Below are 72089 nucleotides of genomic sequence, written 5' to 3'. Positions count from 1 at the left end.
ATGACCAAAATGCGTGCAATCATCTATAAATGTGATGAAATAAGGGGCTCCATGTCTTGCCCTCACATTCATTGGTCCACATGTGTCAGAATAAATAAGTTGTAATGGGATAGAGGCCCTTATGGTTTTCCCAAATGGTTTCCCTGTTGCCTTTCCAGCAAGACAGTGCTCACAAGTCGATGAAGTGACTCTAGCGAGTGGGCCTAAAAGACCTTCTCTAGCCAATCTAGTCATCATATCTTGCCCTATGTGGCCTAATTTAGCATGCCATCTCATAGAATCATTATCACAAAAAGATGCAATATTAGAAATAGAGCCATTGGCATTTTTATTAAAACTATAATCACCCACATTCAAAACTAAAAAACCATCTGAAAGATAACCAAAACCATAAAAAATTGTTCCCAAACAAATGCTAACACCATTATTCTCAAAACAAAAGCTAAAACCAAGGCTCATCATGCTAATAACTGAAACTAAGTTTCACCGAATATCCGGAGCATAAAGAACATTATGAAGATACAAGGTGCGCCCTTGTCACATTTCCAGCTTGTATGTGCCAATGCCAAGCACCTCCACATTGGACTCGTTCCCCATGTAAACTTTTCTGCTACCAGTAGGTACTCAGCGATACTCAACGAACCTTACTCTATCCCTCGTGATGTGGTCTATTGCTCCAGAGTCTACAACCCAAAAATGAGGAGAATGAGCAATTAATGCTTGACTAGAAACAAAGCATTGAATGCGAGAAATTAAGTAAGGGAGTACCTTCTTCTGCTCAGGGCAATCCCGAGCGAAGTGTCCTTCTTTGTTACAGTTAAAGCATGTCAATTTAGCCTTTACCTTCTTGCCACCTCTCTTGCCCCTACGCTAGAAATTTCTTGTGCCATTGGGCTTTAGCGCAGCAGCTGCTTGCTTCTTAGGGGCACCTTTTGCTTTCCACGTTTGAACTGAGAAGTCCTACGTGAGCTCGACTCAACCACCATAGCAGAACCATCAAACTTAGCCACCTCAAGGCGCTCAGCCTCTAGCTCCAAATGACGCGATATGTCTTCGAATGTTTTCACACTCTCATTATGCATCATGTTCTGCTTCATCTGCTCCCAAGAATTTGGCAAAGAGCGAATCACAGCTTGTGCTTGCTGTTCTTGAGTCAAATTGTGGCCAGCAGCTGCAAGCTCACGTATCATGGCTGACATGACCCTCAAATGCTGCTTCATCAAGTGATGCACCCTTTTCTGATAGGAGTCAAACTTTACAGTCAGCCCACGTAGCTTTGCCAAAGAGGTAATACCAAACTTTTGCTTGAGAGCTTCCTACATCTCAAATGCAGCCGGGCAATGCTCAAACTCACTAATCAAGTCGTTGTGCATGCTGCTCAACATAGTAAAGCGCGCACACCGATCTTTGTTACGCCAAGTCTGAAAGACTTCAAGATCACAACGATGTTGAGCTATATTGCGCTGCTCTGGCTCAACCATCACTTGTTCAAGTGTGGTCAACACTTCTTGCTCATTGAGGAGGTATTGGATCTTACGGCGCCATATGTCATAATTGTCGCCATCCAATTTCTCTCCCTTAGTTAAGTCTGCCACCATTGTCTTAGCAGCCATTTCTACATACAGAGTAAACAAATGCGCAGGAGATATTAATGATAGCGACACAAAAATTATTTTGCAGCAAAAAAAAAAATCTAAATTAAATAATGATAATATTACACATGTCTTAAGATCGAAAATTTGCTATGCTCGTAATCATCTCTTGCGCTTCTAGTGACAATTATCAAAATTTAATTTAATTTCATGCGCAAAAAACAATCAATCTCCTACTACTTATGGCATATACAAAGCATGATCAATTCCATACAATAGCATCTTAATGTAAATTTACAAATAACACATGCTATACTCATTTAATAATGGAATTCAAATAAATAAATAAAAAACTAATCATGCTTCTTTAATCACAACATATTACAAACCAAATAATAATAATATGCTGTATTTAATATTAAGATTATGCCATAATAGAATGTAGATCATTCTCAAATTTTCTGGAATTTTCTTGAAATTTTAAATAACTAATAAATACACATAAAATCAGAAATAAATATTGTAGAATCTTGTAAACTGAAACAATCATACCAGTAAATAGTGAACCTTTACAGTAGTCTACAATAAAAATTTCAACCCTAGAAAATTAGTCATGCAACACCAGAAGTATTTTAAAATAGAAATAATGAATTATTATCTCAGGAAAAATATTTTTTATTTTCATAAAAATTTTAAAATTTTACATAAGATAGAAAATTTAATTATGAGTCTAACAGTACCAACCACGCAAAAAAAAAATCTATAATGAATTATTTATGACCATTTAAACCAATTCTGGATTAAAAAAAACAAACAGTGCCTTAACATCAGCAGCTAAGCCAGCCAAGTCGACGAAGAAAAACGGCGCGGCTCAGCGCACGGTGCGAGCGTGCGTAGCGCGGACGGCGCGTGCGTAGACAACGCGGCTGACGCGTGCGTGATAGCACGTGGGAAGCACGCTTGGCGCATGATGACGCATGGCGGTGTTGACGTCGTCAAATGGCACGTGCGGCTCACGCGCCGCCTTCCAGGGTGTTTTCTGGTCTAATTTTGGTACTACCGGACTCCATTTTTCAAAATAAAAACATTTATGGTCTTAAAAATGACATTTAATGAACATAAAAATGAGGTGTATTACACTCTCAATCTAATGAGAGTGAAAGTACAGAAACCCTGCACTTCATCTCCCTCCTTTGTTAATTTTCATGCATATACTGTGTATATATTTATATAAAATTATACACATATTTTAAAAAATAAGCACGAAAATATCCATATATGCTCTGATTCCAATGTATATTAAAGTATAACGCAGCGGGTAAAAAATTCAAATCATACCTTATGTGATAGAACTTGAAGCGAATAATCTTGTGGGTAAATCACGTGCTTCAAGAATGCGAACAACGAACCCAGCAGTGGAGTGATACCACAATATGAGTAGCACCCACACAAGTCACAGTGCAAATAGCTTGATTGTTGTTTTCTTTAATGGGAGAGAGTCAATATGGGAAAAACATACGCTTTTTCATTATTCCATATCCCATATATCATATCAGATATATAGGATAAATATATCATCTATCCATATCAGTTGATATGATAAATATAGATATCATGAGTGGTTATCCAAATAAGTTTTGAATTCTAATTCAAACTTACATAGATAAGGTTCAAAAGGTTCATGGGTCATGCCACAAGGGCGCCCAATTTCTAACATCAACAAATCCCTTACCTTGAGCCATGCCGCACCCAAACATGAAGAAGAACGAGCCCTAGATCGATTTAGATTACAGAGATTCAAACAATAACTAAGATAAACGCTCAAATCAAATACAGAACTAGCTTTTCAAGATCAAAATGACGAAGAATCGATCCAGATCGAAACACCAAGTGTCGATCCCTTTCTGTCTAGCAGCAAGCTTGACCAACACCAGTTACAAGCAGCCAGAGGTTAATATATTGCAAGCATACTACAGGAAAATTAAAGGGATTTACACAAAAGATTTTCCAAGTAAGCCACATTATGTTTTTAACTATACAGCCGATGATTTGCCTGATAATGTTTTGACGCCTACAAAGGGGACTAAGGTGAAAGTTTTGAAGTATAATTCTAATGTGCAAATAGTATTCCAGGGGACCAATGTCTTGAGTTCAGCTGAAATATATCAAGCTTATACTTTATCGTATTTAATTTCACTTGCAAAAATGCTACAAATGTATTTCCTGAATAGATTGGCCAGTGGATGTCCTAAAATTGAATATGCATTGGCAATTAAGCATATTATGATAAAAAAATTGTTCAGTTCCCATATCGCTTCTCTTTAAACATCAATAATTACTACTTGTGCATTCAAACAAGTATCTTATGAAAATTTCAAATCCATATGTTGACAAGCGAATCAAATTAAAATATATGAAACTTTGAATCAAACATTGACAATAAAAGGCATTGGCATACTAGATGATTGCGACATTGGGACCACATAAGCTCCAAATGCTCTATCACCTTTCATGGGGATAGCAGACTTTTTAAACTTGACAGCAAATTGAGGCTTGGGAGGTTCTGTCCAAATGATTCCCTGTTGCACACCTCTGTAGAATCACATCCTTCACCAAGCTGTTGTAGCAAAATATTCCACAACATCATCCCAAAAAGCATCAATTAGAACACATCAATTTTTTTTGTTAACAAAACAATTAAAAACTACAATTATTCACTAATTTCCAACACCAAATCACATTATGTCTTTCTAGATTTAGAAAAGTGAGAAATTAAAAACTAGTGAACAAATTCATTACCTCTTGGCATATCTCTGCCCACTATCCAAAATTCTTGAAACAAATTCCCCCAACCCCCCCTCTCCCCTCCAAAAAGAGAAATTATATCAACTTAGCAGTACAAAGGGGAGAACACATATATGCATACATCATTTATCACATATGGATACATATATGCATACAAAGGGGAGAACACATAATTTATTTGTTAATTTCTATAAGGCTGAACCCATAAGTGGTGGTTGTAAGAGCAATGTTTTGTGTATTTTCCTACTAAACATGTATTTAATGTCAACATATATAACCTCTATGTCTTTGTTAAGAGAGCAACAACAAACTGTTAGCTTTGCTTCCAGGCACCTTGATAGGATTTCCACATCAATGCAACATGCTTCATCTGAAATAAAAAAATTTAAAATTTTAAAAAAATAAATAATAAACAACTTAAGAAGACAATCAATGGATTCAACTGCATAAAATCAAAGTGGTATTCAGTCTACACATGATTCTAACTACATTTTTGAACAAAAAGGGGGAATAATAATAATAATTGTGAGTATTTTTTAACAAAAAGTGGTAAAGAATGATAACAACAATAATGGAAACGCTTTCACCATTTGAACTAGCTCCAGTCTGTAACTTTTTTAAGAAATCCATCTCTCTTTTCTTTTCACTGTGCATTACCCGCTGCAACTTTGCAAATATTCCAATGCTGCAGAATTGGATCTTCATTAATTATCTCTCATTACCCCAGGTCCTGCATGTAGCACTTTGAAAATCAATGCCTCCCCAGACAGATATTAGGGCTAGAGGAGCTCCTTAATTCGATGCCTCGATTTCTCTCTCTTCCTAAAGTCACGCCTCTGTTCAATTAGAATAGAAGAACGTCATTGCCTTGAGTTGAGTCACTGTTTAAAAGAAATAATCGGCGCACAAAACGAGATGGTTTAGTTTAATTTTTTTTGAAAAATTTGGACAGATTTCACGACGTTTTTTAAAAACATCATAAAAAAAAAAATGTCACTGTATGCCCTTTTTGTTGTAGTGATGTAAACTTATATTCAGCTACACTTTGAATTAAGCGTTTGTTTTCAAGTAGTATGACAAAATGAATGTGATTGGAAATAATTGTAGCATCTAAGGTTTGAGTTTTATACAAGACTCATCAGTGATTAGCACCTCAAATTTACTAATCTTCTCATTGAACTCCAAATTGGTTACACGAAGGATTGTTCTTTAGTAGAGGAAAGATCAGTCGAAATTACAGTAGAAGTTGATGCTACAATCAATGGAGCACATGGTGTCAAGGCATATGAAAACTTCCCTATTGTATCTCATTCAGAGAAGAAAAATATGAGAGACAAATTATTAGTGATCAACATCATACTAACTTATAATCAAGATAAATACGGGCACGAGTCATATAAAAAAGGCTCCTTAGTTGTTGTCCTTCCCACAGCTTTGTTTAGGCTTCAAACTTATTGTACTTGTTCACCCAGTCAATAGAAACATCATCAATTAGACAATTACCCAACATCTTAATGCATAAAAATCTATAGCTTAAGATTTCTATGAATTTGTAAAATACGAAAAAGAAGAAAACAAAACCGTAGACAATTTTTCTGTTGCCTACATCCCAATTCATGCATCCAACCCAATCAAACAAATTTATTATGTTATCAATATCCAGAGGGAGAAAAAATTTAAAGATATGAATCAAGAAAATACCTTTCTTTTCTTGGCTCTCTGCACAAGTAGTCAATAACAGGACCACCCATGTGTAACAGCTTGAAAAACAAGGAAACTTAGAGAACATACCAAGATGCAAGTTTATCAATTTACATGGGAACTACACCAAAAATGAACATGCCTGACATCCAAGTAACCTGATCCACCCATGAACTTGTGTAAGAGGGACGCCTTGACGTGCCAGCATTCAGCAAAGTTTGAGATTCCGAAGTTTAGAAACACAATTTAATGCCATATACTTCTTCAGACGGTATTTTCATATGGGATAATAGCATGATAGGGAAAAAATAGTGAATAGAAACACCAAAATTTATGAATGTGCAATGTTATGATAAATCATTTCCACACCTGCTTAGGCTTATGGCCTCTATGCCCTTAGATACTGCAGCCTTGCGTATAGCAGAACCAACAAAACCGCTGCCTCCTAAGACTACAACCTACTACGAGAAGTATTTTAAGATAAGTAAATTAGTTAAAACTAGCTTAATTGCATAAATTGTTGATGACCTTAAAAAAACCAAAGTAAGTCCACGCTTCATACCCTCTCAGTCTTAACATCAGTAACAACATCAATTGTACCGGAGTTAGAATCCTCCTTGACACCTACCTCAGCGTAACTGCATTTGACACCAAACCTGCACAAACTATAACCAGAGTGGGAAACATCAACATCATTGTCTTAATTCTAAAACAGGCCAATATAGCACCAAACCCACACATACAGAGACATAAAATAGTTGGTGTACAATTTCAATTATGCAAGTCAACTAATAAAACAGTAAGTTTAGTATCAATTTTAAAAAAAAATTAAAAATTAAAACACAGAAACAAAAAATACATCATGCTTTATTAATGAAACATTTAGCATAATCAAATCAGTTTCCCAGACACACACAAAAAAACATGCTAATTGCCAAGTCACCACTCTTTGCTTTTCCATTTTTTCATTTTTTGCAAGCATAAAGCAGCATAGGAAAATGAGTGGAAAATGAGTTTTTCAACTAACACAACATTCTTCAATCATAACACAAACCAACAGTGGTAATTTTGCAAAGTATTGCAAAAAAGCAGAAAATTATGATGCTTATGACCCATCAATCATGGATAACAAACTTGCATAAGAAGTGATTAGTGCATTAATAAAGGTGAACCAACTTCTGTCTGTTCATTTGAGTGTTTGACATAACTTTCATCATTACCCAAAGCATCATTTGGGTCATGACCATCTCTACTTCCCATATAGACCACATACACCTGCATATAATTTTAAAGAGATAAGGGAAAGAACTTCAAATTTTCATCAGAGTATCCACCAAGCTCGTGAAACATCACAGCATAGCCTAATTACGCACCTTAGAAGAAAAACATAAGCCAACTTTAGCAAGAAAAGGCAAAGAAATAGATAAACAATACCATTACCATTAGTAGTAATAACAGTATTTCTTGATGAAACCATTTCCAAGTCTCAAACTGGTTAAACCTTTTATGTGTACCCTTTGTCAAACCAAAACCAAAACCAAATCACTAGCAGCACCAAATCACTTGTCATTAATCCAATACAATGCCCAAAATTCTTACATGTATAGAATATTGGGATCTATTACAAAAATAAGTCAAAAATAAGTCCAAAAAAAAAAAAAAAAAAACTTAAAAGCAGGAGCCAAAAGAAGCATAAGTTTCTCATTAATTGACAAAATTTGTGTTAATTCAATCCAAAACAAATAAGTGAGTTAATTCATTGAGTTACTAATTGGCATTTGACTGAATCAAGCTTTTGACTAAACTAGAGGTTGCATGACTTAGCTGACTCCTGTGAAATTCAATTTTAGCTTTTGATACTAAAATATTGGTGTCTATTATGTCATAAATAAAAGTCTTTTTTTTTTTAAAACAAGTTAAATGATTCTTGATTCCTTGAATTAGGACAGAAGCATTCACTCAAATAAGGGGACCAATCTCTCTTAAGTCTCTCATCAGGAGGACCACTTCTCCTTCCACAACCAATAGGAGAGCTTTTTTCCTTGAAAACAAATGAGTCGATCCAACGTTGTTGAAACTGGCCAAGTTGGAAAAAATGATCAAAAGGACCCAGGAAATTAAGTCAATCACAGACATCGAAGACAGGTATACTGAAATAGCTGTAAAGTTGCCTGAACGAGTTAAGATGCCACACATTGATAGGTTTGATGGATTTGGTGACCCAATGGTGCACATTCGCTTGTTCTCTGATGTTTTGAAGCCTATAGGACTGACTCGCCTACAAAAACTTTCCCTATTCAAATGGACTTTATCAGGCGTGGCTACCATTTGGTACGCTAAGTTAGAGGAATCGATGAAACGACGATGAGAAGAATTAGCCGAGGCCTTTATCACCGAGTATGCCTATAATATTAGATTAAAGTGACCACCCGGGAGTTAGAGGCAACCCACCAAGAGCCAAATGAGAGTTTTATAGCCTGCATCACTAGGTGGAGGACCAAGGTAGCAATAATAACCAATAGACCACCAGGAAAAGATCAAATTCGCATGGTGGTAAGGAATTTGCACGGCAAGATGCTACAAAAGATGATAGTCTTCCCACTGTTCACTTTAAAGAACTACATGAAATGGGGGTCCAGATAGAAGATGCCATCAAGCAGGGAATCATTGTTAACGATAAAGAACCTGTGCGAAAAACCTCCAGGCGCAATTACAATGCTAGTACTAGTAGTAACATAGTTGTAAAGCCCACTGAAGTCAACTCGGTCACTACTACCACCCAAATGGCTGATCATTTTGCTTATACCAGTTCACAAACAACAAATCCAACTTGAACCCTAACCAGAACATTCACCCCTCTCTATATGTCTCTCTCTAGAGCTATGAAGGTCTTGATAGAAAAGGGGCATCTCAAGTTTCTTGACCCTCGACCTCTTCCCAATCCTCTTCTAGCCAAACACGACCTTGCCAAACACTGTGCCTTCCACCAACAACCCAGACATGGCATTGATCGTTACTATCGTCTTCGTCATGAGATTCAAGATTTCATCGACAACAAAGTCATAGCTCTCCCCACAACCACCAAAACCCAATGTCACCACTAACCCGTTACCACCCCATGACAAAATCCAACCACTCCCTCGCTTGAACTTCATACATACACTACCATTTACCTTTAACCCAAATATATACATTATGCCTTCCCATCTACCCAAACTCAAGGTATGCATTCCTGAGAGCACTGATCTATGCATGATAGATGCACCTCCAATCCAACCAAAACCTAAAAATCCTATGGTGGTAGTGGCAGAAACCGAAAAGGAAGTAGCCGAAGTACTAGTGATTAAAATTGGGAAGTTACTAGATGAAGGATACGATCCTAGCAAGTATATCGTACCCATTAGTCAGCAAAAGCCTAAGGTTGTTCTACCTGACTCATTTTCTATCAATGTTGTCAAGGAAAATAAACCTAAACAGGGATTGGATGAATTGGCCGACCTAGAGGAGGACTTGGCCAATTTCTAATTCTTTGAAGAATTAGACCTTGGGAATGTGCAAACAGGATGATGGCATCCAAGAAATTCTGATATCAGTCATGGTTGGTCAAACAATGGAGAAGTGTCTGATTGGGAAACTGAAAGAAAAGAGGATGAACCAAAGATCAACATCGAAAAAGCTTCTGGAAAGGAAACAAAGGAATCAAAAAGTCAACCAGAGTGTAATATAGGGATGATTTGAGCAGAGCCTAACAATTTCCTTTTGGTCAATAAAGGCGAATGGTGGAATGATGACAACTTGCAACTCGCCCATTCTAATGATGAATAGGGAAGCAATGTGCTTGTCGAGGCTTGGTACTCGGAAGAAAATGATCATCTTATTAGGAGTGAGTGCTACTTCAAGCCTCCACATCTAGACCAAGGAGAGTTATCAGGCAAAGACAAAGAAGATGAGAAAGAGGCAGAAGAAGACCTAGTTCTAAAGCAGCTAAAAAAGATCTAGGCGAACAACTTCATCTAGGGGCTTCTCATGGCTTCTCAAGAGCACCGACAAGCGATGTTGTCAACCTTAAGCAAGGCTAAGTTGTTGATCGACACAACTCCAAAACAACTGGTGTCGCTAATCACTCTAAGTGAAACAATCCCCGTAATGACTTTCTCTAACAAAGAGCTACCACCGGAAGGGTCGGGACACAATAAGCCTCTATATGTCTCATTAGAGTGAAGAAAGAAATGGATCCCGATCATTCTGATTGACGCCGGATCATCCATCAATGTCCGTCTTTTACGCACTGCTTATGCAATAGGGCTAAAGCCGACAGATTTCATGCCCACTACTCAGTTGATCCAGGCTTATGATAATACTAGTCGAGAAGTTATAGGGACAGTCAAAGTGCAAGTAATAATGGGTCCATCTGAGCACGAAGCTGAATTCCATGTCATGGATGTTCCCGCAACATTCAACCTGCTATTAAGAAGGCTCTGACTTCATTAGATGAAAGTTGCATCCTGCATGATGCACCAATTAGTAAAATATCACATGACGAAGGAATTGCCACCGTTTTTGGAAATTCATCCATTCAACCCCCTTCGGAAGTCGCAACGCCATTTCTAGAAACACAACATGGAGAGGAGGATTTGTTCCTCTCGGGCTTTACATTGGCGGAACCCCAGTTGGTTCAGACAATCATGGCAGAAGGTGAAGGGATGTACATCAGTGCCTAGTCAATCTACTTCATGAGTAGGCTGGGGCATATTCCTGGAATGGAATTGGGAAACAATGGCAGAATAGGCATCACCACATCAAATAAAGTGCCTCATAACCCGTATGCATTTGGATTGGGGTATGCACCTACAAAAGAAGATTGGAAGATGAAGAATGAAGAGATCAAAAAAATGATCAAGGCAAAAGAGTCGAGCGATGGTTTGAGTTGGTCTATAAGCCAATTCATGGAACTTTGAACAGGCACTTTGTCCGTGAAGGAGATGATTCCCCTTTTTGTCGGTTTCCCAAACCATGGATTGACCAAGAGGAAAAGAAGAGGTGTCCTGGGTTTGAGATCTTCTTTGATCATTAACTCTCTGATAGTGACGAAGAGCGAGTAGATCCAAGCATCAGCATCAGTCAAGACAGTGATGTCAATTCAGAAAGTAGCATGGATGATGTCTTGGGTCTAACACTGGCTGATCTACTAAAAGGGTCAAATACCGGAGGTGAACCAACGAACTTGGGAGATATAATCGTTTCTGTGATCAGGGAGGAGTAACCCACTAATTACTCAAGTTTCATCATGGATGCAATGGATGGCCCCGCATGCAAACTGGAGTTTTGAAAAAAGTTTTTTAAGTTCTGAGTCAGTTGTTAAGTCTGATTTTGTGGAGTCAAGTCTGTCTGGAATGCCAAACTCTGGTGGTTATGTAGGTAATAACCTAAACACCATTATCCCATCTGGGTCTTCTATTTGTTTTTCTTTTGAGTCTATTGTAACCGTTGAGCCTAAGGTTATGAATAAAGATGATGTGATTTCCGCTTACTTCTCTGTGCCTATAGTTCATAACATTGATAAGAATTTTCAAAATTTTGATAAAAACGAAGAGGAAGAAATTCCTCGGGTTTTGAAAAATCTAGTTGAATGGGAGGAAGAAAGGTGTGCTAAGCCATTAATAGATGAGATTATTTTAGAAAATATGGAAACTGAGAAAGATCTTTGCTTCGTCCAGATTGGTTCCACGTTATCTTTAGAGGAACACAAGCAATTAGTTGCTTTATTAAAAGAATTCAAATATGTTTTTGCATGATCCTACGAAGATATGCCTGAAATCGATCCTGAGATTGTACAATATAGGATCCCTCTTAACCCTGAGGCTCAACCTGTCAAATAGAAGTTTCGCAGAGTTCATCCAGATTGGCCACTGAAAATAAAAAAGGAGGTTACCAAACAAATCAATGTTGGATTCTTGTTGGTATCAGAATATCCGACTTGATTAGCCAATATTGTGCCAGTTCCGAAGAAAGATGGCAAAATCAAAGTTTGTATTGATTTTTGGGATTTGAACAAAGTCAATCCAAAGGATGATTTTTATTTCAGTTCTTGTAGTCCAATTAAAGATGATTATATAAATCAGTAAATGTTAAGACCTAATTTGATGGTTAAAAATGTGATTTTAAAATTTGAACAATTCATCCATAATTACAACAAATTAATGTTTTAGAGAAAAAAGTTAGAAAAAGAAAATATATATTTTCAGGACTAATTTTTTTGTTGCAAAAAATGTCATTACTATGTTTTTTGCAACAAAATTGAAAAAAAAAATGAACACTCTTTATCTGTTTTTAAAAATGAAATTAATCTTAGCAAATAGGAAATGATCATTTAAGCAAAAGTCCGGCAGTTATTCTCTTTCTTTCTTTTCTTATTGATTTTGAAATAGGTCTCACAAAGTATGAACACTCTTTGTTTTTTTTTTTTTTTTTTTTTTGCTTTCTAAAGTCTGTGTGAATAAGTAGAAAATGGAGACAAAACAGTTTCCATCAGCCAACCCACACGTCAGGTTAAGAGACCCATTCCCACCACCATATTGCAAATTTATGAAAAGACTTTCTAAAGTCTGTGTGAATAAGTAGAAAATAGAGACAAAACAGTTTCCATCGACTAACCCACATGTCGGGTCGAGAGACCCATTCCCACCACTATATTGCAAATTTATGAAAGACTTTCTACAAAGTCTTACATTTTTTAAATTCTTTTATTATTAATTTCAAATCCAATGTGCTGCACATTAAAACATCAAAAGACACACTTTTCACTTTGTCCCACCACCATATTGCAAATTTATGAAAAGACTTTCTACAAAGTCTTACATTTTTTAAATTCTTTTATTATTAATTTCAAATCCAATGTGCTGCACATTAAAATATCAAAAGACAGACCTTTCGCTTTGTTCCTTTGTGGATGGGATAGCTTTCTACTTCTCCCAATAACTTTCATGTTTTTCCAGATTGTTGCCCTTTTAATTTTATTGAAAAATCAAACTTCTAGAAAACATAATTTTATGGTCATCTAATCAAGATTATTAGAGATTAACTTAAAACTTATAGATAATATCATGGAAGACTCCTAAGTCTTATTAATAAAATCAAGCTAGTAACATTGAAGAAAGACCTCTATGTTTTCTGTTACTCAAAGATTTATGACAAAAAAATTCTAATTTGTGAAGCTTCTAATTAAATTCCAATATATTTCCACTAATTTGTGAAATGAAAGCTATATCAATACAAACAATATTCGAGGACCAAATCATCCACTAAATATGAGATGAAATTTCAAAGAATCAAGTGTTAGTTGAAAATTATAAGATTAATGTAGTGACAAGAGCTTTCAATTTCTCTTTCGGTTGCTTTTCAAGTATTAATTTATGATTTGAATTTTCCAAAGTTAGTCATCTAACTTAATAGAATAATTTGGGTTTTGTGCGTCCGTTTTGGGATTGATCTTGATAATATATTCAAATCAATCACTTTTTAAGATTTGTTGAATATAAAATAAGTATGCACATCAAAAGCTATATATTTGAATAACATTTATATAATAAAAAGAGATGGTTATTCTTAAAATTATATTTGTCGTTCATTTTTTTAAAACAAATGTGATTCAAATATATAAGTACCGATATCCGATGATTTTGATTTTTTACATAAATATTATACTCAACAATGATGTTGACCCCAAAACGAGCTCATTAAGCCCAACTACTCTCTCAAGTTGAATGGCCAACTTGAGAGAATCCAACCCCATTGAATTAATTATTATATTAATTGAGAGGAGAGGGTTTGCACCAATGAACATCTTGTAAGAAACTTCCTTCTTCAAGTCTCCCAACACACATTTGTCCATCCCTTTCTTCAATAACAATGTACAAAATTTTGAAAGGTTTTCACAAAAAAATAATGTTATAGATATAATTTTTATTGAAAAAATTCATACAAAATGATATGTCATTTTTTAGCCCTTTGTTTCAAGCAAAAAAACACCTAGTAGTTTATAATTGCAAAAATATCATGTTATATTATTTATTAGTTTTATTTATAAAAATTATGTTTTCAAATAATTTTCTGTTTTTAATAATATAGTTAAAGCTTATATAGTTTATTATTTTTGAGAGATTTATTAAGAACTTCTTTTCTAAGTGCTTGCATTCTAATGAGTCCATAATATATCATTCTATTTCAGTAAGTCCTATTATTTGGATTTAATCCACCAAATCCTAATTTTCATATTTAAGATATTTTATAGATAATTTTACCCTTACAAATATTTTTTGAACGGTTAGCAACTTGGTGATATAAACGTTCATATTTTACGATTTGAATATTCACATTGATATGTAAATGCTCATATTTTATGATGTGAATATTCACATTAACGGTGTGAATGTTCATATTTTATGATGTGAATATTCACATTGGCAATGTGAATATTCACATCACGGAACATACACGGTCAATGTGAATATTATTATGTGCATTTTGGTACCTATTTCATCCATAAGACTTGTTAGAATAAAAGAAAATAATTTGTTTTAAGTAAAATATAAGTAGAGAAAGAAGGATTTATAAATAAGTTTCCCATTATTTTTTGAAAGAAGGCCCGATGCGTTAAGAAATTTGTTACAAAATATCATTTTGTGAATATGTTATTATGAGTAACAATATTAAATCTATTAATTTTAGAAAATCAAAAAACCCTATGAAAATTAAATGGAAGATGAGGAATCACTCATGATGAGTTAAGAATGATTTACTAGCACTCGAAATATCTAAAACCCTTAATAGTAGATTGTGGGGGAGTGGTTCTAGAACTACTCTTTGGATCCCATGGGGCACTCGAGATCCTCAGCTAGTAACCTAAAAAAGAATAAACACTCAAGTCGGGGGTGTCAGAATTAGCACTCCGACGAATAAGTCAGTATATACTCTCTCGATTGCTTGTATCTTAAGTTAAGCGTGCTAGTTCTCACATACCTCTCGTTGGTTGTTGCTCTTCTATTTATATACGCTCCCAGTCCTCAGGATAGGGCCCACTACTAATTCGTCGTGTGATTGCTCACTCAGCCCTTCTTTCGTCGTATTCCAACTTCCAATCAGCCCCTCGTTCAACTGGCCGACTAATATATTCGGCATCCAGAACGTACAGGACGGGGACAAGTATAACGTGTACCGATTATCTAAATGTCTATTCGGCTTATCTGCGTCCACTTTTATCCGGCTCTCACAATTGTCCCCCAAACACCCCACTAATACTAGTTAGTCAGTGTGTTTGGTTTCGAACTTGAAAAGTGAAAAATTCGGCGGCTAACCTCATTCCAACGTGTGTCAGAACGCACACATTTTTTGGTCATCATTACAAATTCCCGCCTCTTCGTACGCGTCCTCCATTTAATGTGATTTAAAACTCTGTCTCTTCGAATGTATACTCTGAATATTCAAAGTTTTTGGCTCGCCTTCTAGTTCAACTTTTTCATTTCGTGACCTCTGCAATTTCCTTATATCTCTCATTATACCTTCTGTTTCCTGTAAGTTTTTTCCTCCTTTACTCCCAATGTCATTTCCTTGTTTACTTTCAGTTTTGCATAACCCTTAGGCTAGCCATGATGACAAAAAATTTGAAAGAGCTCCTTTCTGCGGATCGAATTTTTGGCTTTCGACGCCATTATTCCATCCCCGATGACGTCCATCTGTCACTTGTGGCAGACAACACCACTAATATGGAGAGGACCGATAAAAGTACAATCATCTTTCCTCTCCTATCGATTGCTGAGGGCGAAGTCCGTTTTCCCCTTCGCCCATTTTTAAGAGCCGTCCTTCGACACTAGGGTCTAATTCCTTCCCAGCCTAACGTGAATTTTTTCCGCATCATATTGGGGATTACAGAGTTGAATCGTCGTCTTAGGATTAACTTAGGCATACCTACAATTCGGCATTGTTATGCTTTGGCCAAGTCTACTAGCTGGTTGGGATGCTATTTTCTCAGAGCCAAATATACCGAACATCACCTAGTGACTATGCTTGCCAGCTCTGGTAAGCGTGTTAACGATGTGATGGTCATTGTCCGAGGCAACTGGGAATTCGACGATGGTGAAGATCGCCTAGATCTCGTGCCAAGGAAAAAAGGCGAACTCGGTGGCCGTATTTAAAAATAGGTAGCAATTTGAAAAAAGTGTTGGTTTCATCCAACGACGCTGTACTTGCGGACATTAAAGTCACTTTACAGTTCGTTGGCCATCCAAACTTGCAGAAACAATGGAGGGCAGCCCATATTCTTTTGCGATACGCGCCATCTTACTCTACATTTTCGACAGCAGAAAACATTCCAATTTCGAGTGGTGAAGATCATCTTACCGCCCTTATCTTCCCCAGCTTTAAAAACATAAAGGAGGTTGGTTTAGAAGCCTCTAAATCGGAATAAGAGGAAGAACAAAGCAGCCGATCCGATCGCTGAGAACCTGAACTAGTCGAAAGCTGAGATAGAAGAAGCACTTTATTCGACTTTTGAGGAAGCCGGATTGAATTCGTTTGACCCTCTGCCCGCCTCAGGTCAAGGGGACTTTTCGAAGACATTTTTACAAACTTAGGGGACTTGCCCGGTTCTTACCTTGACAACATGGCCGGCGAGTCGCTCACCCAAATGGCCAAATGGAGGAACGCTGAGAGGATGGTCGCCCGAAGAAGGGCTGAAGTCGAGCGAAACCAACCTCCGCCCCTTCCACCTAACGCCAGGGAAGAAACTCCACCCGTTCCTGTTGAAGAGGTGGCTCAGAATGAAATGGCCGAAGCAGAAACTGTTGTCGATCAACAGAAGGGTCAAGTGACGGAGTTCAGGGGTGAAAAGCGCCCAACCGATCACGATACCGTTCATTCGGAAGATCCAGTGGACAAACGGCCACGCTTAGAAGAATCGGACTTGGTTGTGCCATTCATAGTGCAACCAAAAATAAAAAACATGCCGGTTAGCTTTGATTCATCGGCTATAAGGGACTCGGATGTGTTCTTGAGCCTGGCTTCCTCCATTTCTCTGTCGGCTGACAGAGCAACTTTTAGGACAGAGGCCGATCTGTCGGCTATCGCGTTAGCTGCTTAATCGGTGATATTGGTACGTAGTCCTTTACAGCTCTGCAAGGCTAAACAAGAGTTTCTATATTAGCTCACTGCTCCTTTGTTTTGCAAGTAGCGGGGAGAATAGCTGAGATTGGACGTCGCCAACACGACGCAATCAAACAGATCGACTTCCTCACAACCAAACTAGAAAAGAAGAAGGGGAGAGCAGCAGAGGCCTCTTTCCGAGCCGAGTCTGAGGCAGCGAAAGTGGCGGAAGAGAGAGCTAGGGCCGATGCTGGAGCAAATGAGGCCAGGATTGCTGTCACATTGAAAATGGCCACTGAGGAAAAGACAAAAGCGAATGAAGAAACGCTCAGACTGGCCAACGAAATGATTGCAAAGCTGGAGGCCGACCTGGAAGAGTCTAGGCGAGCGAAGGCGAACGCCGAGTCTTGGCTTTCCGAGTCGTTCCAAGCTAGTAAGAATGTGGCCTTGGTGGACTATGTCGAAGAAGTGCTGAAATTTGAAAATAGGAGGTTCAAACACGGCTGGCTCAAGGCTTTGGCTGCCGCTAACGTGACATCGGAACAGTCGATTCCGTACGAGCAGGTAGACATTAAGCCGCTGGAGTCTGACCCTGAAAATACTGAAGACAGTTGAATTATTTTCCATTTTGCTTTGGTATTAAGTGTATGTAGATTTTACTGTATGTATTAGGTTTTTGTTTTTGATTGTTCATTTTTGTAAGAAGCTGATATAGGGTAGTTTTCATTTTTAAAATGAATTCTATTTGTGCTCAATTTACGAATGAAAATTATTTTTGCTATTTGCGCGCAGCTTATGAATGGAAATTATTTTCGCCTTTTGTGCTCAATGAATGTGCTTGTTAGCCGCCAAGTAAGATGTAAAATCATGAAATGAATGAAACAAGCTGCTGAATTAAAAATAACTGTAAAGTGTTGTAGCTTAGCTGAATGAATATATTAGTGAATATGCCCTTGCCGCAGCAGGTTAATGAACCAGTCGGACTAATGAAACAAGACAGACTGAAAACGGCAGTTCAGTAACTTGCTGGGGCACAATGGAAATTCGGCTGAGCTCTAATAGTTATGTCAAATAGATTGATTAATCTGCCCTTGCCTCAGCGAGTTAATGAACCAAGATAGACTGAAAATGAAAGTTCAGTAACTTGCTGGGGCACAATGGAAATTCGGCTGAGCTCTGATAGTTATGCCGAATAGATTGATTAATCTTCCCTTGCCCCAGCGAGTTAATAAACCAAGACAAACGGCAATTCAGTAACTTGCTGGGGCACAATGGAAATTTGGCCGAGCTTTGATAGTTATGCCAAATAGATTGATTAATCTATCCTTGCCTCAGCGAGTTAATGAACCAAGACAAATGACAGTTCAGTACTTGCTGGGGTACAATAGAAATTCGGCTGAGCTCTGATAGTTATGCCGAATGTATTGATTAATTTGCCCTTGCCCCAGCCAGCACTTGAACTGGGACGTCGAAAACAGTTAGTTCGTGACGTGAGGCTTTTGAAGTTTAGCATTAATGATATCGCCTCGAGGGTGCTGCCCCTGTAAGGAATAAATGGGACGAGCGCTTCGTGCACATAGGTCCTATTAATGTGTTCAGACTCAACATCTCAGTCCAGTCCATTGAGGAAGGTTAGACAAGTGTGAATGTCAAATAGATTGTTCTTCAACAGCAGAGGAGAGGGGAGGACATTAGCTGAGCTGGAAGGAGAAATGAATCGAAGTGGCGAACCTACATGCACAGGAGGTAGGACTTCGAGGGAGCGGGAGAGACGCTAATCCCCTCGTCGCCGAAGTAGGTCGCTCAGGAGGGAAAAGCAGTAACGAAGTAGATCCCCTCAACCCCGCTCCGGAAGAGAACCCGATGCGACACCGCGCTTGTTGAGTTTTGCGGTCTTTGTGGGGAATAGACCAATGACAGAAGCGGATTCAATTGTTCATGACCCAAATGTGGCAGTTGAGTTCGCTTGACAGATTTTTCCACTTGAAGTCCAGCAGTCGATGGTAGGTCGACAGGATTTCGAAGTGTTTCAGGAAGGCGTTCAAGGGGCGGTGAAGGGGCTGTACACCGCCTATAAAATCGACATGCGTCTTCGTGCCGCACGACGGGATATAGAGTAGAGAGACGAACGCATTCGAAGCTTAGAAGCTCATGCGGAGAAACCTGAGCGCGAACTAAGAAAGGTCAAGACTGCCAAGTCACAATCGGCTGGCCATCCTAACCCGGTCGTGGAGGAAAGGGTGACTCAGCGGCTAATAAGTCATGCAATTGCTGATCGGGATACGGCTAGCATGTTTGCAATTAAGACTACTAAGTCTAGGGCCTATGAAAAAGGCTTTCATGACGGCCGGAAGGTCGGGATAGACAAGACTAAGGAAAAACTTGCTGAAGAGGTATGCCGATGTGAAAATCACGGATTTAAACACGGCTGGATCAAGGCAGTTCAAGCTGCGGACGCTCTCTGGGCAGTAGGCGTTGATTCGGCGTCGTTGCTATATCAAGGTCATCATTTTCCCTTTTCGGCCTTCGAAGTCAAGAAGAGTGATGACGAGGGAGATGCCGAATAGAAGTAGTCATTGTAATGCTCAAACGTAGATTGAGTGTAAATTATGTATTTATTGGTTAATCTAATAAAACACTCTATTTCAAATGTTTGGATGTTTCAACTTATGTTTATACACTTTGTGCCAGTCGATCAATTTAATGAAACATTTCAACTTGAATGCTTGCATGTTTCAATTTTCGCTGTGTATCATGAGATCCACGAAGGGCGCTCCGAATCCAGAGTCTTATTCGACCCAAACATGACGTGCACGGATGGGGCTACGAATTCGGAGGCTTTTTTATCTTGGCGAATCGTGATATCCACGAAGGGCGCTCCAAATCCGGAGTCTTATTCGGCCCAAACGTGACGTTCATGGCTGGAGCTCCGAATTCAGAGGCTTTTTTTATCTTGGCCAATCGTGATATCCACGAAGGGCGCTCCGAATTCGGAGACTTATTCGGCCCAAACATGACGTGCACAGATGGGGCTTCAAATTCGGTGGCTTTTTTAATCTTGGCCAATCGTGATATCCACGAAGGGCGCTCCGAATCCGAAGTCTTATTCGGCCCAAATGTGACGTGCACGGATGGGGCTCCAAATTTGGAGGCTTTTTTTATCTTGGCCAATTATGATATCCACGAAGGGCGCTCTGAATCTGAAGTCTTATCTGGCCCAAACGTGACGTACATTGATGGGGCTTCGAATTCGGAGGCTTTTTTACATTTGGGCCAATCGTGAGATCCACGAAGGGCACTCCAAATTCGGAGGCTTAATCGGCCCAAAAGTGTCATGCACTAATGGGGCTCTGAATTCGAAGGCTTTTTTATCTTGGCCAATAGTGATATCCATGTAGGGTGCTCTAAATTCGGAGTCTTATTCAGTCCAAACGTGACGTGCACGAATGGGGCTCCGAATTCGAAGGCTTTTTTCATCTTGGCCAATCGTGATATCCACGAAGGGTGCTTCGAATCCGAAGTCTTATTCGGCCCAAACGTGACGTGCACGGATAAGGCTCCGAATTCGGAGGCTTTTCTATCTTGGCCAATCGTGATATCCACGAAGAGCGCTCCGAATCCGAAGTCTTATTCGGCCCAAACGTGACCTGCACGGATAGGGCTTCGAATTCGGAGGCTTTTTTTTATCTTGGCCAATCGTGAGATCCATGAAACGCGTTTCGAATCCGGAGGCTTAATCGGCCCAAAAGTGTCATGCACTAATGGGGCTCCGAATTCGGAGGCTTTTTCCACCTTGGCCAATCATGATATCCACAAAGGGCGCTCCAAATCCGGAGTCTTATTTGGCCCAAACGTGATATGTACGGATGGGACTCCGAATTTGGAGGCTTTTCTATCTTGGCCAATCATGATATCCACGAAGGGCGCTTCGAATCCAAAGTCTTATTCGGCCCAAACATGACGTGCACGGATGGGGTTCCGAATTCGGAGGCTTTTTTATCTTGGCCAATCGTGAGATCCACGAAGGGTGCTTTGAATCCGAAGGCTTAATCAGCCCAAAAGTGTCATGCACTAATGGGGCTCTGAATTCGGAGACTTATCTTGGCCAATTGTGACACACGAAGGGCGCTCTGAATCCGGAGTCTTTAATCGGCCCAAACGTGACCTGCACGGATGGGGCTCCGAATTCGGAGGCTTTTTTATCTTGGCCAATCGTGAGATCCACAAAAGGCGCTCTGAATCCGGAGGCTTAATCGGACCAAAAGTGTCGTGCACTGATGGGGCTCCAAATTCGGAGACTTATCTTGGCCAATCGTGATACACGAAGGACGCTCCGAATCCGGAGTCTTTATTCGGCCCAAACGTGACCTGCACGGATAGGGCTCTGAATTCGGAGGCTTTTTTGTCTTGGCCAATCGTAAGATCCACGAAGGGCGCTCCGAATCCGAAGGCTTAAACTGGAAGGCTTTTGAACTGAATTTCGCAATGAGAAAACAGGAAACTTTGCATTGCAAAAGTGAAATATGTACATGGTGAACCAGTCAAAACAAGTATCATGCCCCACAAGTCAAGTTTAATGATAGAATTTACGCAAGTGCGTTGAATTCCAAGGCCGTGGCAGACTCCTCCCAGACATGTCTTTGAGCCGATATGCCCCTACTCCCGTGATTGAGTTGATCTGATAGGGGTCGTTCCAGTTAGGACCCAATTTTCCATCAGCCGGATTCCTGGCAGCTGGAAGCACTTTTTCAGGACCAACTCTCCTGGTGTATAGCGGCACAGCTGAATACGTTGATTATGCGACTTAGCAATCTGCTGCTGCTGGTACCGTGCCATGGATGCAAGGGCACGATCTCTTCGTTCTTCAATCAGAATCAAATCCAAGGCCAGCATCATGTCGTTTTGGCCCATATCAAAGACTTTTGATTTCAAGGTTGGGAGGCCGATCTCCAAAGGGATGATTGCCTGCGTTCCGAAGCACAAAGCAAATGACGTCTCCCCAATGGACCACCTCGGAGTAGTGCGATGAGCCCATAACACACTCGGCAATTCGTCGACCCATCTGCCTTTAGCATTCTCCAGCCTCTTCTTGATGCCGTCCAAAATAGATTTGTTGGAGGCTTCAGCTTGGCCATTACTTTGAGGATAAGCCGGGGTGGAAAAATAGGGCTGAATACCATATTTGCTGCACAGTTCTCGATAGACACCGTAATCAAACTAGGTGCCATTGTCTGAAATAAGTGCTCTCGGAATGCTGAATCGTGTTATGATATTTCTCTATACAAAACGCTTCACATCAGTGTCTCGAATGTGCGTTAGTGCCTTCGCTTCCACCCATTTTGTGAAATAATTTGTTGCGACAATCAAAAATCGCTTGTTGCCCGGGGCGCAAGGCAATGGTTCGACGATGTCGAGTCCCCATTAGGTGAATGGCCAAGGATTGGTTATAGAGCTTAACTCTTCAGCAGACAGATGGGTTAAGGGAGAAAACTTCTGGCACTGTTCGCATTTTTTCACATAACATTCGGCATCAGCTCTTATTGTCGGCCAATAATACCCCTGTGTCACAGCTCGATGGGCCAAAGAGCGCCTGCCAAAATGGGCATCACAACTACCTTCATGTATTTCGGCGATTTTATCCGGATGAACGCATTCTAGGTATGGGCCAGAAAGGGATTTTTTGTAAAGCTTTCCTTGCGGATCCAAGTAGTATCGCAGGGCTTTGTTTCGTAGCTTGTGTGCTTCTTTCTTATCCGACGGGAGCTGTTTGGAAGATAGGAATGCAGCAATGTAGTCTATCCAACTCGGACCTGACTCTATGACATTGATCTGAACTTCCTCTGAAGGGCCAATGCTTGGCGTAGGGATGAAACCCACTTCAATTGTCCGTTTAATCTCTAAGTTAATGGCGGAGGCTAGGCAAGCCAGGGCATCTGCATGTGTGTTCTGATCACGTGTTATTTGGTTCAATCCATGATAATCAAATTTTGCCAGCAAGAAATTTGCCGTTTTCATGTAAGCGGCCATATGATCGTTTTTGGCCGCGTACTCCCCCTTTAGTTGATTGATCACAAGTTTTGAATCACAAAATACAAGCAAACACCGAGCACCCAGGAGATGTGCATTCCGCAAGCTGGTTAGCAGGGCTTCGTATTCGACCTCATTGTTCGATGCTTCGAAGCGAGTTTGACAGCCTGCTCAATTATTGCTCCATCGAGAGCCATGATCACTACTCCAGCTCCGCTGCCACATTGATTGGATGATCCATAACAGTATAACTGCCAAATGTCCCCAACATAAATTCCCTAGTTTGGCTTAGGTTGAGTTTGATCAGACTTCAAGTCAGCAAGACCCCCAGTGAATTCGGCCACAAAGTCGGCAAGCACTTGCCCTTTGATTGAAGTTTTAGGCAAGAACTAAATATCATACTAGCCGAGTTCAAGAGCCCACTTTGAAACGCGCCCTAATGTTTCTGCACTACGGAGTACTGCCCGAAGGGGTAGTTTGTTAGTACCCCGATGGTATGCCGCTGAAAGTAATGCATCAGTTTTCTTACTACCATGATAAAGGCTAGGATGAGTTTTTCCAATGGAAGGCAACGTGTTTCGGCGTCAACCATTGCCCTACTCACATAATACACTGGCCGTTGCTCCCTAAGCTCTTCCTTTAACAATACGGCGCTGACGGCTCGGTCGGAGACTGCCAGATATAAAATGAGCGGGTCACTTTCGAAGGTATTGTCAAGAGTGGAACTGATTGGAGGTAGGTCTTCAGACCGTTGAAAGCGGTTTCGCACTCAAAGGTGCATTCAAAAGCCTTGCCCTGTCGTAGGGTATGAAAAAATTATTGGCAGCGATCTGTGGAACGACTGATGAACCTGTTGAGTGCAGCAGTCATCCCCATCAACTTTTGAACCTCCATCACCGATCGAGGGGAACCGAGTTCCAAGATTACTGTGATTTGCCTCGGGTTGGCTTCGATTCCTCGGTGGTTGACAATATAGCCAAGGAATTTGCCGGATCCGATCCAAAATGCACACTTGGAAACATTCAGCTTCATTTTGTACTTTCGTAAAATGCCGAATGTCTCCTCCAGATCGGCTAGATGAGTTTGCTCTTCTTTGGACTTAACCACCATATCGTCAATGTACACTTCCATAGTACGGCCGAGTTGCTCCTTGAACATGGCGGTGACTAGTCTTTGGTAAGTTACCCCTGCATTCTTCAGCCCAAAAGGCATAACCTTATAGCAATAGGTTCCTCTTGGGTGGGGAATACAGTTTTGTCTTGGTCCTTCGGATGCATGGCGATTTGATGGTAGCCTCTATAGGCATCGAGGAAGCTCATACATCGATGACACGCCGTGGCATCTACAAGTTGGTCTACTCTGGGGAGAGGAAAACAATCTTTGGGACAAGCTTTATTTAAGTCCGTGAAATCCACAGTGTTTGACAGCCATGTAGGGTAGGTAACTTCCCGGATTGCCCCGGCATCGAACAACTGGTCAACTTCCTCAACAACAGCAACAGTGTGTTCTGCGGCTGACCGCCGGCTTTTCTAAATAATCGGCTTGCATTTAGGGTCAACGTTTAAACAGTGCTGCGAAACAGACGGATCCACACCCGACATCTCATATGGTGTCCATGCAAATACATCAAGGTTGCCGAGCAAGAAAGAAATTAGCTACTACCTGTCGCCTTCATTCAAGGAGGTGCCGACCATGAAGAATCTGTCTGGATTCCCGTCAAATTCAACTTGATCCAAGGCTTTCGTGGCATTTTCACTTGGGAGTCGCCCAATATCGTCGAGGCTCTCTCAATCCGGCACTTCAATTGAATTCACTTCCAACTCTTTTGGTGTCGTCGCAGCAAGGAGATAACGTGTTTGTGCCGATTTCTGGGAACCACAGATTTGCTCAATGCCACGTTCTGTCAGAAAGTGGAGCAGTTGATGATAGGTGCTTGGCACGGCCTGCATGGTATGCAACCAAGTTCGCCCCATGATGAGATTATACGGCGAAGGCAGCTTGACGACCAAGAATTTCACATCCACTATTCGAGAGCCCGCTCGAACTAGTAGTGTGATTTTGCCCAACGGGTATTCTGGATTAGTGTTGAAGCCGAATAATGAATAAGGAGTCGGAGACAGGTTTGACTCGGTGAACCCGAGTTTGATGAAGGTCTTGTAATACATAACCTCCGAAGTACTCCCCTGGTCTATGAGAACGTGTTCAACGGTGAATCAGTTTACACGTAGTTCGATGACCAATGGATCAATGTGGGGGAGTGTTATGCCGATCAAATCAGAATCGTCGAAGAGAATAGTTAGAGCTTCATGGGGACGTTTTGCTAGTGTGATTTGCTTTTAGGGGCCTAGATGCGACTGAATTGTATGCACGATTGGGGCTGTTGGCAGGCTGTATATCATATGGATGACGCCGAGCGGAAGTGAGTCCTGCCGTAGGGCAACTGTTTTGGTTGAGTTGTTCTTTCGGACGTGTTGCTGGAGCCGACTGTCTTGTACCAACTCCTCAAGGTGGTCTTTCAAAGCATAGCAACTGCCGGTATCATGACCGTGATCTTTGTGATATTCACACCGCCTATCTCGTCTTCTCGTGTCGGGAGGTCCCACTATTTTTTATGGCCATTTGAAAAATAGAAGGTGTTGAATCTTAACCATAACCACACTGATCGGCTCTGATAAGTCCGTGTATTTCTTGTCAGCGCGCCTTGCGCGCCTGCTATCCACTTGAAGCTGCTCATTAGCTCGGTGTAGACATTGGTCGTTTGATAGGCGTGAATCCCGTCTTCTATCTCGCTTAGCCCGATTCCGTGATTCAGGGCTCCGTGGTGGTATAGCGTTTATCGGCTGCACGACTTCAGGCGGGGCCGACTTAGTGGCTTTATGCCCGTCTTTGACCCGGAGCGCATCATCTTCTACTTTGTAGTATTCCTCAACTTTTTTCATCAATGACCAAACCGTTTTTAGGGGCCGTCTAGTCAAAGAGCTGCGGAGGGCACTGTCTGGATGTAACCCCATCTTGAAGACGGTAATGGCCATGGGGTCATTGCAGGCATCATCTACCAAATTAAAACATTCCCAATACTTCACCAAATACGCACGAAGGGTTTCCCCCGGTTGAATTTGCATTGCCCACAGAATCGGCTTGCTTCGGCTGGACCTCATTAGTGATGAACCTTGCCCTGAAGGATTTTTGGAGTTGGTGGAAGCTCTTGATCGAAGCCGGCTCCAATTTATAATACCACCTGATAGCTAGTGGTCCTAAACTGCTTGAAAATATTCAACACATAAGGGCCTCGTCGTCTACATGGAGGGTCATGGCTTGCTTGTAATGGCGAATGTGATTAGTGGGGTCTGATTTACCATCATACAAGGTGAATGACGGTGCTTTGAACTTTTTGGGTAGCACTGCCCTTGCAATCCGTCGTACAAAGGGGTCATGCTGATCCTCTTCATCTGAATCATTTCTTCTTCGCTTCTTCCGTGCACGCGGACTTCCCTCAGAAGAACTGGAGATGTCGACTCGTCCCTTCTTTGTAGATTCGGGGGATGATGAGTCAGAGACACTGCCACTATCATGTCTACGAATTCGAGATTGTCGACCATCCCTTCTCAGAGGTCGTCCCGAGTCTTGGTGTGCGGCTTGTTGGGATTTTGCCACTTCCAAGGCCAAATCTTGTCGAAGGTGCTCGTTCTCAACCATCATGTTTTCCAACCTTTGTTCGTTTTGCTTCACTTGCTCCATAATCTCTTGCATTGTCTCATGTGCTTATGTCGAGGGTGAATCGAAGTTCAAGACCCTTCTTGCGGTAATATTCTCTGGCCCAAGCATGTTGCTTGGAGTGGTTTCGTCTTGCGATGTAGGGTTGCCAGCGACTACCGGAGGATCTTCCGTCATGCCCGCCATAGATGTGCTTGAGTATTCCCACAGACAGCACCAATTGTGGGGGAGTGGTTCTAGAAATACTCTTTGGATCCAATGGGGCACTCGAGATCCTCAGCTAGTAACCTGAAAAAGAATGAACATTCGGGTCGGAGGTGCTGGAATTAGCACTCCGATGGATAAGTCAATATATACTCTCTCGATTGCTTGTATCTTAAGTTAAGCGTAATAGTTCTCACATACCTCTCGTTGGTTGTTGCTCTTCTATTTATATACACTCCCAGTCCTTAGGATGGGGCCCACTCTAATCCGTCGGGTGATTGCTCACTCGGCCCTTCTTTCGTCGTATTCCAACTTCCAATCGGCCCCTCGTTCAGCTGGCCGACTAATATATTCGGCATCCAGAACGTACAGGACGGGGGGGGAGTATAACATGTACCGATTATCTAAATGTCTATTCGGCCTATCTGTGTCCACTTTTATTTGGCTCCCACATAGATTAAATTATTAATTATTTTATATAGATTAGATTATTTCTTTATTTCTCAAAATAAAAATAATCTTATAAACCTTTTCTCACTACTAATCTAATCCTACCTTTCATCGTTAAAAACAAACAAGACATTATATATGGTCATCAAACAGGGACTTAGTTAGCCATTTCACTCTCTAATGTTAGTCCTGTGTGTATACTAATATAATTAAAATATATATATATATATATATATATATGTGAGGAGATAAATAGGACAATCTAATAATTTCAAGTCCATAGTACCGGCTTCGAATCACCTATACTCATTTTCTGTACACATCTTGTGTCCCACTCATGATTTCAAAATTGACGACGTGGCAGTCTGAGATGAATGGGATAGAAGATAAGTACATAAGAATGGGTACAGGAGATCTGAAACTCATAGTACCGAAGAATCAACACATATTTGTTTATTTAGTCAGGCTTGCTATTGACATAAAGCACCAAATAAGAACAATATTGTGGGTCCTTTATTTAGGCACTGTTTGAAAAAAAAAAAAATTAAATCATATTTGATTATGAATTTAAATAATGATTTGAAAAAGAAAACGAAAATGTGAGAAAGTGGATAAAAAAATTTAACTTATATTTTATTTTTATTTCTCTTATATTTGATTTTCTTTTTTCAAATTCTTATACCAATTCATGATTCAAACACAATTTTATTCATAATACAATGATGAGTACATCTATTTACCAAAAATTATATATCTCCTCTAATGTTAGCATTATATCATTAGTAACAAAAATGAGCAAGTGTTGGGACTCATTACTTCAATAATGCTATGCTGAATACTAATTACATTTATTTATTACAAGTAATTTATCATCTTATATATTATTTTTATATTAGTAACAAGATTGAGCAAGTGATGGAGTCCGTTAAACTAATACAATGATAATATGTGAGGATATACAGTGACAATTTTCAGTTTATAATTTTTTATTATTGAATTATTATTAAGTTATAAAAAGGAGAGTGCATATAGAAGAAGCATCATATCCAATTCCCTCTCTACCACCCAATACTGGTGTAAGAATGGGTTTCTTACTATCCAATTATCAACTCACAATATGTATCCTGTATTCCCTAATTTTCTGCTAGTCTTCTTCTGCACATCTTTGCCATAATGATGAGAGCACTGCTTTGCTCCAATTTATGCAACTGTTTTCCTTCAATTGCTCTGCTTCTTTCAATTGCTATGATCTTTCTGCTCCAATCACTGATAATTGGAAAGAGGGTACAGATTGTTGTGCATGGGATGGGGTCACATGTGATAACACCACTTCTCATGTCGTTGGCCTCGACCTCAGTTGTAAACTGCCTATATGGTACCATCCATCCAAACAGCAGCCTCTTTAATCTTGTTCACCTTCAATCCCTCGACCTTTCTTACAACAACTTCAATCACTCTAAAATTTTACCTTCATTTGGCCGTTTCACAAATTTGACGCATCTAAACCTCTCTGGCTCCCATCTTTCTGGCCCAGTACAATCATCATCAGAAGAAGTCTGGCAAGGAAATAACTTCTCCAATAGCATTTTCCACTTACAGAAATTGCAAGACCTGTGGTTACGCGGTAACAGAGAAGAGAACTCACAGGTAAACTTCCAAGTTTTATTAATGGAACTCACCGGCACCTTAGGCACCTTAGGTCGTTGGATCTCTCTTCGACAGGTTTCACCGGAGAGCTACCTAATTCCATCGGCCAACTTGAGAACTTGGAGGAGCTATACCTCAGTGACTGCAATGTCTCTGGTACGATTCCGAGATCACTTACAAACCTCACGCGATTAATTTGGCTTGATCTTTCATACAACAATTTTGAAGGCCCAATTCCTCAACTTTTTTCCAATTTCTCGCAACTTCAAGCTATATATTTCTCAAACAATCAACTAACAGATCCCATTCCCTTTTGCTTGTTTCATCTTGTGAACCTTATCTATCTTGATCTTTCGTCAAATAATTTAAGCAACACTGTTGAGCTGCACACGTTTGCAAAGCTTGAATATTTGGATTTTTTGGATCTTTCAAACAGTGGTCTATCATTGACCACCACCAACTCCACTCCCTCCTTTTTCCAAAACATTGGGACATTACGATTGTCGTCTTGCAACATAAGTAAAATTCCTGAATTTCTGAAAATCCAAAGGGAATTTTTGGAGGTGCTAGACCTTTTGAACAACCACCTAAATGAAGAACTCAATCCACTCTGCAATCTTCATTCTCTTATATATCTTGATCTGTCCAATAACCAATTTGGCGGATTAATTCCTACCTGTTTGGAGAACTTCATTGGAAGATTAACCATGTTAAACTTGCAGAGTAACAATTTCAGTGGGACCATCCCTCAAACTTTTGGATATGTAAGCTGGTTGCGAGAACTTGACATTAGCAACAATGGATTGCACGGGGTGCTTCCAAGATCATTGGCAAATTGCACGAACCTAGAAATTTTGAATCTGGGTCATAATTTCATAGAAGATGCTTTTCCATTTTGGCTGGAGAACCTGCCCCAATTGAAGGTTATTGTCTTGCGAGACAATAAATTCCATGGTCCCATAGAGCAACCAAGGAAGAGATTAGCCTTCACCAATTTACATATCATTGACATGTCTCACAATGAATTTGCAGGTACTTTGCCATCAAAATTATTTGAGAGCATACCTTCAATGATGATGGATGATGAAGACAAATCCTCCTTAAAATATATGGGTAATGGTTATGGTTATTATTCGGTAACCATAATGAATAAAGGACTGGAAATGGTACTCGTAAGGATTATCACCATCTTGAAAGTTGTTGATTTCTCGCACAACAAGTTTGATGGAAATATTCCAATGTCCATTGGAAGACTTAAAACACCCTATGTCCTAAATTTTTCAGGAAATGGCTTCACAGGTTCGATTCCATTGTCTTTAGAGAATCTAACTGAACTCGAGTCCCTGGATCTATCCCAAAACAAGCTCTCTGGTGAGATACCTCAACAACTAACAAGCTTGACATTCCTTGAAGTTTTTGATGTCTTGCAAAATAATCTAACTGGGATTATACCACGAGGCCAGCAATTTGAAACATTTTCAAACACTTCGTATGGAGGAAATGCAGACTTGTGTGGTTTTCCATTATCAAAGGAATGTAAGACTCCCAAGGTAACAGAATCACCATCTTTACCATCCTCTTCAAGCCACAATTATAAATGCAGACTTGATGGTTTTGGATGGGAAACAGTGTTGATGGGATATGGATGTGGAGCAGTATTCTAAGGAAAGAAGAATGGTTTGTGGAAATTTTTAGAGTGAAAATGCGTCATCAGAAGAACAGATCAAATGAGATTAGGTACCAACATGGAACAAAATAACATGTTCAGAACTAAGTGAAGCCTGTTTGAAGTAGAGGTACTACCATGTTTCCCTTTCCATTAAAGCTGTTTGTTTTTAATTTGATTGTGAACCATGATATCCCTTTTCATTTCCTACTTCTATGTTTCAAATTTGATACTCATGATTGACTGCTAGAATATCTAGCCTGGTTTGGAAAGTTGACTATTTTAGTAAGTTATTTTAATTTTTGACTATTTTAGTAGGTTAAAATTTTTGTATTTAGAAAAATGATTCAATTTTTTTGTAATTAGATGTAATGTTTGTGAGAAAAAAAGTGAAATGATTATCGGTTTAATGTGACATTTTGTCAAATTAATTATTTTAACATATTTTGTCCTTTTGTGAATTTTAGTCTAAAAAAAGCCCAAAATCTACTTTCCAAGCATGCATATAAGTAGAAAGATAATAGGTTAAATGATAAAAAAAAAAAAAAAAAACCTCTTGTGGAGAAATTGAATTCACAATTATATAATTTCAATAGTCTAAAATAACTAATTTAGATCAAAGTCAAGGAGAAGAAAAAAAATGGTAAAATAATTCATGCTGACATTAGAAATTATGAGCAATATGTTTTCAAAACGAATTTATTTACATGTTTTCAAGTCATGTTAAATTTTCACAAATAAGTGTTCATTTTTTCTTTGTTGATTTTAGTTTCTCTTTGCGTTATATACATGTTTTTTCTTTTCAAATCTTTTAATCTTTTTAGATTAGAAGCACTTGAAAATAATTTTATCAAAAAAAAAAAAAAGCATCTAATACAATTTTTTAAAGATTCACTAAAAATAAAATTTCAGAAAATGTGCTTTTTTAGCATTTGCCAAACATGGATGGATTTTTTTTATTTTTTACTTATTGTCAGCTAAATAAGTTGTAACTAAGGTGGACATTGTGTTGTGTTGGATTGTGATTTCTATCATGTCATTTCAAGTTTGTGTCAAAATTAACACAATATTAACAGATTCCGTCCTTTTGTTATATCATATTATTATGTCATGTTATTTTCGGTTTGTGTTCGATTCGTACTGTATTAACATGTCATATCAAAAAAAATTATCCTTAACTAAAAGTAAAGTGTATGAAAAAATTAAAAATTCTCTTTACAAGTTAAGTTTAATGAAAATAATCTCCACTTGATGAAAAAATAAGTAAAATAAAAAATCTATACCAGATGAAATATTTAATTTTAACTCAATTCTATTTCCCAAATTTACAAAATTAAATCCTATGTTATATTTGTTTTACTTGATTACTTCTAAAATAGTTGACAAAAAATACATTATCTTTATTTTATTTTTTTTAAATATTAGCCTCAAAATTTTAATGGGAAACTTACCGATAAGTCACATACACAAAGTTCAAAACTTATTTAATCCCAAAACAAAACACTTGCACCAATTAATCTTATATATTTTTAATTGTTATAAAAAAAATTCTATTTTTTTTTAATTTAAAAACACTACTATATTCTACTACTGTCGGACTTTCGTTAGACGGTCACTGGAAACTCGTCAGAGTGTTCAACATAACCGGAAAGTCGCTAGAGTATCACTGGAGTGTTCTAAATGTCACCAGAAGTTGTAAGAATGTCTAGAATATTCACTGGATATCAAGAATTTCGCCGCAGACTCACCAGAATGTCCAAAATATTGTCGGAAAAGAAAAAAAGAATAAATTGAGAAATTAGAGCGAAAAAATATAGCAAAGTGTGCTAAATATTAATAAACTAAAAAGGAAAAAAATTTAAAAAAACAAAAAACATAACAACAAACAGTAACAATGAGAAAAAATATATGTTATTTTTAATTTTTGTAGGGTTTAAGCAAGTAATCTCCAATGTTGATCAAACTAATGAAAAGCAAGTTTTGAAACTACAAAATGTTACAGTTTTAAAGTATGATTCTATTAAACATTTATCATTATTAATCAAACTGAAAAACATATTATAAAATTGTAAAATTTTACAATTCTAAAAAAAAGTTATTTACAGCCTTATAGAATGATTCATTTCAAAAAAAAAAAAAAAAAAAACTGAAACTGTAAATTTTTAACCCTCCTCCAGCACCCAGACCACCGCTGCCCTATCAACTTGAAACCCTAGATCTAAGAGGAGGAAGAGGAGGGCAAAGGTGAATGAGAGACTGGAGAAGAGGCGATGCGGCTGGAGAAGGGTTGGTAATGGTGGCAGTAGGCGGTGGTGTGTAATGGTGGAATTGGTCACTGAATTTCTAGGGGAAGAGGTCTCTCTGATCCCCAGAACTTCATCCCACGCCAAAATCCAATTTTTAATTGATTTTGAAATATAGCAAGAGAAGACTCAAATATAATTTACAAGGTCTACCAACACCAAATTTAGTCTTGATTTCACCTATGTTTTTCACTTGCACATTGATCTTGATATCTTAACTTTATTAAAAGTTCTAGGCTGGGTTTGCTCTTATCCAATCTATCCTCCCAAATGATGAAGTCATGCGTCTACATAAATGGTCTTCATGTACCCGTTTAGTTCGGTTATGATGTGAATTAAGAACCAAATCAGTCACTACGATTCTAAAATTTAGAAATCCAACCAGACCAACCTAAAACCAATCTTGAAAAAGAAAAAAAAAAAAAGGTAGATGGGTTCCAGTTTGGTTTTATAGTTCTAAGCTAGAAAATTCATAAAAAATACAGGCTATCCAATCTAATAAATAAATAAAAAATAGAAGCATTCCAAAAAAAAAAAAAAAAAATAGAAGCATACTCCAAAATTTTGGAATACTCTACAAAACTGATCCTTCATATTATATACTAATCGCTATAAAAATGCAAATTTCAAAAAATATAAGAGAAGAAATCATATACATAAGGAAACGTACATAAACATATGTATATTCTTATAAAGAGAAATATTTTGTGAATAAAATGAAGGCAGGCTTCATTGACGTAGGAATGAGATATGGGTTCAAGGAAACATACAGCTAAACAAGTAATAGCATAAGACTCTAATATAGCTATTAAGATGTTAGGGCCTAAATACCAAACTATTCAAATTCAACTCGTTAAAGATATATCAATTTTAAATAAACAAGATTAACGCTTAAACATATTATAATATCTCGAACATATTAACGCTTAAACATATCTCGAACAAATCTTGCGGGATTGAAGTCAACTAACTAAGAAGGAACTAACAAAAGGGGAAAGGATTTTGCATATCATAATATGGTCGGTATCACCTTCATCCGGGGACTTTAACAATGAGATTGCTACTGCCGACCACCTTGAAGAGACTGAAAGCATGTTGGGAGTAAAAAAAATTTATTACATTGGGCCTCTATCCTCTGAAGGTTTTCTTGTATCTAGGCATAGTTCAGGCTTCCCATAGTGAGATCATCGATGGTGGATAATATAAATAGGTCTCAAAGCCCCTTTCCTCTATCAATTCATTTATGTGCATACCAATCACTTCTGGCCCCTCCTATCTGGATAAGTCAGATTGCTTCTAGGTAACCCAGGTGAATCTTAGCAATCACTTTGTGTGTGTGTGTGTGTGTAAATCCTAGCAATCATAACTAAACTATTATGACAAGGAGAAATTTAATTCTCTAGAAGGTCATAAAATACTGATTATGAAAACGTAGGTTACGCCAATTTTCAATGTCCAAAAACTTTTCTAATGTATGTATATCAAAAAAGGGCACCAAAATTACTTTAAAAAGTAAAGTCTAGTCAACCACAGTGAATTGATATTGCATTTCATTTTTAAGAAGTTATGATATTACAAAAACAAACAAACCAATCACAGACATGAAACCAACAAAAATATAATTGATAGAAAAGATAATTATCCTAGTTCAAACCAGGTTTATCATTTGTCATTCAAGCCAAGCCCCAGACTTACATTTTGGGGCCCATAAACCAACAACAAAATATGGCTAATTTTTATCATCATTATCAAAGTAACCAATCTGTTGATACAAATCAAAGTCAATCTCTCTATTAAATAACAAATCCTTTCCTTCTTATTAACATCCATAAAACAGAGAGGTTCAGGACTAAATTGAGTTCATCTCACCAAGGATTATATTTATGCCAAATAGCACACAACAGAATTTATAAATAAAAATAAAAAAAACCTCCCCCCATCCCCTTATATTTCATCGGTGGGCAGATTTCTTGATTCCTGCAATTAGGTGGCAAATTGTTTAAAAAGTCGTAATTATACCTTGTTTACATGAAGTCCTCTTCCAGTTCTTGCAAGGACTTGTTGGCTGATGCTATCTCATTGTTAGATGTCATCTTTTCAGCTACCATCAAATTCTTGTAGCTCCTCACCTCTGCTTGCCTCTCCTTGTCAAGCCTCTCCATCTCCTCCCGACGTTTCTGCAAAAATCATAGGCAATACTTCCATTTTAAAAATAAGACATCAATTCAAGGGGAAAAAAAGGAGTTATATTTAACAACCAAGAAACAAAAATCTGTCTCATGAACTGATGAAAATAAAATCGAAGAATGGGGATTAATTGAACATGTAACTTAGGGGATGTTTGGGATGATGGTTTGAGGCTAAAATAGCCAATAAAGACAAAAAAAATGCTAAAATAGCTAATAAGACAAAATGTCACATCCTACAAATCAAATCATCCCAAACACAACTTTTTTTCATTGGCTAAAATAGCCAAAAAGTCAACTAAAACAGCTAACATCCCAAACGAGGCCTTAATTTAAAACCCAACATGAAACCATTTTCTTTTTTTTCTTTGCTCTTATCCATTTGATGCCTTCAACTTGAATATGTTAGAAAAGGCTGACCCATTTTTTTTTTATCAGTGACACAGGTTAAACTTTAGTAGAGAAAGAAGATTTAAGTACAAAAGAAGTCCACCAAACAACGGGGAAAAAAAAAAAAAAAGTATAAAAAGAGCAAATATCTCACATACTACAAAAAGCTCTATTTTCTTTTTCTTTTTTCTTTTTTTTTTTTGATCAACAAAAAAAAAAAAAAATTATTCGGAAAAATAAAAAGAGATACAAGAAGGGGACAAGGAATACTGTACAAGGGTAGAACAAACAAAACCAAACATATCAAAGAAAACAAATTATACATCACAAAGAGCTCTTCAATCTCTAGAAATCAAAAAGAACAGAATCCCTTTAAACAGGGAAGAAACGTAAGCACAAAATGATGCCAGGTGACACTCTCACAAGAAATCCAAGTATTCAAAGTTTTCCTCAAAGATCATTGCATTCATTTCCAACCAAATAACCCAAAAGATTGAGAAAACAACGCAACACTTTTTAATCAAAAGAGCAGTGTTTGACAGGAGAATGGTTAGAAAAAGATTGTGTTTTTAATTAAAAGAGCAGCATAGGACAGGAGACTGAAAACAATAAATCCCAACTTGCCACCGTGTAAGGATACCAATAAATTCAGTTTTGCATATGTTCCAGATTAAATAAGCAAGTTCAGATTCATGACCAAAACTATCACCACATGGAGAGCTTTTGTGCTGGAAAACTAACTTTTTCCAATCAAAAAAACAAAAAGATAATTCTAGATTTTAGGCCCATATTGCATCAGGTGTACAACATACATACGGTGATGGGATACATATTTATACCAAAGCAGTTAAGTAGTGTATTTTAGGCTAACCCTCATTACTGATATGGGGATACAGGAAATTCTCCAATCAGAACCACCCCATCAAATTCAAACTATGTCGTTTTACTAGCCCATTCCATGCCATATTGTAGCATATTGGTTTACCAGGTTGGTTAATCCTGCTCTGAGTACCAGAATGGCATCATCCCTGGTAAGACTTGGCCTGTTTCCCATAGGGTAGGACAGCAAAGCGTAAAGTCGATATGGGTGTTGTTGGATAGTTTGATATATATTGTTGGACTCATTTTCTAACAACATACTATTAGAGCTTTCATTCAGAGAAGTATATTCAATTTGCTTGTTTTTGGTTTTCTAAAAACACTTTTCAGAAACTTATACTTTCTTGTTTTTTGTGTTTTTTTGTTTTTACTGAAATTTTTTTTTATATATTTTAAGCAATTTTTTTAATTTTTAGACACACCTAGCATAAATACACATAAAAAAATAATTTTTGTGAACAAAATCTTTAAAAAAATTCACTAAATACCAAAAATACAAAAAAAAAAAAAAAAAAAAAAAAACGAGAATTCAGTATATTTTTCATATTTTTATGTATTTATTAAATTTTTAAAATATTTTTTCACAATTTTTTTACTTTTTAGATACATCTAAGTAAGGTATATCTAAAAAAGTTCTAAAAAAATGTTTAAAATTTTAAAAATATTCACTAAAAACAAAAAACACGAAAAACAAAAAATCCAGTTTTCAAAAAATTTAATCCAAAAAACTCAAACCAAACACACACATTGAGTTTAAGTCTCCCAGTTTGCATTTGTTTCCTTGTTTGGTATGTTTGTTTTGACTTTGTTTGGTTTGTTTATGATGCAACATGATTGGTCATGCAATTCTTGGACCAAATAACATGCACATGGCCAAACAAGGCACAAAGCACAACTAGCAATTAAATAGCAAGTGCTCAAAATCGCGTGAAATTTGATAGGTTGACGACAAACATCATTATGAACAGGATCCATTGTTTCGCCATGGACCCCGCTGAATTTTCAAGTGAATTCCATCATTTAGACCGTCACTTTCGAGATTTTTCTATGTTTATTTATTTATTTAGTTTTGCAACTTCAATTACTCTTACTATAGAAGTTAGAATTCGACTCCATCGAATCTGGCTTCATCATGTCAACCTAAATTAGTAGTTTTTTATTCCATTCAATATTTCCATTTTTGGAAATTTTTGTTGTATTTCCTCATTTTTGTGTACTTGTTAAGAAACTGCCAATTTCAATTGCTTCAAAGTATCGTTAGGTCTCCTTGTCACTATAAATAATTATAGTAAGCCTTTAGGCTGATCAGTTTTTTGTGAATTAATAAATTTTCAAGTTAATACTCTTCTTCCAGCCTTAGGCATTTGTTTCAAATCAACCATTGTTGAGCCTTTGTTCTTGGTATTTTTTGTACAGAAAGATCTTGCTTCTAATATTCTTTTTTGAGTCAATGGATTTCAAGATCATTACCATACTATCCACATGAAAGATAAAGCTACCCGTGAAGGAGGGTGTTGGATAGCTTGATATAAACTGTTGAACTCATCTCCTAACCATGTAAGCTTTGGGGAATTGGAACTAGTGGTGATCAAATGCATAACTAGAGAAGAGGACTGGAGGAATGAAAGACAAATCATTTTGCTAGCAGCAAACTAGAAAAGTTTGCAGGGATGTGGTTACAAGCAATAACTGACAATTTTGAACATTTAATTGAGGGAATAATTGGGCCTAGAGTATTAACAAATACAATAGCTAGGACACAGAAAATGAAGAGAGAATTTGCAAGGAAATTGAAAGCAACAAAAGTATCCAGGAGAGAAAAGTAACAGCTGCTAGGGAAATCGAAGCAAAAGTAATCAACCTATAATTGCCCAAAACATCTCGAGATTTCAAAATTTGAAGTTATTTGCAATATCCACAAAACTTTCAAAGTGGTGAGGATGAATTAGCTTTATGTAGTAAACTAACATGAACCACAGGTACAGTTCAGGATATCAGTTATTAATATGGGCCTTGTTAGAATTAATGTATAGGAAAAGAGAGAGAGAAACAAATATTAGAATTAATGTATAGGAAAAGAGAGAGAATAAATTGATTGTATTATAGATTGATATTTTGATATGTTACAATGATTCCTATATATAGAAGAGTAGGTGGTAGTAGGTGGTAGGTGGAGTAGGTGAAGTGGAGGTGGTAGTGGTGTAGTGGGTTAGGTTTAGTGGAGTAGGTGAGGTGGTAGTGGTATAGTGGGTTAAGTTTAGTGGAGTGGGTGAAGTGGAGGTGATAGTGGTGTAGTGGGTTAGGTTTAGTGGAATAGGTGAGGTGGTAGTGGTGTAGTGGGTGGATTTTAACAGCCCCCGCAAACTCAAGGGGGATAGGAACTAACCAACTTGAGTTTGGAGAGAGTAACAAAACAAGAAAATACATAAAAATAAAAAAAGGATAGGAGACACTGTATGGTCGTGTCAGACCATTGGTGAAGACACTGGATGGTGGTGTCAGACCGATGTAGAAGACAGTTTATGGGGTCATGTCGGACCGTTGTAGCAGACAATGTTGTGACAGTTGTTGTGACAGTTTACAGAGTCTTGCTGGACCCTTGTAGAAACTAACCGGAATCAATGTCGGGACAGTTTACAGAGTCTTGTCAGACCCTTGTAGAAACTAACCGGAATCAATGTCGGGACAGTTTACAGAGTCTTGTCGGACCCTTGTAGAAACTAACCGGAATCTATGTCGGGACAGTTTACAGAGTCTTGTCGGACCCTTGTAGAAACTAACCGGAATCTATGTCGGGACAGTTTACAGAGTCTTGTCGGACCCTTAAAAAGTCGCACCCTCAAAAGGTGTGCCCAATCTTTCAAAAGGCGTGCCATCAAAAAGCGTGCCCAATCCATAAAAAGACGTGCCATCAAAATGCGTGCCCAATCCATAAAAAGGCGTGCCATCAAAAGTTGCGCCCTCAAAAGGCGCGCCCACTTCATCAAAAGTCGTGCCCGACAGAAAGCGTCGAGCCATCAAAAGCTGAGCCGGAGACGCGGCGAGGCACGTGAGCGACAGAGCGGCGTGTCGGCCGCGTCGTCTGTGTCAATATAAACCAATGCGGAGGCGGAGGCGGAGGAAACCAAACCAGACTGAAACCTCTGAACTTGTTATTCTGAAACAATCTGTAAATACTCTGTATTCAACCCTTCTCGGAAACACTTAGCAACCCAAAAAACATGGCTTCTTCTTCCCGTTCAGCTACCCAGAATATGGCCTCTTCATCCCGAGGTCTACTCACTCTCTTTCCCGACCTCAATGAGTCAACAAGAGAGAGAACTGGTGCGGTGGCCAGTGAACCTCAACCAAACACCTCTGTGTTTGCTCCGTTGAGCTTTCCGATGCGGTCGGTGGAGCAAAAAATGGCGGTGCAAACTGATATTGAGGCCAATCAGTATACTCTGAAGTCATGTGTGGAAACCATGACTGCGGTCACAAACTTGTCGCACCGGCTGCAGAGCAGGACAAATGAGGTGCAACAGTTAAACTCCCAGCTGGCTCTGCTCCAACGCATGTATAAGGATGCGCGAGCAGAGATAAGTGTGCTAAAGGCAGAAAACAAGGAGTTGAAGCGGAAGGCCACCGTGATGTTCCGATTTGGAGGTCCACCATATGCTGTAGTGGAGGAGCAGGGAGGAGGCAACTTGCTTGGTGGTCTAGGAAGCACGGAGGCAATACCGTCAAGGGCCGGCCAAGACGGAGGCAAGAAGAAGAGACCAGCGGCAGAGTAGAGAAGAAAAATGCCACTGTTCCGATTTGTGTTGGTTTTGTTTTGTTTTGTGTTTTGTGTTTTGGGTTTTTTTTTTTTTTTTTTTTTTTTTTTTTTTTGGGTGTAAAATGGTGATCGGGGTGAGCCCCGACATGAATAAAATGAGTTTGGTGTGCAGTTCGTCTTCTTCCCTTTTTTTTTTCTTTTTTTTTTTTGTGCAAAAAAAAAAATAAGGGAAAAAAAGATGAAAAAATAAAGTGAAAGAAAAAGAAAAAAAGAAAGAAATAATAAGAAGCTATGTGAAATCAAAACGAGAGAGTGAGGGGAAAAAAAATTGGTTCACGTGAGTTTCTTGGCCCACGGTTTTGGTGAAAACTTGCAATGGGTTTGGTATTTTTTTATTTTTATTTTTTTTATTTTTTTTATTTTGATAAAATAAAATAAATAAAGGTAAAGTGGGGTAAAGTAGGGGTAGCGTGAATCAGCATGCGTTTTAAAAAGTGAGGAGGTATGAATTAGAGTGGGTATGGATTTGTAAAAAATAATAATAAAATAAATGAGTGGAGAAGGTTGGCCCACGCACAATTAAACTATGATCAAAATTAAGGCAATGAGGATACCAAGAACTATAAGCTTTATCTTCATATTCTGTAACCACATTTTCCTCCTCATTTGGGTACCCTGGGTCCTGAAGTCTTGTGCCTGAGAGCGAAGGTTCTCTGTTTTATCCACTAGAAGCTCAATCTTCTCTCCACGATCCAAAACCTTCTCAATATTTTCCATCATCACTCCTTTGACTTCTGAAACCTGAGCCTTTACTTTGGAAAGCTTGCTGATCTCCTCTGGATGATCCACACAGTACTGTATCTGCTCCTTAAGTTTGGGTCCAAACTCCCTATTCAGGCTATTAGCAGCAGCAGTTGCAGCTTTTCCACCACCATATCTCTTGGTGCAATCCTCCTTAACTCGTTCAAGAAATGCCATTGGAATCTGTCTGCCAGCAGATTCCATAGCGACGACACAATAAGTGAAGCCGTCTTCGACGAGATAGTTGAAGGTGTGGCCATCGCAGTTGTAGGTGAACTTGTTGTTGGAGGAAGGGAGTTTCTGGAGGCACTGAGAAGCGATGCTCGTGAAATTTCCAGTGAATTCGGTGAATTCGGCGAGAACCACTATTCCTCTAGCCACGAAGCTGTAGATCAAAGACTGTTGCCCCATCTCTCTCACACTCAAAACCCTAAAACTTAGAGAGACAAAGGGGTAGAGAGATAAACGGACGGAGAAATTTGTAGAGAGAGAAAGTGATGTGCCGAGAGGGAGAGGGAGGTTTGAATTGGTTGAGCTCCGGCGGGCGGTCAAGGCAAGGTTGCCGCCCGCCGGAAGGCGAAGAACACCAAGATCTTTAACCTTGCTCTGATACCATGTTAGAATTAATGTATAGGAAAAGAGAGAGAGAAACAAATATTAGAATTAATGTATAGGAAAAGAGAGAGAATAAATTGATTGTATTATAGATTGATATTTTGATATGTTACAATGATTCCTATATATAGAAGAGTAGGTGGTAGTAGGTGGTAGGTGGAGTAGGTGAAGTGGAGGTGGTAGTGGTGTAGTGGGTTAGGTTTAGTGGAGTAGGTGAGGTGGTAGTGGTATAGTGGGTTAGGTTTAGTGGAGTGGGTGAAGTGGAGGTGATAGTGGTGTAGTGGGTTAGGTTTAGTGGAGTAGGTGAGGTGGTAGTGGTGTAGTGGGTGGATTTTAACAGGCCTGCTGTCACTACTACAATCACAGACTATGTGGAAACAAGGTGAAAGCTCACAAAAGGAAATGGAAATGCCAGGATAACGAATGAGGCAGCAAGATGAAACTGATGACTACAATTCAAGAAGAAACTTAGTGCCAAAGGTAAAAAGGAATACAAACAATTTGCAAATACTAGTTAACTGGCACAAAGAATTTTTCTGTAGATTCGAATATTTGCAAAGATAATCCTTTTCCTAGTTATAAAAAAATTGAATACTTAACAAGATTTCAAGCTCATGCAAGCATAATAATACACACCCATTTATTACTCTTGTCAGAAAACAGCAGAGAAAATACAATACTCACTTTATCTCTCAGCTGTAGTTTTCTCTCTGCTCTTTCTGCTTCGCGCTCCGCTGCACAATATACAGGTACAAATAACTTTTATATCCAAAATGAAAATCAAAAGCATGTTAATATTCAAAAGATGTACAGCTCAGAAACAAATAACATATTGAAAATTAGTAGTGGTACATATAGAGTAAAAATTACAAAAACATGTAGGAAAACAAGATAATAATAAAACAGAGAGTAGTTATTAACTATTATTTCGATCAAATAGGACAACAAAAATAATATATCCTCTGAAATTAGATAATGAAGGTGAAGTCCATCTAAATATCTCACAAGCAAGCAAAAACTATAAAATACCTTTCAAGTCTGGTTTCCTTTCTACTTTTGTCCGGTTCAATCTATTCACTATCTCATTTATACGCTCCTCTCCACCCTCACAGTGCGGACCTAAACAGATCACCAATATCAAACAAGGGCTATCTCCCACATCCACGCTCAATACAAAGAAGGAAAATGGAAGTTATAGGCACTATTCAACCAAATTGCAACAGAAAAGCTCACCATTTTTGGATTATGGAAGCCAACTTGGCCAACATCCAGGGAAGCAGTCTTCTTCAAATTTGCCAGGGTGTGTGAACAACATCAACATTATTCACCTTGTTTCCTGTCAGATATAAATGATGTCAAGGAAATGAGTTACTGCATTGCCAGAGCATCGCTGAATGCAAAGCAGGCAAAAAGCAAGACCATTAATTAGTGTCATAATCTCCATCAGCCCAAGTCAAGTTGATGCAGAACATGCGAAGAGTGGATATAACATAGTGAGGTGATATTTAAGCCCAGTTCTGGTGGGTTTTTATTTTTATTTTTATTATTATTATTTTTTTAAACACTCAAATAGTAGAGACAGATGTTTTAACCTCAAAGTTACAATATTTCTCACAATTTTAAGTGAAATTTATTCAAGCAACACCCAAAAAATGTAATAAAAAAAATCTAAACTAATGATTTAGTAGACAGTTTTTCCCCCTTAAATTACCCATATTTATCAGAATGCATTATTGTCTTTTCTTTTGAAGTTTCAGTACTTCATGCACATAGTGCAAACAAAATATTAACTAGATTTTTAACACTACTATCATAAGCTGAACTTCATGACATGGAAGATGCTAACTTAAATATTGCCAACACATCAATTTGTATATTATATATATTCACAATACTTGACTTATATTATATATATTCACAATACTTGACTTCCAACTTTGGAGTTAATAGTATTTAATTTAGTACCGAAAATCTAACCCCCAATGGCACAATCAAGTAAACAATAAGAAAGAACTGAGCAAAAACAAGCATACAACCTTGGATCTAATCCCATTCTTCAATTTTGAAAACATAATTAAATATTTGAACTCAAGATTTATTCACTTATTTATTTGTTTGCGTGTTTCTTTGTTTTGGACCTTTTGACGCTCCTTTCATTTCTTTTTTCTTAAATGTTATTCCTTAAAAGTGTTACGAGTGATAAATTTAATCCTTTTCTTTCACATGCTGCAAGCAAGCTGTCAGGGGCTTTAGAGAGAGGACCAATGTAACACATGAAGTGCCCTCACAATACAGTTGCGAGACTGTAATGCAATCAGGACAATCCAATGGCATTACCTAAAGATGTCACAAAACTGTCTTCACGAAATCTGAAAAAAGAGAAATATGTTATATACTAGTAGGATGGCACTCACATTCTAAGTGCACAGCTATGAGAAAAAGTAGGAAAGTGGAACTGGATAAGGAAATGGAAGTTCTTGATTGATAGCAAGCTGGGAGAGAATAAGGAAGTGGGAAGTGTTTTTTAATTACTGTCGTAGACTCATAGGTTATTTTCATAATCTTAAGATGGAGATCAAGAGAACACCAAAACTGCACCAGCTTAATATGTGATCACACTTTCCTATAAGAAATAACTTAGAAGCAAAATTTACTCACTGAAGGAGAGTGTTGCTAGGGGCTGGTTGCACGTTTCCATCTTCAAGGAATATAATAAGGTGAAACTCCTCAACTTCTTTGACACTCAGATAGTTTAGTTAAGGGTTATCTAATGGCTAGCTACGGTTAAAGCACAAAATAGTAAGTATTTGAAGCATTTGCCTTGGATGGAATTCACCTTGACTAGTTGAGCACAATCTTCCAAAAGACCTTCAGATATATCATCAATTGTCTGACCCTTGTGCAGTCTCACATAAACATGGACCGAAGACATTTTGTCCACGTGAAACCTGCAGTAGAAAACCCAGTCAAGAAAGTGCCAAATTTAAAGAAAAGACTATACTTTGAAACAAAACGAAGTAAATATTCTCCTATCTTGGAATAGAAACCCATCAAATATACACAAGACCTAAACCCTAACAAGTAAGCCGCATGAGTTTGTGCAAAAGGTGTTTTATGTGAGAAAGCTGGTTCAATATACCAACATATACCAGTAAAGAAGGAAATACCTCATAGGAGATTAGATTGCAGGTCATTTGCTGTAAAGAACATCTACATATTCACACAGATTATTACAAAAACTCACAAGAGCTAAGCCACTAAACATACAAATTTCCAAAATAATATTAACCAAACTCACAGCCAAATCAAGACAAACCAAACCAAAACAAAACAAACTAAGCCTTGTGTCCCAATCAAGTGGGATCGGCTACACAAATCTTTTTTCACCATTCTACTCTACCAAAGGGTATATTCACATCTTTTTTTACTACCGCATCCCACATCAATTTATGTCTTCCTCTCCCCCTAACATTTCCATTTATAGTGATCATATCTTTCTTCGTTACCATTGCATCAAATAGGTATTCGTTTTACATGACAAAACCATCTCAATGGTTGATCTATCAGGCATAAATCTAAATTGATTCTCTAATAATGTTGTAGCTCTTAAGCAATGTTCAAACCACTCTCTCCTATAATTACATTGTATGATTAATTAACTTAATGCCTCTATAGTTGTTGCAATTTTGGATATCTATATTATATTTATACACAAGCACTAGAATATTTTTTTCAATTGTCAAGCATTATCGTCATTAGAATCTTATTAAAAAAATTATTAACCAAGATACTCCTTTCTTACCTTAGCATTTTTAAGCCTCAATAAGGATAAAATCTGGTCCTACTAGGTTACTTGATTTCATCTTCTTCAATTCAAATTCCACTTCAAACTCTAAGGCCTCGTTTGGCAACTTTCAATTTTAGTCAAAAAGTCACTATAAATTGTCACATCGCTCTCTTTACTTTTCTGCACATTTTTTCATAAAAAACCAAAAAATTACTAAAATAGTATGTTCTAAAACGAAGCCGTAGTTGACAATAAAACTTTTATTCTCCAGTTCCATCAACACTTGTTTCATATTTCCTTATTCTTCTCATCTGGCACTAGCACCCTCAAATGCTCACTTTTCATACACTTAACCTAATTAAAATCTCTTGGAGTACTAGAGGATATTGTGAGTGATTGGGACACTTGCTCTACTAGCAGTTCTAGACAAAGTTATTCAAATCTGAACAAGTCAGAGTTGAAATTTTCCACAGCAAACCACTTACAAACTAATGGTCAAGCGGAGTGGATGAATGCATTGTTGGAGGAATATCTGAGACATTATGTTATAGTAAAATAGAAAAATTGGGTGGACTTACTTGACAATGCACAATTCTGTCATAAAACTATAGTTATCTGCTCTTCAACAAGTTTTTGTTGCATCAACTCATCCAGATGATCCCAAAATTGTCTTTTTAATATATTCCTCCAACCCTATTTGGGGTGTATAGACACTAATCACATTAACCATAATTTCTCCAATTATAAATTTTTTTATTTTTATTTTTATCTCTATCTCCTGTTTTTGTGATTCTTACTACCTTATGTTTAGCTGCAATTATTCATACACCATGTTTATTTCCATCTTGACCAGTATAATAAATTTCAAACCCAATTTTTTTTCCTTCGTATTTTCACCTAGCCACTTAAGTTTCTTGTGAACATGTTATACGAAATTTCCTTCCAATCATAATATCTATTAATTACATGGTTTTACCTATTAATGATCCTATATTCCAAGTACTACAATTCTGGGCTAAGTTTAACCGCTCTTGCCTAGAAAACCGCAGGAACCCTTGTCTATTTTGCATTGCACCTGGGCACCAATGTAGAGCCCCTTGCCAATTTTTCGAAACGCTATAAGACAGGCACAACACGTCAGTTACAGGGAACACCCTAGCCCTTATTTCCATATTTATATTAGGATTCATGTACATAAGGTATCTCACAAAAAGAAAAAATTTATGAACTGATTTTCAAGTTATCTAACACACAACCCACATCCTTATCTAAAGCTTATATCAAATGTATAAAAGATTAAAAACTAAGCATGGTACAAGTAGAGAATCCACAAGATCTGAGCCCTAAAGGTTATGAAGCACAACCACCTGCCCTCTCATCCAAGAATCCTATACCGAGTGGTAACCGGAAAAAATTATGAATTCACAGACTATTTTTTCTTCAATTAGAAGTAAATTTTATTTAAGAAGAACAGTACCTAGAGGGCACCACCCATGTATACAAATCAAAAGTACCACTATAACTTCCAATGCATCATATACCTCCTTATTTGTTAAAGCCTTAATAAGGCTTTGAAATAAATAAATAAAGGACAAATACGGACCTCCCTTGGCAATTACTCAAATTACACTCAACCTCGCTAGTATGGAAAAATGGCATGGGCCTACCCTAAAAATTTAATCGCTCAAAGAAAAATTAGGAGAAAGAATCGATCTTCAATAGACAAGCCCCAATGAGCCCTTGGTTGATGGTGGTTTTATGGGTGAAGACAATCTAAGAAGAATGGTGAGGTCACAAGGCTGGGGAGGAAGACAAAGGTGGTGTAGTGTGCAGGACAGAGTTTGCAAGTAGCGATGCTGGACGGATTTCGCGAGCGGAGCTAAGCGGGGTTCACAGCGCTGCCCAATAGAACAGAGAGAGAGAGAGAGAGAGCAGAGAGAGGAGGAAGGGAGGAAGATGAATAGAGGTATATGTTTTTTTTCCTGTGTCAATTTGAGAAAATGTAGGGATCATGAAATTTTTTTCATGAAAATGATCATGAATGATTTGTGACTCTTGGATTACCTTGATTAATGTGTGGTACTTTATTTTAAGTGTAATCCAAAGGTCATAAATCTTTCATGATCATTTTGATGAATTTTTTTTCATGATATCCAACATTGTTCTGTCAATTTAGGCTTGGTTTGGCCTAACTTTAAAAATGAAAAAATTCTTACTTTATTTAGTTCACATCATTTTATTTAAATCATATCACTTCTCTATTACATCACTTCATATTTAATTCATATTTTATAAAAAATCAAAAAATACACTTATTTAATTTATTCCAAACATCCCCTTAATTGTGCATTGTGTCTAATTAACCCAATCGATGACGCTCATTTTCTTGTGAAGCCATAGGGATACCATCGGATTGTAAACATCAGCTGCGGAGCATTAACCTTTAAATTATACCACTGATAAAAAGTGAGATTGACTATGTAAATATAAGCTATCTACCGAGGAATTGTATCAAAGACTAATTACACTAAACATAACCATATATGAATCATGAGAATTTAATATAACAAGAGTGACTTACCCAGAAATTGAACCCCGCAAAATTTAACAGCAGATAAAAAAAAAAATACAATTTTTAAATTTTTAAAGAAAAAATAAAAAAGCAAACAATAATTGGAAAATATATATGTACACAAATACAGAGAAAGATATAAAAGTATAATTATCATATAATAATTAGTTAAATTATTTGTGTATTTTGATAATTTTAATTCTATCATATTATAAAAATATAATTATCATATAATAATTTTGTATGATATTCATTTTGATATTAAAAATAATAGTTAAATTAGAAGAAGAATTATTAACATAAAAATTAAAAATAATTCTAACTATTTAAATTTCTTTTATATTCATTCGGAAAATAAAAATGTAAAAAAAGAAATTATACCTAAAAAGTAATTTTTTTTACTAAATTTTTTGTATTTTTTTGTTTTTACTGAATTTTTTTTTAATATTTTAAGCAAAATTTTTTTACTTTTTAGACATACCTAACATAAATATACTTAAAAAGTAAAAAAATTGTGAAAAAAACCTTTTAAAAATTCACTAAATACAAAAAATACGAGAATGCAATACATTTTTTGTATTTTTATATATTCATTAATTTTTTAAAATATTTTTTCACAAATTTTTTACTTTTTAAATACATCTAAGTAAGGTATATCTAAAAAAATAAAAAAAAATGTTTAAAATTTTAAAAATATTCACTAAAAACAAAAAAATACGAAAACCAAAAAACTCAGCGTATGTTTGGTTTGGTTTTGTAGAGTGATTTTGAGAAAATTTTTCTAAAAAACTTGTTTGGTTTGTAATTTTTTCAAAACAATTTCCAAAATTATTTTCTCTCTCTTACACATCGATCAATCACTTTTTCTCTCTCCTCTCTCCTTCTCAATCACTTTTTCTCTCAGACACATCTACTCTGTTAGTTTGGTAGAGAGAGAGAGAGAGACTGAATGAAGTGTATATATTGATTATGTTCAATAATTACACAAGGAGAAGCTCACCCTCTCTTTTATAGAGAGGAGAGTATTGTATATAGGATGCTACAGGAAAGCACCGAAAGCAGAAAAATAAAAAAAACATTTGCTTTACTTGACTTTACATGTATATAAATATGCTAATGTATGATAGCTATATATTACACTAACATTCCCCTGCAAACTCAAGGAGCGTAAGCATCAATCAACTTGAGTTTGAAAGCGATCACTGAAGTGACTAGGAGGATGAGCTTTGGTGAACAGATCAGCAAGTTGATCGACAAAAGTAATAAGGCGAAACAGAACAGTGTCACAGGTAACATGATGGTGAATGAAATGACAATCAATCTCAATATGATTGATGCAATCATGAAAAATATCATTGTGAGCAATTTGAATGGCACTCTGATTGTTACAATAAAGAGAGGTAGCGCTAGAAGAAGAAACACCCATATCAACAAGGAGCCAGTGAAGCTAGAGAAGTTCCTGAGTAGTATCAGAAAGAGCTCGGTATTCAGCTTCAGTACTAGAGCGACAGTGAGGAATTGTTTCTTGCTGCGCCAAGTAAGAAGAGAATCCTCTAAGAAGAAACAGAAACCCGTTGTGGAGCGTCGATCCGTAGGATCCCCAGCCCAATCAGCATAAAAAAAAACACATAGTTCAAAAGATGAGGAAGTAGAGTAGTGAAGGCCATGGAACAGAGTGCCTTTGAGGCAGTGAAGGATGCGGAGTAGAGTAATATAATGGGGAGTGCGAGGAGCCGACATGTACTGACTAACAATGTGAACAGCATAGGCAATGTCAGGACGAGTCACAGTGAGATAGACAAAATTACCGACGAGCTGGCGATAAAGAGTAGCATCTGAGAGGAGATCCCCATCGAGAGGAGTGAGACGAATCTGAGAATCAACTGGAGTAAAGGTAGTTTTGCAATCAGTAAGACTAGCACGGGCCAGGAGATCGGATGCATATTTGGCCTGGGACAAATAGGAACCAGTAGAATCATGGGAGACTTCAAGGCCTAAGAAGTAGTTAAGAGCACCAAGGTCTTTCATCTCAAATTGACGATGGAGAAAATGTTTAAGGTGAAGAATACTAGCTGCATCATTACCAGTGATAATCATATCATCTACCTAAAGAATGAGAAGAGTGATACCATGAGGAGTAGTCCATATAAATAAAACAGAGTCATAGGAGCTAGAGGTGTGCTCGAAGTCATGAATGGTAGAACTAAACTTAGCAAACCAAGCACGAGGTACTTGCTTGAAGCCATAGAGGGCACGCTGTAGTTTGCAAACCTTATGAGTTGGATAAGTAGACCCAGGTAGAGGTTGCATGTAGACCTCCTCAAGAAGATTACCATTAAAGAAGGCATTCTTGACATCTATCTAAAAGAGCTCCCAGTGGCGAGTAGCAGCAATAACAAGCAAACTGCGAACAGAGGTAAGTCGAGCAACAGGGGAGAAGGTCTCTTCATAATCAATGTCATATTCCTAGTTGAAACCCTTGGCAACAAGACGAGCTTTGTAGCGCTCAATAGAGCCATCAGACTGAGTCTTGATTTTGTAGACCCATGTGCATCCAATTGCAGTCTTGCCAAGAAGAAGATCAACAACATCCCAAGTGTGAGTTTTATCCAAAGCTTGAAGTTTATCAGTCATAGCTTGTTGCCAAAGAGGATTAGTATGAGCCTCACGATAGGAGGTAGGTTCATAAGTGGAAAAAACAGCAGACCCAACAATATAATCACGAAGATGAATAGGTGGTTGAGTTACTCGGTGAGGTCGACCCGTGGGAGGATCGATAGGGGGAAGAGCTGGCGAAGAAGGAGGAGACGGACTAGAAGGTGCAATAAGAGGTGGACCATCAGGGAGAACAGTCTGGCCGGGATCAGGGATCAACAAGGACGTCTCGATGAAGGAGGAACTTGTATCAAAGTTAGTAGAGAAGAGATTGAGTGAAGGATTAGTAAATATGACCGGAGTGGAGAGTGCGGGTAAGTGAAAGGAGGAGAGAGGGGAAAACATTTTGTGCTCCCAGAAAATGACATGGCGAGAGATACGAAGACGCTTAGAGAGAGGATCCCAACAATGAAAGCCTTTATGTTCAATCCCATAACCAAGAAAGCAGCAAAGACAAGAACAAGGTTCAAGCTTGGTGTGTTCATGAGATTGAAGCAAAACAAAACAAGCAGAGCCAAAAACCCGAAGATTGGTATATGGAGGAGGAGTGCCATGTAGACGCTCAAAGGGAGTTTGATTATGGATGACAAGGAAAGGAACACAATTGATAGTATACGCAGTAGTAAGGGCAGCTTTCCCCCAAAAGTTTTCAGGGCAGGAAGACGAGAGAAGGAGAGCGCGAGTAATGTCAAGAATATGCTTATGTTTCCGTTCAACACGTCCATTTTGTTAGGACGTGCTAGCACGGGAACGATGAGGCTGAGTACCATGACTCTGAAGAAATGAAAGGAAATCGGTATCCAAATATTCCATAGCATTTTCAGAGCAAAAAATTTTAATGGTTTTGGAAAATTGGGTGTGGACCGTTTTGGCAAAGCTATAATAAAGATGTTTAAGTTCAAACCGACTTTTCATGAGAAAAAACCAAGTAAACCGTGAATAATCATCAATAAAAACAACAAAATAACGAGATCCCCCCATAGTAGTAGTAGGGGATGGGCCCTAAATATCCGAATATATGAGATCAAAAGGAGCACGAGAAATAAAAGTACTTTTATTGAATGATAAAGTAGGTTGTTTTGCAAGTTGACAAGGTATTCAATCAAAACTATCTTGAAGTACATGACCCAATTGACCACTAGAAACTAAAGATTTTAAGCGACTAATAGAAAAATATCCTAAGCGACAATGCCAAAGATGAAAATGAGATAAAGAGGAAGCAGATGCAGGAGCAGCGATCTGTGGGGAGTCCGGGACATGAAATTGAATGAGTTCATAGAGACGTCCATGCTTACGGCCGATCCCAATAGTTTGTCCCATCTAAGGGTCCTGCAACAAACAACCATTAACAGAAAATGTGACGTTTAGACCAAGCTCACATAATTGACTAATAGAGATAAGGTTTAACGTTAGAGTAGAGATATGATAAACTTGAAATAAAGATAACTGAGATGTGGAAACAGTCCCAACATGACTAACAGACATGAGAGAACCATCAGCAGTATGAATGGAGGGAAGATGCGTAAAGGGAGAGATGAAAGAGAATATAGTAGAGCTGGAAGTCATATGATCACAACAGACGGAGTCAAAATACCAAGAGGAGTTACCTGGAGTTACAGACAAAGCAGTAGGAGGAGGTGTACTAGAGGCGGAGAGAAGCTGTTTGAACATGGCCTTAACATCAGTTTGAGAAAAAACAGTTACAGACGAAGCAAGAGACTCAGAGAAATCCTCAGAGGCAGCAGCAGTAGTGCGATTAAACTAACGATGAAAGCTCTCCTAGAAGAACCACCACGAGAGGAGTGGCTAATGGAAGATGATCGGGATGGATTGCGAAAACAATCCTGCTGTAGATGACCAAGACCAAGCTTGTTGCAATATCAGCAGGATCAAACAGGGCAATGAACCAAAAGATGAGTAGAATGAATGCCCTGATTTTGACAATAGATGCAAGCAGTGGACCGTTGGGTCGGTGAGGGTTGTGATTGAGGAGTGGCAAGAACAAAGTCCACATAATGAGTCTGGAGAGTACCAAGACAAGTCTCCTCAGATAACAGCTTAGAAATAGCCTGTTCAAGAGTGGGCAATAGAAGGCGATGAAGAAGATAGGCACGCAAGGGCTCAAAAGATGGAGTGAGAGCCATGAGAAAATGGACCAACAGTTGCTGATTACGATAGGTAGTGAATAAAGCAGCATCTTCTCGGTGAGGCCATGGCGGTTTTGAGAGAGCAAGTTGGTCCCAAACAGAATACATTTGAGAAAGAAAGTCATTAATAGACTGACTGAATTCTTGGCGCATGCGGTGAAGTTGACTCTGAAATTGATACTGATGAGCAATACCAGTAGTCTGGTATCGATCTCGTAAAAAATCCCAAATGTCTTTAGCAGGATTAGAAAGACAGTCAAGTTGAAAGCAGCCAAACTGAAGACTAATAGAGGGAACAGAGGTATTCCAACGCCAAGCAATGATCTGGTAATTTTCACTGTCCCAATCTTCAAGTCGGTCTTCATATTTGGCAGTAAGTTCAGCATCCTCTTTCACCAGTTTGGTCACATCCCCGGTGATAATACGCTAAAGTTTCTGTCCTTTGAGGAAGGAAGACATGGCTTGGGCCCATAGTACATAATTGGAACCATTAAGTAGAACAGAAATTGGATGGGAGGCCTCATGGCGATCCATAATAAAAATGGAATAGGACTAAATAAATAGGAACAGGCTTATAGGAGCAAAATTTGGTAAAATAGAGTGTACCAGTGAGTCCGGAAGGTTGAAAATAGCTAGGAAAGGGGTTGCTGTGCAGAGATGACGTCAGCAGAAGGGAAATGATGTCAGCGGCGCACAATAGCAGAAAGGGCATGCGGCGCACCGTAGCAGAATGACGCACGCGGGGCGCATGAAAGTAGAACGGGGCACGCAGGGCGCACGGAAGCAGAATGGCGCACGCGGGTGCAAGATAGGAAAATGGTGCACGTGAGGCGCACAGCAGCAGGCGTAGCGCACGCAAGGGCAGGGCTGACGTCAGATGATGACGTGAGCAAGCAACGGAGAAGCGCATAAATGGCACATATGCGAATGGCGGCGGAAGCTGAGACGCGCTGAACACAAAAGCAGCGCGTGACGGCGATTCTAGTGATGGGGGAGGTGCCATTGGAATCGTGAGGTGATTCCGAGCAGGGTGGTGTAGTGCCACTGTGTACGGGACTAAGCACCAAAATAGAAAATACCAGGAGTGTAGAACTGGGCTCTAATACCATGTTAGTTTGGTAGAGAGAGAGAGAGAGAAAGAGAGAGAGAGAAAGAGACTGAATGAAGTGTATATATTGATTATGTTCAGTAATTACACAAGGAGAAGCTCACTCTCTTTTATAGAGAGAAGAGTGTTGTACATAGGATGCTAAAGGAAAGCACCGAAAGCAGAAACAATAAAATAAACATTTGCTTTACTTTACTTTACATGTATATAAATATGCTAATGTATGACAGCTATATATTACACTAACATACTCAATTACAACAAAATATCAAATCATTCCAAACTCCCAAACTCTAAAACTACTTTTAAAATACACAAGCAAACAAACCAAAAAAATTTCTAAATTTTCTCCCCAAAACAATTTTTAAAAACTACTCTCTCAAAACCAAACCAAACATACCCTCAATTTTCAAAAAACTTAATTCAAAAAACTCAAACCAAACATACTGAATATAACTTTACTTCTCTTGAACTGATATAACTTGTTATTTTCATAAAGGAAATGGTAACATTCAGATTATCATGTTTGAATAGAGGTATTTGTGTTAATATTTGTTGTAAATAATCTTTTTGTAAACTTGTACAATTGGATTACGTATTCAATCTTTTTATCCATGGAGGTACATATATATGTATAAAAACATATTAGCTCAGTCGTTAACTTCCAGGTCCTAGGATAAGTCGAGGTGTGCACAAACTGGCCCAAACACCCTATTATCAATATATATATATATGGTTGTCCTATCAATTAGAGCATATTTACATTTATACTTTTTAAAGTTTTTTAACCAGGATTTATTTCTAATTAAATCATATTCAAATATTTTTGGAGTTAGTTACATTTATTATTTGTTACAGGTTGGGACAAAGGTTGCGGCTGTTTCTCGCAAGACAAACACAACCACTCATGAAGTATTAGGAGTGATGACTAAGGGAAACACCCAAATTGTATGTCTCTTTTCTAATTAATTAACTGACTTAATTGTTTACAATTGCTCACAAAAGAGAAAATCTTTAGCAAATAGCATCACGATTTTTCGATATTCTTTTAGATCTCTCCTTTGCTTTTGAATTTGGCCCCTCTAGTATTTCCCCTTCACTTGATGGATACATTGCAGTTTAGAATAGAATAATGTTTTTGTTTATTAAATGGCCTCTTGTTGTTAACATAGAGTTCAACATATTAAAGATGCTTTGTGTATAAGTGATGATTTTCTAATGTTTAATAATTTGCTTTATTATTTCTTACTGACAAGCTTCACTTTTCAACAAAATGATGTACCATGTTCCATTCTTGGTTTCATGTTTCGTCATGCTAAAACTGTAGCAAATCCGCCTTTTTACATTTTTAATTTTTTTAAAAAATTATTCCAGGATGATATTTAACTGGTTTGTGTACAGTGCTTCTTTGACACTCCAGAACTTATGCTGAAGAAAAATGGTTTCCCTCATAATGATATGAAAGTCCGTGTAGAAAGTGCATTGAGTTCTGTTGACCTATATGATGTGCTCATAATTATATTTGATGTTCATAGACATCTTAACAGGTCAGTGACTCCTCTTTTTGATTTTGATTTTGGGCGAACTCCATAATCATTTCTCTGTTTTTTTTTTTTTTCTTTTTTTGGTGCTCTTCAATTTTTCAATTCTTAGTATTTTTCAATGTTATGGTTGTCATTTATTATCATATCACAATTGAAAATTCATATACTGATCTAGACAGCATAGACACTCCTCTGATAATACTTCTCGTGTAAAGCATTCAAGTTGGACTTTGGATACCAATTTCTTACATTGATCCAATGAACATTTCTGTTTAATACTCTTTCAAATTATATTATATTTTTAAATCATATCACAAAACATCCCTGGCCTTGATGGTTTAACACTGCCTTGTATCTAAATTTGGTTTATCAATTTGCTCAAAATTATGCATTGTCAAGAGAGGCCACCTTTTGTGCTCATTTCAACATGGAAATCAAGTATTCATCATCGAGACTCCGGGAAATGCATCTCAACTTTCATACTGTTGCAATTATGGGCAACTGGTTGTCAAATCCTTAGGTTTTACAATCAACGTGAGAAATACTGAATGCTTGCTTATGGGTTGTCACTTGGCTAAGGTCATTAATCTTACATATTATTCTGTGAACAATTCATTTGTAGTCATCCTTTTTTTCTCATCTTTCATTTTGATATCTATGGAGGCGCTGGTATTGTCATTGTGTCACCTATATTTTCTTTTGTAAATTTTTTCCTATGCATTGATTAGAGAAGAAAGGATTCTAAACAATGAATATGTTTGGGATCAAGGTTGAGCTAAGTTGCGAAGAGTTTTCTTGTTTTCTTTGGGGAAAAGTCCATTTTCCTTGAAGATTGTGAAAACAAGGTTTGAGGACCAGCTCTCAAGCACAAAAGGCACAGTATGAGTCTTTCAAATTGGAATTTTGTTAAGTTGTCATTAAAGTATTATTGGATGTAGTTTATAATATACTTCAAAAGTTGTCTTTTAGGGTATTGTTTTAAGCGTCCTTAGCCATAAGGTAACCTCCCAGGAGGTGGCTACTGGTCAACCTAGTTGTTATTAAGATCGCTGCATGTAAACCATATGCCACATGCATATCAATGAGTGGTTGCATTTTATCCATTTGTCACATGTTATTGAGTAGCTGCACGAGAACCACTTGCTGCCTTATCTGTTTTCTTTTGTCCCAAGTGCTTCACCATAAAGTAATTTCTAGTCTAAATACAGGGCTGTATCTCTCATGAAAGAAGGTATGTGGATAAAATAAAAATAAAAATAAATTAGATTTCAAGTATATGCTTGTAGTCCTATTCCCTTACTGTAGAGGGCTTGGTTTTGCGGTCTTACTTGGAAATTCCAAAACTTTGAAAATTGCATACTTAGGCCTCGTTTGGGAACAGGCTAATTTAGTAACTTTTTGGCTATTTGGCTAAAATGGTAGGTGAAAAAAACTTGTATGTTTGGGATGACTTTTTGGCTAATTACGAAAAGATGTGCAAAAAGTAGAGAGAAAAGAGAATCTTTGACTTTTTGGTATGGGTTGTTGGCTTTTTGGCTAATTTAGTAACTTTTTGGCTAATTGGCTAAAATAGCCTCTTGCCAAACGACGCCTTAGTCTTAAAAATTGATTTTTGCAAATCGTCAGCCTTGATTTGACTGTCATTTTTGCAAGCCTTTAAATGTATTGAAATCTCCAATTGACTACAGCAAATTTTGGTGGCATTGCAATTGATGGATTGAAAGCTTTGAGAACATTGTTGGTTGTCTAAAGAATACAACTGTAAGAATGTCTACAGAAAGAAACCGGTGATCATTTTCAATGGCTGGACATAATGATAATCACTCTTCTTAAGGCTATCTTTAATGAAAAATATGGAAGATTTATAGTGGATAGAGCAGCTTCTTCATTTGTAAAATGGAGTTTTTCTTGATTGGTTGACTAGCTCGCATAGATTAATCTTTGGCTTGGCATCAACTAACCAAATGAAGTAAAGTACAACTGTGGCTAGGTGGAAAACCTTTTACAAGGAAGATTTCCCCCATGGACTATAATAGAGTCTATTTATAAAATTTCATTATTCAACTCTCTCTCTCTCTCTCTCTTTCTCTCTCTCTAACATACACAGGATCACACTTATTTTTTCTATTATAATTGTTAAACCTACTCCACTAAACCTAACCCACTACACCACTACCACCTCACCTACTCCACTAAACCTAATCCACTACACCACTACCACCTCCACTTCACCTACTCCACCACTCCATCTCCACTTTACATCTCCTATATAATGTACATACAATACAATCAATATCAATCGATCAATAATATACATCAATTTATTTTACATGGTATCAGAGCAAGGTTAACAACTTAGTACTTTCGCTTCACCGGCGGGCGGCAGCCTCGCCTTGGCCGCCCGCTGGACCTCTACACATACCTTCTTTATACCTTCGTTGGCATCATCCCTTCCGACCCTCTGCATCTTCTTCTTACATTCCTCTTGCTTGTCTCCCTCCAACTTAGGTGTCAACAACTTGATGTACTTCTTTATATATGCAACGAACAGCTTCTTATCAAAAGGAGGTTGCTCCTGGAGCCTGAATGTGTCAACAATATCAACCACTCTGACGGTTTGATCATCAACACCCTCATTTTCACCACCACCTTCGGCAGACGTGTTAGCACCAATGTCTACATCAACTACTCTCCTTGCGTGAACTTTATTACCAATAGTACCGCCAATGGAACTTCACCAACCACAGATTGTTGCAATTCACTCAGATCACTCACAAGCAATGGCATGGCTTGTCTCTGCCTCATTGCCACTGGAAGCGTTCCCTTCCAAATACCCATCAACCGAACTGTAGCCATTTCGCTCCCACGCGCTTGTAACATGCCCCATGTGCCTGTCCAGTGCAAAGCCTCTGTTGCATCTATTCCAGCTCCAGTTCCTATTGCGCTTAGTCCAACTTTGTCTCCCGGTGCTGCTGCTCCTCTTAGTCCTCAAGCTTCTGTTGCACCCAATCCAGTGTCACCGGCTTTGGCACCAGAAGCTGATACAACTCCACTTCTTACTCCGCCACTCCAGCCATCTTCACCGTCGCCTTCTCCTCTGGCCAACGCCGACGACTCCAGCAACGGCCTCCCCTTGATACACTTCACTGATATGATGTACAGATTCTTCGCCCCAGTGTTGTCTGCACAGTTCACCGTCGCCGCCACCGGAAGACCCAACGACATCCTGAATTTGTTACCCGCCGAACCACCGCGACCTCGCTTCAACATCTTGTGCTCTTTCTCTCTCTCTCTCCCCTTGACGCCCCGTGCAGTTATCAGCACGAGGGACGTGCTTTCCAGATGCCCTCTCTCCTTTTCGATGGGTGTGGTAGGCTATTTACTGGTTCTGTCGCGCAAGTGGTTCCCAACCAGACCCAACGCACTGCTTCTCTCTCTCAATATCCCTCGCCAACCCCGTTTTTTTACTTTTCTTCTCTTCTTTCTTTATTTTTTTCTTTTACTTCCTTTCCCCCCACTCACCCATGTGCTCCACTCTCCCAAAAAAAAAAAAAAAAAAAACCTAGGAATGCAGAAAAGCTTAGGTACACTGACGCCAGCAACCGACCAGTGCACAAAGCCCTCACATGACATCATTTTTAAAACCCATTTTATTGTTCTTCTTTTATTTCTTTCTTTTTTTTTTTCTTTTCTTTTCTGTATTCTCCACCCACACAACACAACCCTCGACTCTCACTCACTTTTCTTTTTTTTTAATCACACCCATCCACCACTTTTTATTCATTATTATATATTCATCATCACCATGCTTATCATTTCATCACCCTCTCCATATTTTTTTTTTCTTATTCGATTCCCTTTCTTTTCACAAAAAAAAAAAAAAAAAAAAACCTTCATCATTCCACAAACTCATTTTATTCATGTCAGGGCTCACCCCGATCACCATTTTACACCAACAAAAAAAAAAAAAAAAAAAAACAAACAAACAAACAACAACCAAAAAAAAAAAAAAAAAAAAAAAAACAACAACAACAACAACACAACAACGGCTTTGTTTTCTTTTCTGCAGACGGCCACACACCGACATCCCTTCTCTACTCTGCCGTCGGTCTCTTCTTCTTGCCTCCGTCCTGGGTGGCCCTTGACGGTGTTGCCTCCGTGTTTCCCACTCCATTGGGCACGATCACTCCATCCTGCTCCTCCACTACAGCATATGGCGGACCTCCAAATCGGAACATCACGGTGGCCTTCCGTTTCAGCTCCTTGTTTTCTGCCTTTAGTACACATATTTCTGCTCGCGCATCCTTATACATGCGCTGGAGCAGAGCCAGTTGGGCGTTTAACTGCTGCACCTCATTTGTTCTACTCTGCAGCCGGTGCGACAAGTTTGTGACCGCAGTCATGGTTTCTGTCACGACCCAAACCCGGCCCTATGGGTTTAGCACCGTAACCGGCCAGTAATCCGAGATTACCGAAGGCCTGCAGAACAGTAATACAGTAAAACAGAGTACAGGGCCTGGCGGAAGCCAATACAGTAAATAAATAGTGTCCATTGAGCTGTGACAGTCTGTATGCAAAAAGGCTTTTCATACATTCACACATAAACAGTACAGAACAGTATGTACAATATTCACATCCATTCAACTAGGGACTCAACCCTACAGAACAGTACAGAAAACATTCCGTCTGTACAAAACAGTACGGTCTATACAAAACAGTAAAACAGTACAGAAGGGGGAAAAACAGACAGGACACCCCCAAGCCATAGCATGGCAACTCGGAACCTCGCAGTGAGGCACAAAGGCTGGCTTGACAAAACTGGAGTTACCCTGACGCTCCTAGCTCCGATCTGGTGCCTGTACACCTACATATATATATGAGCAGTGAGCTAAAGCCCAGTGAATAACATAAAGCGTAAAGGGGTTTAGAATGAATGTCCTTACAGTAATGAAAACAGTTCATTTCAATCAGTAATTCAGTTGCTCAGTACAGTAAACAGTCATATGTGGTACATCCATTAGCATAACAGTAACAGTAGGTCTTAAAAGACCGAACAGTAATGATGGCCATCAGTCAGTAAACAGTAGTGGTTCCACGAGGGAACCGACAGAGATCTCTGTGACAGTAACAGTAACAGTAAACCGTAGATACTAAGGATGCCACAGTACAGTTCAGAAATAAAGGACATACATTCATTCAGTAAATAATACCAGTTCAGTAAACAGTTCAGTTCAGTATTCAGAAGATAATCAGTTGAACATATCTTTACACAATTGTTACTCACAGAGTTCTGGGCTACAGTATGCTAGAGCGTGTCTCCCCAGTTGCCAACCCTACACAGTTCACAGGTTGAACACACTAAGCTACACAGTTGGGAAATCTCATAACTTAATCCCTAATTTGCCTTGGTGTGTTCTACAATGATATCCTCATCAAGATGCCTTAAACTAGGCCTAAGAATGCCTAGGATGGGATGAGGATGCAAAAATACACTTAGAAAACATTTCGTAAAATTTGCTGAAAATAGGAGCCTCGCTCGAGCGAGACTTTCTACGCTCGAGCGTAAGTCCAAAATCAAAGGCTTCGCTCGAGCGAGTAATCCTTTGCTCGAGCGGTCTGCAAAACAGTAAAAGTACTGGATGCTGAAATTTTACGCGCGATGGTCGCTCGATGGTCGCTCGAGCGGAGCCCTGGACAAAGGTGCTCGCTCGAGCGGGGAATCCTTCGCTCGAGCGAGGAAGCCAAATCTGGAATTTCCAGATTTGCCTCCCAAGCTCAAACCAAGCATTCAACCACTCCAAACTCGACCTCTTGGGCCCAAATTCTGGAAAACATCATTAAATTCAATATATAACAAGTTTCAAAGCTCAATTTATGAATTCAAGCCCCAAAGGTGAGTCAATTAAAACCACATTCAAACCCATTTTCAAGAACAACATTCAAACATGTCATGCATGAGTTTTAAACCAAATTGAAGCTCCAAAGCTTGCTCAAATGAGCTCATTTCTTTTCAAATCAGATGGAAACATGGTCTATAACAACAATATGAGCATGCATGCACTAATGTCCATCTAATCAACCTCAAAATGCAACAATACTAACATGCATGCAAGAGATGAGCTTCAATCCACCATTAATGAACCAAATCATGGCTTAGCTCTACAAATGAGGCATGAATCATGCAAGGATGAACTCAAGAACAGCAACAAGAAGATGAATGTCCTACCTTAGTCTTGTATTCAAGGTCTAGGAGCTCAAAGTAGCAATCACACCTCAATTCTCAAACAATTTCAAGCAATTTTCAAGGTAGAACTCAATTTCTCTTCCTCTCCCTCTCTTGGTCGGTTAAGGACAAGAAAATGGCTGAGCAAATGTGTTTTGATTCAAGTATAAGGCTCAAGTGTGTGTATATGAGATAGTGGCAAAATGGTAAATATGGCAAACTCTTTAATTGGCTTATTTTAATCTAATTTAGTCATACCTAATCAATTTTCAGATACTTATACCATAAAATCACATTAAATATGAGGGTCACGTAACATCAATCGGTTTCAGATTCGGCCGCCGATAAGGCCTTCAAATAGCAGTTTAAACATATAAACATGAACAGATAATCAGACAATCAAACAGATAGAATGCAATTAACTAACATATACTCGGTCAAGTCAGTTTCCAATTTCAGTCAGTCAGTTCAGTACTTTAATCAGTTCAATTATCAGTCAGTTATCAGTCATCATCAGTTCCGTTTAGCAGTAATCGGTGATTATCGGTAATCAATCAGTCCCTAATCAGTAAACAGTATGAGGGTTGTTACAGTCTCCCCTCCTTATAAAGAGTTTAGTCCCCTAAACTCGAGTTACCTTCATTCTGGAAGAAAACAGGATTCAGTGAAAACAGTTCAGGATATCGTTTAGCCATGTCATCTTCCCTTTCCCAAGTGGCATACACGCCACCATGGTTCTGCCAGTCAACTTTCACTAACGGGATCTCTTTGTTCCTCAGTTTCTTGATCCGTCGGTTTACAATCTGTATAGGCCGTTCCTCGTAAGTGTAGTCATCACTCAACACTACGTGGGTAGGCTCTATTACATGGAAGGGATCCCGGAGATAGTCTCTCAACATAGAAATGTGGAAGACGTTATGCATGTGCTCCATTTCAGGAGGAAGCGCAACTTGATACGCCACCGGATTGATTTTCTCAATGATCTCGTATGGTCCGACGTATCTCGGTGCTAACTTGCCTTTGACTCCAAAACGAGTCTGGCCTTTCATTGGTGTCACTTTCACAAAAACGTGATCACCCACTTCATACTCTCTGTCCCGTCTTCTGACATCTGCATAACTTTTCTGTCTACTCTGTGCAGTTTTTAGTCTTTGCTGTATCAGTTTCACTTTCTCAGTTGTTTCATACACAATCTCGGGCCCAAGCAAAGGCCCATCTCCAACTTCTGCCCAGCAAATTGGAGATCTACATTTTCTGCCATACAATGCCTCAAAAGGCGCCATACTAATACTCGAATGGTAGCTGTTGTTGTAGGCGAATTCAGCTAAGGGCAAGTGACTTTCCCAGTTTCCCTGAAAATCAAGGACACACATTCTCAGTAAATCCTCAAGAGTTTGGATGGTCCTTTCTGATTGGCCATCTGTCTGAGGATGATAGGCACTACTCAATCTCAGTTCAGTACCCAGTGCAGTTTGTAGGCTTTGCCAAAACCTCGATGTAAACTTCGAATCCCTGTCAGAAACAATAGACACAGGCACTCCATGCAGTCTTACAATTTCATCAATATAGATAACAGCCAATTTGTCCGCATTATAGATTGTCTTGACAGGTAAGAAGTGAGCAGATTTGGTTAATCTATCAACAATAACCCAAATTGAATCCATACCTTTTCTGGAGCGAGGTAATCCAACGATAAAATCCATCGTGATATGCTCCCATTTCCACTCTGGTATGGGTAGGGGTTGCAATAGTCCGGCAGGTCGTTGATGTTCAGCTTTGACCTGTTGGCAATGAAGACATTTAGATACAAAATCAGCAATCTCTTTCTTCATTCCCGGCCACCAGAAATTCTGTTTCAGATCTTGGTACATTTTCGTATTCCCCGGATGGATAGACAATTTCGAATTGTGGCCTTCTTGCAGAACTCTTCTTTTCAGTTCAGTATCATTCGGTACACACAGTCTTTCTTGAAATTTCAGTACATTATTCTCACATTTGAATCCCGGTCTCGGTTTAGATTCTCTTTCCTCGATGATCTTCTTCAAGAAGTCATCCAGTTGCTGTTTCTCTTTAATTTCCTCAATCAGTGCCGGTTGAGCAGAAATAGCAGCTAAGGTTCCACCTTGTTCCCGTAAAACAATTTCAATTTCAGATTTTTCAAGGTCACAAAGCAACTCTTTCCGTCCTGTAAGCAAACATGCTAAGTTTCCAATCGATTTCCGGCTCAATGCATCGGCAACGGCATTGGCTTTTCCTGGGTGGTACAAGATCTGTAGGTCGTAATCCTTTATCAGTTCTAGCCATCTCCGCTGTCTCATATTCAGTTCTTTCTGTGTGAAGAAATACTTCAAGCTCTTGTGGTCGGTATATACTTCACATGTTACCCCGTACAGGTAGTGACGCCAAATTTTCAGTGCAAATACTACTGCAGCAAGTTCCAGATCATGGGTCGGGTAATTCTTTTCATGTGGTCTCAGTTGTCGGGAAGCATAAGCTATAACCTTCCCATTCTGCATTAAAACACATCCCAAACCCTTATGAGAAGCATCACTAAATACAGTATAACCATCCGTACCTGAGGGTAAAGTCAAAACTGGTGCAGTCACAAGTCGAGTTTTCAACTCCTGGAAAGCAGATTCTCTTTGGTCAGTCCAGTCAAATGATGTCCCCTTTTGTGTTAACTGAGTCAATGGTAGAGCAATTTTGGAGAAATCTTTGACAAATCTTCTGTAATATCCAGCCAATCCCAAAAAGCTTCGGACTTCAGTCACATTTGTTGGTCTAGGCCAGTTCACCACAGCTTCAATTTTCTGCGGATCAACAGAAATTCCATCTTTGCTAACAACATGCCCCAAAAACATAACATGGTCAAGCCAAAATTCACATTTAGACAGTTTAGCATACAGTTTCTGTTCTCTTAAGGTTTGTAGGGCAAGTCTCAGATGATGTTCATGCTGTCCTATGCTTTTGGAGTAAATCAATATGTCATCAATAAATACTACAATGAAGTCATCAAGGTATGGTTTAAAAAATTCTGTTCATGAGGTCCATAAAAGCAGCTGGTGCATTCGTGACTCCAAAAGGCATAACCAAAAATTCATAATGTCCATACCTCGTTCTAAAAGCAGTTTTATCAATGTCTTCCGGTTTAACCTTCAGTTGATGATACCCCGATCTGAGATCAATCTTAGAAAACACTTGTGCACCCTGTAACTGATCAAATAAATCATCAATGCGTGGCAATGGGTATTTGTTCTTTACAGTTACCTTATTCAGTTCACGGTAGTCGATGCACAGTCTCAGTGAGCCATCTTTCTTCTTGACAAACAAAACAGGAGCACCCCATGGCGAAGTGCTAGGTCTGATAAACTTTTTGTCTAACAGTTCTTGCAGTTGCACTTTCAGTTCTTTCAGTTCAGTTGGAGCCATTCGGTAGGGGGCTTTAGAAACTGGTTGTGTTCCGGGAATCACATCAACGGTAAATTCAATCTCCCTGTCAGTCAAATCTCCTGGAAGATTATCTGGGAAAACATCTGGAAATTCTCTGACTATAGGAATGCAATTCACATCAGTTTTAACGCTATCATCAGCAGACACAGTCAGTACAGAACACAGATATCCTTTACACCCCTTTCTAATTAATTTAACAGCTTTTACTGACGAAATCAAATACGGAGGAGGTACTACTCCACTCCCATTAAACACAAATTCAGGTAGACCAGGTGGACGGAAAACAACTTGCTTGGTCACACAGTCAATAGTGGCATGATATTTTTGTAACCAATCCATCCCCAATATTACGTCAAAATGATCAATGTTCAATGGCAGTAAATCAATAAACAGATGCATATCCCCAACAATGATTTCACATGCGGGGTACATATAAGCACATGTCATAGATCCCCCTATGGGTGATGATACGGCTAGCAGATAGTTCATAGGTTCTAAGGGTCTATTCAATTTCCGTGAGAAAGCATGCGATACATAAGAATGCGTAGACCCCGAATCAATTAATACATATGCATTTTGTGCACAAATAGAGAGAATACCTGACACAACGGTCTCGGTATTCTGCACATCTCCCGGTACTAGTGCGAACACTCGGCCTTGCCTCACAGGCTCTTTCCCGGTAGCTCTGGGGTTAGGCTTTGGTGGAGCATTTGATGCTGCTGCGCTTGGTGCAGCTTTACCACTGGCTTGTGGAGCAGAGGGGCAGTCTTTAACCATGTGGCCCACCTTGCCACACCTGTAACAGGCTCCAGATATTCTGTAGCAGACTCCCTTGTGCTTCTTGCCACACTCAGGACAGGGTGGTATGAATCCACTCCCTTGACTGGGGCTAGTTGTCGACCCCGTATTCTGTTTCTTGTTGGCTGGGTTGTGCTTGCCTTTCTTAAATTTGAAACCCTGCCTTTTACCATGCCATTCAGTTGTTGGTGTCTCAGATTGTTTCACTGCTGCAATGTTTGACTCGGCCATCAATGCCCGGTCGAGAACACCCACAAAAGTCGGTAGTTTTAAAACATTTATCCGGTCAAGTATTGCCACATTAAGGCCACCTTCAAATTTCCTGGCCTTCTTATATTCAGTATCCACCATATGTGGTGCATAACGGGCAAGCTCAGTAAATTTCGTCTCGTATTCTGCAACGGACATTGTGCCCTGCTTCAGTTGTTCAAACTCAGTTACTTTCCTATCCCTGACACATTGAGGGAAGTACTTTTCAAAGAAGGACTCCTTGAACTGAGCCCAAGTCATAACAATGTTTGTTTCGCGGATTAACATCCACCACCTTCTAGCCTCTTCTTGTAGGGTGAAGGTAGCTAACAGTACTTTGTTCGCTTCTGAGCACGGAAACACTTCAAATAATTTCTCTGTTTCCAGAACCCAAGCTTCAGCTTTTAACGGTTCAAGGCCTCCCTGAAAGGATGGCGGTTTCATTTTGCTGAACTTCTGGGTCAGAGCAATAATATCCCCATCATTCACATTAATATTAGGTTCCGGCTGTACCGGAGGAGGAGGAGGTGGGGGCGGTTGGTTCTGTTGTTGTTCAAGTCTAGCAGTTATCAGTTCTATCATTCTTTCCATTCTTTCCATTCTTGCCTCAGTAGATGAGGACTCAGGTTCATTTGCATTGTCCATTTCACTATAAGCAGTTATAACAGTTTTAAACATAAGCAGTCATTTGTTTCACAGTTTAACACATTAACAGATATTCAGTCATAACATAACCACACACTTATCATGCTCATGAGATGCCCTAATTACTTTTCTAGGACACCCTATAGCTCATTTGGACACGTGTGTGCGGTATAACTCGTGGTTAAGTATCGCTCTGATACCACTCTGTCACGACCCAAACCCGGCCCTATGGGTTTAGCACCGTAACCGGCCAGTAATCCGAGATTACCGAAGGCCTGCAGAACAGTAATACAGTAAAACAGAGTACAGGGCCTGGCGGAAGCCAATACAGTAAATAAATAGTGTCCATTGAGCTGTGACAGTCTGTATGCAAAAAGGCTTTTCATACATTCACACATAAACAGTACAGAACAGTATGTACAATATTCACATCCATTCAACTAGGGACTCAACCCTACAGAACAGTACAGAAAACATTCCGTCTGTACAAAACAGTACGGTCTATACAAAACAGTAAAACAGTACAGAAGGGGGAAAAACAGACAGGACACCCCCAAGCCATAGCATGGCAACTCGGAACCTCGCAGTGAGGCACAAAGGCTGGCTTGACAAAACTGGAGTTACCCTGACGCTCCTAGCTCCGATCTGGTGCCTGTACACCTACATATATATATGAGCAGTGAGCTAAAGCCCAGTGAATAACATAAAGCGTAAAGGGGTTTAGAATGAATGTCCTTACAGTAATGAAAACAGTTCATTTCAATCAGTAATTCAGTTGCTCAGTACAGTAAACAGTCATATGTGGTACATCCATTAGCATAACAGTAACAGTAGGTCTTAAAAGACCGAACAGTAATGATGGCCATCAGTCAGTAAACAGTAGTGGTTCCACGAGGGAACCGACAGAGATCTCTGTGACAGTAACAGTAACAGTAAACCGTAGATACTAAGGATGCCACAGTACAGTTCAGAAATAAAGGACATACATTCATTCAGTAAATAATACCAGTTCAGTAAACAGTTCAGTTCAGTATTCAGAAGATAATCAGTTGAACATATCTTTACACAATTGTTACTCACAGAGTTCTGGGCTACAGTATGCTAGAGCGTGTCTCCCCAGTTGCCAACCCTACACAGTTCACAGGTTGAACACACTAAGCTACACAGTTGGGAAATCTCATAACTTAATCCCTAATTTGCCTTGGTGTGTTCTACAATGATATCCTCATCAAGATGCCTTAAACTAGGCCTAAGAATGCCTAGGATGGGATGAGGATGCAAAAATACACTTAGAAAACATTTCGTAAAATTTGCTGAAAATAGGAGCCTCGCTCGAGCGAGACTTTCTACGCTCGAGCGTAAGTCCAAAATCAAAGGCTTCGCTCGAGCGAGTAATCCTTTGCTCGAGCGGTCTGCAAAACAGTAAAAGTACTGGATGCTGAAATTTTACGCGCGATGGTCGCTCGATGGTCGCTCGAGCGGAGCCCTGGACAAAGGTGCTCGCTCGAGCGGGGAATCCTTCGCTCGAGCGAGGAAGCCAAATCTGGAATTTCCAGATTTGCCTCCCAAGCTCAAACCAAGCATTCAACCACTCCAAACTCGACCTCTTGGGCCCAAATTCTGGAAAACATCATTAAATTCAATATATAACAAGTTTCAAAGCTCAATTTATGAATTCAAGCCCCAAAGGTGAGTCAATTAAAACCACATTCAAACCCATTTTCAAGAACAACATTCAAACATGTCATGCATGAGTTTTAAACCAAATTGAAGCTCCAAAGCTTGCTCAAATGAGCTCATTTCTTTTCAAATCAGATGGAAACATGGTCTATAACAACAATATGAGCATGCATGCACTAATGTCCATCTAATCAACCTCAAAATGCAACAATACTAACATGCATGCAAGAGATGAGCTTCAATCCACCATTAATGAACCAAATCATGGCTTAGCTCTACAAATGAGGCATGAATCATGCAAGGATGAACTCAAGAACAGCAACAAGAAGATGAATGTCCTACCTTAGTCTTGTATTCAAGGTCTAGGAGCTCAAAGTAGCAATCACACCTCAATTCTCAAACAATTTCAAGCAATTTTCAAGGTAGAACTCAATTTCTCTTCCTCTCCCTCTCTTGGTCGGTTAAGGACAAGAAAATGGCTGAGCAAATGTGTTTTGATTCAAGTATAAGGCTCAAGTGTGTGTATATGAGATAGTGGCAAAATGGTAAATATGGCAAACTCTTTAATTGGCTTATTTTAATCTAATTTAGTCATACCTAATCAATTTTCAGATACTTATACCATAAAATCACATTAAATATGAGGGTCACGTAACATCAATCGGTTTCAGATTCGGCCGCCGATAAGGCCTTCAAATAGCAGTTTAAACATATAAACATGAACAGATAATCAGACAATCAAACAGATAGAATGCAATTAACTAACATATACTCGGTCAAGTCAGTTTCCAATTTCAGTCAGTCAGTTCAGTACTTTAATCAGTTCAATTATCAGTCAGTTATCAGTCATCATCAGTTCCGTTTAGCAGTAATCGGTGATTATCGGTAATCAATCAGTCCCTAATCAGTAAACAGTATGAGGGTTGTTACAGTTTCCACACATGACTTCAATGTATACTGATTGGCTTCAATATCCGTTTGCACAACCATTTTTTGCTCCACAGACCGCATCGGAAAGTTCAACGGAGCAAAACCAGAGGTGTTTGGTTGAGGTTCACTGGCCACCGCCCCAGTTATTTCTCTTGTGGACTCGTTCAGTTCTGGAAAGAGCGTGAGCAGACCACGGGAAGAGGATGCCATGTTCTGGGTAGCTGGACGGGAAGAAGATGCCATGTTATGGGTTGCTGAGTGTTTCAGAGAAGGGTTGGTTACAGAATGTTTACAGAGTGTTACAGAGTTTCTCTCTCCGTAAACGCAGACTTTTTTTTTCTTTTTTTTTTTTCCAGAAGTTTTTCTTCGCAAGTTGTTTGTCTTCGCCTCAGCCTCAGCCTCAGCCTCCGTCTTATAGCCAAGGCAGACACGCGCATCATGCGCCGCTCGGCGCTCGACGACAAACTGGGCACGCCTTTTGATGGCACACCTTTTTATGGATTGGGCACGCCTTTTGATGGCACGCCTTTTGAAAGATTGGGTACACCTTTTGAGGGCACGACTTTTGAGGGCTCGATATCTATATCCATGTATATCTTTTGGGCAGCCTATATACACACTCATACAGTGTCTTCTACACCGGTCAGCTTTATCAATCCCTTCGTTTCAACCTCAAATAGGTTTCTATCTTCACACCTATTTACGTTTGAGGGGGGGTTATACACAGTATCATGTATAAGTCGCTCATGGCGCACTCCATGTATAAGTCGCTCATGGCGCACTCCCTAAGTCGCCCCCTTGGTGCACCACCACAACGGTCCGACATGACCCCATAAACTGTCCCGACATTGATTCCGGTCAGCTTCTACACCGGTCCGACATAACCCCGTAAACTGTCCCGACATTTATTCTGGTTATCTGCTACAACGGTCCGACACGACCATACAGTGTCTTCACCAACGGTCTGACACGACCATACAGTGTCTCCTATCCTATTTTATTTTATTTATCAGTTTACTTTCATGTTTTGTTACTCTCTCCAAACTCAAGTTGGTTTGTGTCTAACCTCTTTGAGTTTGAGGGGGGCTGTTAAACTTACTCCACTAAACCTAACCCACTACACCACTACCACCTCACCTACTCCACTAAACCTAACCCACTACACCACTACCACCTCCACTCCACCTACTCCACCACTCCATCTCCACTTTACATCTCCTATATAATGTACATACAATACAATCAATATCAATCGATCAATAATATACATCAATTTATTTTACAATAATAATAATTTGAATGTGGTCTTCTCTTGTATGAATTACTTTGATAATGGGTTTATAGTTGAGACTAGTTTTTTCTCATAAACTGTTACTTCACCCCCACCCCCAGTTATATCGTAATGGTTCTTAATTTCATTTTCTTATACGAATTATGGAAATACATGACCGTATCGGTATCCTACTTTTTAAAATTTTGTCATTTCCGCGTATCCGTAACATACCCATACCCTTACCGCACCTGCGCACCCATGTTTCCTAGAGTATTTGAGGGTTGGGTTGTTCAGTTTGATAGTTAGGTTGATTTTTACATATGAATGATTTTTATATTACTAAACTTGATTACCCAACCGATCTGCCCACATATATATACAAACCATGCACCTTCCGACACCCAATTAGGACCCCACTTTTCATTTTCATGCCATCCCGCTTTGTGAGGCATTGCACCCTACTAATTGGCCATGCACCTTTCCTCTCACCCTCATCCGCCTAACTGGCCACCCAGCTTTGTCCATCCACCTTCCCTCCTTTCCCCACCCTCCTAATTTGATTGCTTTGTAGAAAAATTTGTAGATTGATTTGTAAAAAAATATTTTTGTAACTCAATGAATTTGATTAATTTATAGGTTTTGTGTTGGGATTTGAAATTAATAATAAAGTTTTTTGTTGAAATTGTGAAAAAATTATTAGTTGTATGACCATTTTGAAATTCAATAGTGTTGGCTCAAGCCTCCTGCATCAGCCTTTCTTGAGTTGTTGTGATAACTATAATATATTGAAATGGTGAAAGGTTATATGATGTGTTTATTTTACGTTATGTGGTAATGGTTGAACCATCTCGTTTTATTTATTGTTCTGGAATGTCCATCTATTTGATACTTCTTTAATAGGAGACATGCAAATGTGTAATTATTTCTCTTGTTCATAATATCACTCGGAATCGTAAAATTATCTTTTTCTAAACTGCTCGAAAGTTTTGAATTTATAAGTGCTGTCTTTGTTTGGGATTTCAAGAAAAATCCAGGCCAGTCCCATGGGGGCTCTCAAGACACAATGGGATAATCCACTTAAATGTGAAGTTTAATGATGAAAAACCAAAAACCGTACAGAAGAAATGAAGCAAGATATTGTGCTGATGTCCTAAT

General features: G+C 38.7%; 1 protein-coding gene and 2 pseudogenes across 3 annotated transcripts; 1 reads left to right on the top strand and 2 right to left on the bottom strand.

Moving 5' to 3' along the window:
• The first annotated feature begins 28805 nt into the window (after positions 1-28805).
• LOC114286981 (receptor-like protein 33) lies at positions 28806-30940 on the top strand. The gene is made up of 2 exons (XM_028230203.2): positions 28806-29253; positions 29352-30940. Exons 1-2 carry the CDS (start codon positions 28806-28808, stop codon positions 30938-30940), a joined length of 2037 nt encoding a protein of 678 aa, XP_028086004.2.
• Positions 30941-34971: 4031 nt separating this feature from the next.
• Positions 34972-43588, bottom strand: LOC114286983 (uncharacterized; annotated as a pseudogene). The gene is made up of 5 exons (XR_014345551.1): positions 43585-43588; positions 43107-43209; positions 42903-42992; positions 42558-42607; positions 34972-35422 (listed from the first exon to the last, which is right to left on the bottom strand). The product of XR_014345551.1 is annotated as an uncharacterized LOC114286983 (transcript).
• LOC145804637 (vesicle-associated membrane protein 721 pseudogene) lies at positions 40544-41958 on the bottom strand (annotated as a pseudogene). The gene has a single exon (XR_014346831.1). The product of XR_014346831.1 is annotated as a vesicle-associated membrane protein 721 pseudogene (transcript).
• Positions 43589-72089: the final 28501 nt, after the last annotated feature.

Source organism: Camellia sinensis, chromosome 12 (assembly GCF_055761805.1).
Source record: "Camellia sinensis isolate YWXY chromosome 12, ASM5576180v1, whole genome shotgun sequence".
Classification (NCBI taxonomy): Eukaryota; Viridiplantae; Streptophyta; class Magnoliopsida; order Ericales; family Theaceae; genus Camellia; species Camellia sinensis.
The sequence above is the reverse complement of the archived record's forward strand: the minus strand, read 5'-3'. Positions and strand labels throughout refer to the sequence as shown.

Bases quoted from the DNA above. Each gene is read 5' to 3' on its own strand.
- LOC114286981 (XM_028230203.2), top strand. From the start codon at position 28,806: ATGAGAGCACTGCTTTGCTCCAATTTATGCAACTGTTTTCCTTCAATT. The intron at 29,254-29,351 runs GTAACAGAGAAG...TCTCTTCGACAG, and splicing joins GCAAGACCTGTGGTTACGCG to GTTTCACCGGAGAGCTACCT.